At 42.0% G+C, this 70,096-nt stretch overlaps 6 protein-coding genes and 2 long non-coding RNA genes across 11 annotated transcripts; 4 read left to right on the top strand and 4 right to left on the bottom strand.

The window, feature by feature from the left end:
* Positions 1–1,017: 1,017 nt before the first annotated feature.
* Positions 1,018–1,992, top strand: LOC136353629 (uncharacterized). The gene is made up of 3 exons (XR_010736967.1): positions 1,018–1,396; positions 1,471–1,584; positions 1,663–1,992. It is a non-coding gene; the product is annotated as an uncharacterized lncRNA (long non-coding RNA).
* A 9,262-nt stretch (positions 1,993–11,254) lies between these two features.
* On the bottom strand, positions 11,255–12,431 carry LOC4348633 (chitinase 1). Its single transcript, XM_015757491.2, has one exon. The coding sequence runs from the start codon at positions 12,260–12,262 to the stop codon at positions 11,402–11,404; it is 861 nt and encodes a 286-aa protein (XP_015612977.1). The 5' UTR covers positions 12,263–12,431; the 3' UTR covers positions 11,255–11,401.
* A 24,152-nt stretch (positions 12,432–36,583) lies between these two features.
* On the top strand, positions 36,584–41,762 carry LOC4348632 (3-ketoacyl-CoA synthase 20). The gene is made up of 2 exons (NM_001423032.1): positions 36,584–37,447; positions 40,729–41,762. Exons 1-2 carry the CDS (start codon positions 36,692–36,694, stop codon positions 41,542–41,544), a joined length of 1,572 nt encoding a protein of 523 aa, NP_001409961.1. The 5' UTR covers positions 36,584–36,691; the 3' UTR covers positions 41,545–41,762.
* A 266-nt stretch (positions 41,763–42,028) lies between these two features.
* LOC4348631 (chitinase 2) lies at positions 42,029–43,402 on the bottom strand. The gene has a single exon (NM_001423033.1). It carries the CDS (start codon positions 43,345–43,347, stop codon positions 42,424–42,426), a length of 924 nt encoding a protein of 307 aa, NP_001409962.1. The 5' UTR covers positions 43,348–43,402; the 3' UTR covers positions 42,029–42,423.
* A 3,413-nt stretch (positions 43,403–46,815) lies between these two features.
* Positions 46,816–53,254, top strand: LOC4348629 (histone acetyltransferase GCN5-like). The gene is made up of 13 exons (NM_001423031.1): positions 46,816–47,395; positions 47,541–47,605; positions 47,672–47,752; positions 47,858–47,929; positions 48,318–48,486; positions 48,936–48,979; positions 49,152–49,251; positions 49,441–49,509; positions 50,097–50,151; positions 51,015–51,130; positions 51,852–51,945; positions 52,056–52,197; positions 52,901–53,254. The coding sequence occupies exons 1-13, from the start codon at positions 46,931–46,933 to the stop codon at positions 52,962–52,964; spliced, it is 1,536 nt and encodes a 511-aa protein (NP_001409960.1). The 5' UTR covers positions 46,816–46,930; the 3' UTR covers positions 52,965–53,254.
* A 105-nt stretch (positions 53,255–53,359) lies between these two features.
* LOC4348628 (acylamino-acid-releasing enzyme 2-like) lies at positions 53,360–58,762 on the bottom strand. Of its 2 annotated transcripts, NM_001423030.1 has the most exons (18): positions 58,712–58,762; positions 57,672–57,862; positions 57,270–57,579; positions 56,958–57,179; positions 56,626–56,865; positions 56,387–56,464; positions 56,155–56,293; positions 55,926–56,077; positions 55,758–55,840; positions 55,541–55,665; positions 55,351–55,429; positions 55,099–55,267; positions 54,960–55,020; positions 54,757–54,879; positions 54,442–54,639; positions 54,196–54,264; positions 53,871–53,947; positions 53,360–53,716 (listed from the first exon to the last, which is right to left on the bottom strand). In NM_001423030.1, the coding sequence occupies exons 2-18, from the start codon at positions 57,775–57,777 to the stop codon at positions 53,629–53,631; spliced, it is 2,319 nt and encodes a 772-aa protein (NP_001409959.1). In that variant the 5' UTR covers positions 57,778–57,862; positions 58,712–58,762; the 3' UTR covers positions 53,360–53,628. The 2 variants fall into 2 exon arrangements, with proteins under 2 accessions (NP_001409959.1, XP_015614201.1); XM_015758715.2 differs by lacking the exon at positions 58,712–58,762 and having other exon boundaries at positions 53,462–53,716; positions 57,270–57,576; positions 57,672–57,814.
* Positions 57,862–59,404, top strand: LOC136353628 (uncharacterized). The gene is made up of 2 exons (XR_010736966.1): positions 57,862–58,059; positions 58,734–59,404. It is a non-coding gene; the product is annotated as an uncharacterized lncRNA (long non-coding RNA).
* LOC4348626 (acylamino-acid-releasing enzyme 1-like) lies at positions 59,139–69,550 on the bottom strand. 3 transcript variants are annotated; one of them, NM_001423028.1, is made up of 18 exons: positions 69,334–69,550; positions 65,521–65,711; positions 65,142–65,451; positions 64,777–64,998; positions 64,470–64,694; positions 64,072–64,146; positions 63,437–63,572; positions 62,940–63,091; positions 62,772–62,854; positions 62,565–62,686; positions 62,381–62,459; positions 61,771–61,939; positions 61,569–61,629; positions 61,340–61,462; positions 60,277–60,474; positions 60,078–60,146; positions 59,762–59,838; positions 59,139–59,664 (listed from the first exon to the last, which is right to left on the bottom strand). In NM_001423028.1, exons 1-18 carry the CDS (start codon positions 69,492–69,494, stop codon positions 59,598–59,600), a joined length of 2,520 nt encoding a protein of 839 aa, NP_001409957.1. In that variant the 5' UTR covers positions 69,495–69,550; the 3' UTR covers positions 59,139–59,597. The 3 variants fall into 3 exon arrangements, 2 of the variants coding, with proteins under 2 accessions (NP_001409957.1, NP_001409958.1); NM_001423029.1 differs by having other exon boundaries at positions 69,254–69,458; XR_003239116.2 differs by having other exon boundaries at positions 59,394–59,664; positions 60,078–60,163; positions 69,334–69,514.
* Between the last annotated feature and the right edge of the window lie 546 nt (positions 69,551–70,096).

Raw genomic sequence — 70,096 nt, 5'->3', positions numbered from 1 at the left:
TTTATTAATGAGAATATAACAAGTTGGTCATGGTAGATAAGCGACCAAGGCCGTGTTTAGTTCCTTTCATAATAATTTTTTTTAAGTATACGGACACACATTCGAAGTATTAAATGTATACTAATAACAAAACAAATTACAGATTTCGCCTATAAATTGCGGGACAAATCTATTAAGCCTAATTAATCCATCATTAGCAAATATTTACTGTAGCACCATATTATCAAATTATGGTATAATTAGGCTAAAAAGATTCGTCTCGCAATTTACATGCAAACTGTGTAATTGGTTTTTTTCTATATTTAATGCTTTATACATATATTTAAATATTTAATATGACGAAATTTTTAAAAGTTCGAAGGGAACTAAATACAATCCAAGTAACCACCCGAGCGCGGCTCGAAAAAGAGTGACATATAGCTAGAACCTAGAGTTAGACATGTGCACGCCACGAAATTGGAGAGCTAGCTAAGGTTACCATCTTACGTACGGTAACCATTTGTGATTTGTGCACATCGGGGATTCATTTATGAAGCCATGCAGATCAGCACGACTCAAAATTGTCTTGGATTGGGAATTCGATCGGACATATATAAGTATAGGAGTGAAGTGCACCAGCGGTCTCTAAACTTGTGCGGGTGTGTCATCTAGGTCCTTAAACTCTTAAAATGTATTTTTGAGTCCTCGAACTTGTCTTCGGTATCATATAGGTCCAAACAGGCTCCGATCCGCTCCATCCGCTAACGTGGCATCCACGGTAGCGTCTACGGGTCAGTGGGGACCCACATGTCAGCTCTGTGCATCATCTCCACCGCCCTGGGAGCCGAGAGAGAGAGAGAGCGAGAGCAGGAAAGAGAGACACCGGCGGTGCTCGACGCGTCACGCGTGGCCGGGACGTGGCAACGCTGAGCTCCTCCCTTTTATTCCTCATACGTGTCGCCTTCTCTTCTACATTCTTCTGGAGCCGAACTACTCGGACGAGAGAGAGCCCTATGCCTCTCCGTCGCCCACATTCTCGTCGTCGATCGCGAAGAAGATGACGCTCGCTGTTGCCGACGAGTTGTCTCCATCGCCAAATCTTTCCCGTTCCAAACTTCCCACATCATGCCGAGCAAATCTCCTTTTGACCCCATCTCGTTTTATCCACTGCAGCAACGGAAACGCGACCTTGCCCACGAGAGCTCCGGAACTCGCACCAGGCGTCGCCGCCATGAAGTCGTCGCTGTTCCAACCGACATGGTCCATCTCAAGCCAAGCCATCGTGCCAAAGTCATCGCCTCACCATCATGGCCAAAATCCCTCAAGAAATTTTAAGAATCATGCACAGACGAGGGAGATCGCCGTCATCTTCTCCAACTCCGGTCACCGAGTGCCATCGCCAATCCCTCTCTCCCCGGTGAGCCACGGACTAATTAATCGTGCATGCAACTCTTTAGGGACCTCACTAACCACCCATGCACCTTCTCTAAGCATTCCACCGCTCAAGCGAGCCGTCGCCGTGAAGCCGACGTTATCCACCACCGCCGGGCTGTCTTTTCCATTGCCGCTATTACCCAGACCTCGCCATGCCGCAATCAAGTTCCAGTGAGCACCTAGGGACCTGCTAGACTCGTATGCATGCATCTTTTTGCACTAAATCGAGCTGGGACTCTACATGCACAGGCGTATTGAAGACCACCGCCGCTCGTGACACCACTGGCATCGATTCCGGCCACCTCCGGCGACGAGACCACCTTCAACAGGATCGCAAGGAAGTCCTCAGCATTTCTTCTTGTGGTTGTGTCGGCCGAAGAATCGCCGTTCGCCAACGGCATCGTCGTGAAGGAACGCCGGCCGGCGAACTCTGCGGCTGCTGCTGTGTTCTCCCTGTGCCTATGATAGGTGGGCTCCGCTCCATTAGCACGTATAGAATTTGATTAGAGTAAGTTTAAAACATGTAAGGTTCTTTCTGTAAATATTGTTATCATATCATATATTTATAAATATGACTGACATGTGAGTCCCCACTGACACGTAGGCGCTACCGTGGCATGCCACGTCAGCGGATGGAGTGGGTCGGTACCCGTTTGGACCTATATGACACCTAAGACAAGTTTAGAGACATAAAAATACATTTTAAGAATTTAGATACCTAGATGATACATTCGCACAAGCTTAGAGACCACTGAAGCACTTCACTCTAAGTATAGCTAAAGGAAAAACAAGACCGACTTCCAGACCGTCCATGCATGCTGGCACATGCATGCGTACACGCGGAACTAACTGTGACTAGATTGTTCACTACTCGGCGACACGTTCACGTTAATTAATTACTCCCAACTACCACGGAGAAAAGGTCATCCGTACCGGATGGAAACCCACAAAGAGTGCCGGTTTTTCCAAACGACACCATGAAGAAGACACATATTAGAACACTTAAAGGTGGCGGTTTTAGAACTGGCATCTTTAAGTTATACAATTTGCAAAGACAAATTTACCCGAGCCGATGCATCAAAGCAACCCAAAAAATCATCCAAAAATCTAAAAAAGACTACACATCAGCATCACACAATCAATAATTGATGGATCACACAATCAACAACTACACATGGGAGCTCGCCGGAACTGTCGGATCTGGCGGATGGGAGCCTGTCGCCGCTGCCGCTGCCTCCCCTCCCACCGGATCTGGCGGAGGGGAGGGCGCCGCCCGCCGTTGCCGCCTCTCCTCCCGCCGCCACCCGTGGGGCGCCGCCGCTGCCGTTGCCTCCCCTCCTGCCAGATCTAGCGGAGGGGAGGGCGCCACCCGCCGCTGCTACCACCGCCTCCCTCCCACCGCTGCACGCTGTTGCATGCTACCACCGCGTGCTAGCGACCGAGACACTGCGGTAGAGAAGGAGAGAGAGCCGGCACAGAGGGGAGAGGGTGTGAGAAAGAGAGAGCGGTGGGTGAGAGGACGAGAGGGGAGCAAGTGGATAAGGACGCTCCCTTACCTCCCACTCGGCGTTTTATTCCTCGCCTCCCCGTGCGATAAAAGAAAAAAAGAGGCTGTCTCTCAATTCGGCTTGGCTCGTTTGATAGGGTGTCGTTTTTAATTAACCGACACCTATAATATATTAAAGATACTAGTATCTTTATAAAAAGAATCGGCACCTATAGTATAGGTGGCGGTTCTTCTATAGAACCGACAACTATAGCGTATTAAAGGTGCCGTTTTATTTTTTTTCATCTTTTGAAGGGGAAAAGCACTATATGTTTCGGTTTTAGCTGATCTGACACCTATAGTGCCGACTTGTATATGTCTTTTTTAACAGTGTCCCACCATCCCAATCATCCCTAACAAAGAACATCAAGACCAAGAACACCAACACATAATTTATTCTAAAATTAATCCTCATCGATAAGGTGTTTTGTCGCTTCGAGTCCAATAAGAATTATCTCATACTTAAATGTTGCATGGGTTGAACTAATAAAAATTAATCTTGATTAGTCGTATGCAGGGTATTTCATAATGCATATGTACTCTTTGCACGAATAAACAAAATAAACATTTTGTTAGATGACGATTATTTTTGGAGAAAACCTCAAGACTCTTAGGCGATAATTACATTGGGATACAGGGAGGAGCTACTATTGCACGTTATGTCACTATTACCCGGACAACCTTCGTATACAGCCAGCTGCTAGATATAATCTCCGATTGACCTCCATGTTCAACTCTACCGACACCGTCGTCGTCATCGTGGTGGTGGCAGGGTTTCCCTTACCGCCGGTAACCGCGCGGGCTTATCGCGGGGGTACGGTAATATAAATACCGCGGTAACCTCCTTAAATTCAAATAAATTTAAAAAATAATTTGAATTTTTGATAAATTTTACACGGTTTTGTATGGTTTTTCACGGTTACCGTGGTTACCGCGCGGTAACCGTGCTTACTATTGGGGCGCGGTAACCCCGGCACCGGCGGTTTAGGAAACCCTACCGTGGTGGTGGTGATGTTCACCAACAAGCTGGCTCCCATGCAAAAAAGAAAAGCTGGAAAGTTTTTCTTTTTAAAAACACAGTAAAAAAAACAGATATTTATAATACGTACCCTGCACACTTACACCTGTAAATGCACGTACGCATATATTATCGAGCAACTTTTAAAAAACTGGGCCGGTCAAAAAAAAAAGTTTAATTCTACATGAAGGGTCTGGTCCTCCATCATCCCCTTGATCTGATCGACCTAGCTGGGCTTGGTAATCGGCCAGTACTAAAAGGAAAAAAGTACACCGAACGTCCTTCAACTTGTCATCGAGTTACAAAATCGTCCCCTAACCATAAAACTAGATATTCAGCGTCCCTTAACTAATCAAAACTAAATAGGTCCTTCGGTAGTTTTGACCCTGGTTTTATCTTACGTGGCAGTTGAGTTAGTGTGGGACCCACGTGGGCCCTACATGTCAGGATGCCACGTCATCTCTCTCCCTTCCTCCTCTCTCTCTCTTCTCTTCTCGTCTCTTCTCCTCTCTGGGCAAAGGGTGCGGGCTGCAGCGACTAGCGGCGCCGTGGAGGTGGGCGTCGGCGGCGGCGCAGAGGAGATGGGCACCGGCACCGGCAAAGATGTCACACCCAAATCTGGCACTGCCGTACAACGGCACCTGATAGGAGCGTGTCGTAGGAAAAACGGCGCAAACCGTTTCCTACGAAACCGCGATCATAGTACCAGTCCCAGGACATAGCGCTGGTACCCACGGTGACAAATATGAATCATTGTAATCCTTAAATTAAATAGAGGACTTATTTACCTTAACTTAGGTTGCAGCTCAGGATAGCCCGAGAATACAATCGACGACGCGGACGAGGAAACACCAACAGCAGCAGCAGCAGCAGTAGCGGAACCAACGGTCTAACACCCAACACCACAGGCGACGGCTGGGAACCAGGACAAAACCCTAATCTTCGCTTAACTTCATCTTCTCTTCAAGACGGAGGAACTATATATATATATTTATATAGAGCAAGGGTGAGTATTTTCGTACTCAGCAAGCCATGGGAATTAAGTGTTTAATGCAGGCTTCAAAGGAAAGGCTGTTGTTTTTGCAATTGATTTTATTTAAACTCCTTTTTGAAACAACTAAGTGAGTGCTTCTCAAACGACACGGATGAGACAGTGCGTCTCGTCCGGTCGGAGTATGTGTAATGTATCAGTCTTTGATTGAATCAGGATTGGCACCCGGCCACAACTTTAAAACGGCCACCCGGGCCTAGCTGATCCCGTCAGCCACAGATGTTCCAAACATCGAACCCAAGTCCACAACAGCAATTTCACAAATCAGTAGTCAAACAAAACTACGCTAAGGAATCACCTTACATCCGCCCATGACCATGGGCACGACTGTTCGAACAGTTTAATAACCTCTGCAGAGGGGGCACACTTTACCCACACGACATTACTAACCCGGATCACTCAGCCCGTGCAGAACAGCCACGTCTGGTGACCTTGAGGCTTTCATGACAAGGCATTTCGAGAGCCGACACAGGTTTACCATATGCCGACGAGAGGGGTCCCAGACCAACAACAGGTTAGGTCCCAGACCATACTGTGTCAGGAAGCCCAGGGGTCCTTCCCGACACCACCCTGGCGAATCCACTTGTCCCCCGGCATCAAGGCTCCCCTGATTAGCTAATTACTCAGTCAGGGGTGTCCCATTCCACCCATGTGGTCGTACTTGATATATGTCCGGATGAAATTCCAAAGGAATCGGTCCTTAAGTGCAAGAATAGGAGACCGTGCTCCCGGCACGTCCCCTGGTCTGCGATTTTGGAAATTCATTTAGTTCGCAAGCACCGACCTAGGCGTCGGGTTTTTCCGAGTCTTTTGCAAAACCCAAGTTTTACCCATCGTTAGATATTTTAAATTTGAGGGGAGGACTCCGACGTGCGTACCCGAAGGCCCGTACATCGAAGTACAACAGTTGACAAAGGAGGTTTAAGTGTTCAATAATTTAAGGAGGGTAATTGCAGCAATTAGGATTGGGGCCGGTAGGCTATCTCGCAAGCCGCGGCCAATTTACTTGTGTTAATCCTATCCATGCATTATTTGTGGAAAAGAAATACTTAGATTTAAATTATAGGTGCAAGATGGTCAAAAGTGACTTGCCTTGCTCAAGGTCTTCACGGAGCTTCACAAATCTTTGAGAAAACCCGCAATCGACGAAAATCCGGTAACCGCAACTATACGCAAACAATCGAAAACCTACACAAGACCCAAAAGAAAGATCCTATTTAGCCTAATTATTAGTGCCATTAAATAGATCTCAACTTTAGAGAATTACTGGAAGTGGAACGGAGTCAATCGGAGTTACAGATCAGGAGATATGAATTTTGGAAGCTTAACTTGATTTTCTGGACGAGGAAAAGATTTATCGGAATTTTCCGGAATACGAGAAATGGTCTATGGAATTTATAGAAATAATATTCTCAAGAATATTATTGAATTTCACTGACAAGCAGGACCAAGGAAAAATGATTCATAGAATTTTGGAATAAGGAATTGATTTGTGGAACAAGGGAAAAAGGATCTATTAAATCCTTTTTGGAAAGGAAATCAAGGAGGGATGTATATTAGACTTGTTTCGGGTGGCATTGGTGCGGCCCAAAGGGTTGAAGGAGGCTCGGCCGAGCCATTTGGCCGGTGTGGGCACAAGGAGGCGGCCCAAGAGGCGTGCGGAGAGAGAGAGAGGGGTTGGGGGGGAGGAGTAGGGCAGCTGACTGGGTGCCGGCTTGACCCGGTCAAGCGGGGCCGACGGCTGAGGTGGCTGCCACGCAAGCGCGAGAGAGGGAGGCCGAGCTCGCCCGGATCGGATGGCTCACGGCGGCCGAGAGGCGCCGGCGAACGGCGGCGAACCGGAGTGGGCGGCGGGCACCGGAGGCAGGAGGAGGAGAAGGGGAACTCATTCCACGGCTCGGATCGGGAAGACGTCGCGCAACGACGGCCGGCGGCGGCGGCCAATCTCGCCAGCACGCCGACGTGGCCGCGCGCGAGAAGAGCGAAGGGCGCGCGGGCTCGGGCTTAGCCGAACCGGTATGGTGTTGCGACGCGCACGCGGTGAAGCGGGACCCGATGGTCGCCGCGTTTGAACTCGGCGGCGGCGCTATGCGGCGGCGGAAGGGGCGGCATGGCGCGGGAGCGGGTTGGGAGGCCGGCGACTGGGGCGGCAGCCTGGGAAGGTTCAAGGGGACACGGGGAGGGTCGCGGCGCAAGGAATCGGCGAGAGAAGGGCCGACGGCGGTGGATTGCGGCGGCAGCCATCGCCGGCGGAGAAAAGGGGAAAACTCGCCGGGGCAACGGGAGTCCAATTCACCGGGGAAGGAGCTTCTACACGGCTCCGGGAACTCGTTTCAAGCAACGGGCGGCGACGAGCTAGCCTAGGGGATCATGGCGACGGCGAGTGATGCCCGGGACATGGCGAGGGCGCGCGGCGAGCTGTGGCGAACGGCGGCGGCATGGCGCGGCGTGCGACAGGGGGAAGTGGTTCGGTGGGGAGCTCACCGACGAGAGAAACAGCGTCGGCGGCGCGGATGGAGTCGCGGCGAGGTGGACGCGACGGCGGGGCGGCGCGGCACCGAGGGTGCGCGGCCGGGGAAGGAGGGAGGGAGAGGTGGCGATGGGGCAGCCCGGAGCTCCCCGTCACGCGTCCACGCACGCACCGGCTCCTCCGGTGCTCGGCGGCGGACGGCGACGGCGAGAGCGGGGCGAGCAGCAACAATGGCGCGGCGGTGATGGAAGTGAAACGAGAGGAGGATTCGATGGGAGGGGCTTGGGTTTTTATAGCGGAGGCGAGGTCGGTTTGGGGAGGTGGAAACCGACTTGGCAGTCGAGCGCTCGGCTGGCGGTCACGGGCGACGCAAGAGCGGCGGACGACGAGGATGCAAAGAGCGGCGAAGGCGGTGGATCGGACGGCGTGACTTGAATCAAGGGAGCGCGAGGGGCAATGCGGCGAGCTAGTGCGTGGTCAAGGTGGGGCGTCGAGCTGCTGCGGCAGCGTCAGCGGCGCTCTGACCGCGGCGCAAGCGACAGAGGTAGGGCGCCGGTCTGGGAAGGGAAAAAGGAAAAAAGGAGAGGGGGAAGGGGACTTGGTCCCTTGCCGCTTTGGGTGAGGGAGGAAGCAGAGGCGCAAGCTCTGGCTCCCGTCTTTTTGGTGGTTAGCAGTGTGGAGCGGCTTGGGATGATGGCGGTGGTGGCGGCAAAAGCGGGCGGGGCCGGGCGGCACGCGGTCACGGGCGGCGTCAGGGCTGACGCGGCGGCGACCGAGCGGCTGGCCACGAGCGAGCGCGCGCACGTGGGAAACCGATGGGCGGCGGCGAAAATCAAATGGCGGCGGCGGGAAGGTTCAAACCCCGGCGGCGGGAATCGGCAAGGCGGCGGTGGTCGACTGGCGAGAGAGAGAGGAAGAGAGACGACGCTCTCTCGGGCGGCACACATGCACAGCACGTGCGAGGAGGAAGGAGGAGATAGGCAGAGGGGAGATGGGCCGAGGGGAACATGATCGGCCCACAAAACTTGAGGAAGGCGATTTAGACTTTCACAGAGGAGGCTGATTTGGAGAGAATTGGAGTTTGGATTTGGATTCAAATTTGATATCCGAACTCGAGGGTTCAGGGAGGAATCAAGGAATGGATTCGAGGTGGACTCGGATATTTGTGGAATTAGGACAAGTATTTGGTGGGGATTCAAAGGATGCGATTGAATTTCGGAGTTTGATTTCGGAGACTTGAGTCGGAATTGGAATCTTGAGGTGGGCGATTTTGATGGCGATGAGAGGGAACAAAGATGGAGATTGAATTGAGATCCATGGCACGACTTAGACTCTCACTCAAAGAACGAAATTTTTGAAATTAGGATTTTGCCGAAATAGTTTTTAACGCCTCACGAAAAGCGGAGCGTTACAAAAGAGGAGATGGTCGTCGTTGTCGGTGAGGTGGGGGAGGCGGAGGAGGGGAAGGGGAAGGATGGTTGCGGCGGCATGGTGCGAGGCGACGACGAAGGAGGCTGGGCCCCATTGGCCAGCTCAGAGCGATGCATCGGAGGGGCCACCGACGCAGAAGAGGGAAGCCCTGCCCCGGCCATGGCAGCGGCGGCGGCGCAACCGCCGCAAAGGAGGCTACCGGCGCACCGCCTCTACCGATCGCACCCGCACTTCCGTCATCGACAGCCTTTGCAAGAACTCCACAACTCCTGCAACACACGATCTAGATGGCCGCGACGAGGTGCTCGGCGTGGTGGCCGAGATCCAAGAGTGGCACGACGCGCCTCCGCCTCCAGATGCTCGACGTCGACCGCCGTCCGCCGCTTCCGTCGCCTCTGCATCCGCGGCTCCACCCCCACCACCGTGTGCATCCTCGCTCACCTCGTCGCCGCCTGGGCCCACGCCGGTGAGCTCGAGGACCACTTCCATGTCAGCGTCGGCGTCCAGCGGCCGCGGCGATGACGGCGACGAGTGTCCGTTGGCCACCATATGCTGAACGGGATGCTAAATCTAATGGGCCGATCGAAATATTAGGACCTTATACGCCATCAGAAGAAAATGGGTTAGGTTGGGTTGGGTTGGGTTTGGATGGACCTCTTGAAAAAGGGTTAGAATGGACTAGGTAGAGAGACTTGTTGCTGCGGCTAGCGTGCGGTACTGTGTTCTCCTGCATCAAAGATGGTTTCTTCCTCACCATGAGGAACATGCTCGGCCACGGCAGTAACTGGTGCAAACAGGCAGACCCACCAATTCACTTATAGTACAAATAAACAGGTAACACGTCAGGTTACCAGCTTAATTGTAGTACAAGTGGGTTAACGGGCCTGTCCGTTTGCACCCTTAGCGGTAAGCGATGCCTTCACCCACCTCCTCATTGGAGCTTGTTTGTCACTGCTAGGCATCAGGTTCGCGCTTTCTCAATCTTGGTCAACAACATGCGAACTCGTGCAGATATCACAAACACACGTCACGAAACGGTCTACTTCTGCCAATCCCTTCGAAACGTGTATATTCCTATAAAACCGGTGATAAAATGGTATATTTCTAAACCTTTTTTTCGTTTGTGAAATGAAGCAGTTACCATACATTTTGCCTCTCGCAGTAAAAGCTGCCTGAACTGTCAGTTCAGTGTTTGATCATTTCATATAGGAGAAGGATTCATACGCAGGGGCAGAGCTATAGTAGAGGGGTGCCCAGGAACCTGATCAAGAAAACATTTTAGCTACACACCACCTGTTTCCACCATGTGTGTATCCCCTAATACAAACTTAGACACTGGCATCAGCTTAAACTCGACCTAAAGTAAAGTAAATTAAACAAGTGGCACCCTTCTTCATTTCGTTCTATATCCGCTCCTGTTTATACGGAGTCGGAGTCACAGACCAACGAAGATCTTGTCTTGATTCTATCCTGGAGCTCTATCGTATTGTCATGATAAAAAAAAAAAAGCTTCAATTCCGGTTGTGAGTGTGAGGGAGTGAATTGTGTGCATGTGAAATCGCCGAATAAATCAATTGCCTGAATTTCCTTTTTCACGGAATACAGTACAATGTATCCTTGAAAATGAACTTCGGTGTCAAGAGAAATGTAAAACGAAGTGACGTAACATTAAATTGGATTTCGGCATTGCAAAATTCGATTTCAGCAGATGATAAGAAGGAAATATATATAGTTCTTCTGCAGGGAGTGATAGCTGAAGCCTGACCTATATCTCTTTGACTACCATTGATTAAGTTGCGAACGTTCCAATTCTTTTTCCATTTTATTCGACGGTTCCACTTGCAATCTTCTTATTTTGTCGCTTGCTCTATCCACGGGCTCTTATTTATTCGGCGCGAGGGGCCCCCTTCACACCGGTGCTTGGGAGCGGCAAGAACAGCGCCGCCCCTCCCCACTGGCTTCTTTCATGGTGGATCCGGTGGCGGCAACTTTTCTCGCGGCAGATCCTTCAACGGCGGCTTCTCCCGCGGCGGATCCTTTCAATGATGATAATGTTGTTGTTCTCCTTTCATTTTTGTTTTTAGATGTTGTTGTTGTTGTTGTATCGATTTTATGACTTGTGATCTGTAATGGCGATGATGCTGATTGTTGGAAGTTCGTTGGATTGATTTCGAAGGGCAAGGCTTAGGGATGACGCAGGGTGGATGCGCTCAGTGAACCGATGCAACGAGCCTCCTTTTTTTTCATCCTAGGAATCTTATAAAGGTACCTGTTTCTAAACCGACACCGTTTACTAGGTGCCGGTTTGAAAATCTGACATCCATATATCGCCGATTACCAATCGGCACATAAGTCCATTTCTTATTTAGCACGTAAGTCGTGCATAATGACGCTCGATATATAATACGACCATTATTTCGCAATTTATTTGCTCTTATTTCATAAGTATTATCACGACCGTTCGATGGACGATCAGTGGTTGGCGACGATCTCCTGAGCCTTGGTCTCGTACTCAAACTTGTAGCTGCTGACCATGGAGCTATCCGCTGACCAGATGAACAACCCCGGCAGCTTCCCCTGCCGCTGCAACTCCTTCGCGCCGGCGATCCCCTGCTCCGGCGAGAGCAGCCCGGTGACGTTCCCGGTCTTGAAGCTGGCGAGCAGCTTGCTGCCGGGGTAGTTCGCCGCCTGCTCGTCGTAGAACATCACGTACGTCGCCACGTCGGTGTTGGCGCCGTAGCCGTAGAACTGGAAGTTGACGTAGTCGATCACGCCGGCGTAGCGCCGCCACAGCGGCTGGTAGTAGCGCTGCACCACGGGGTGCTCGAACGGCGCGATGGAGGTGGCGATGTTCGGGTGCCGCGCCTTGAGCTCGGTGAGGAGGCGACCGATGCACTCCACGAACGTGTCCACGCCGGCGGCGAAGTGCTCGTAGTCGACGTCGACGCCGTCGAGGCCGTAGGCGTCGATGAGGCCGGAGACGGAGTCGGCGGCGTTGCGCACCCACGCGTCGACGGACGACGTCGGCGCGAACGTGGCGTTGACGCCGGTGTTCTGGACGGTGTCGCCGCCGAGGGCGAGGATGACGCTGAGGTTGGGGTGCGCCGCCTTGGCCGCGGCGACGGCGGCCGGGGACAGGTTGGCCGTGTCCCAGTACGGGGCGAACACGCCGTTGGCTGGCGCCGGCTTGGAGGACTGCGTCGCCATGAAGTAGTCGATGGCGAAGGCGAGGATGAAGTGGAAGCTGAGGCCCGGGTTGACGGGCACGTCGGAGAAGCGCACGCCGGTGAACTGCGCGCCGATGTACTCCCGGAACAAGTAGCCGTTCACCATGGCCGCCGATCTAGCTAGCGAGTAGGGCTAGCGATCGAGCTGTGGACGCGGCGCATGGCGGCTATGTTTTGGTGGCTGCCGAAATTTATAGCGGCGACTCGGCCACTTGACTCCGATCAAGTTGGGCGGCTCGCCCGGATGCATGGAAGCTTGGTGAAAGAAGGAAAGAATTTTTAGGTTGTGTTTGGCGAAGAGCACTGCTATACATACTAAAATTTTCTTACAAAAGTCTTACTAACAAATTTCTCAACCGTTTGATTTAACTAGATGAAAGTGAGGTGGGATTGGAAAAGCGAAATGGATGAATGGCTAGTATTAAATAAGGTACAGGTGTATTTACACCTTAAGCTATTAGATACTTCTATTGGTATCCATGCTTCTACAAAGAAAGATATAATATTATTTAGAGCACTGCTACACGTATTAATTCTTTCTTATTAAATTTTTACTAACAATTATCTCAACTGTTTGATTTAGGTAGATAAAAGTTATAAAAAAAATTAGATCCACCTATAGCATGACACTGATACATCAATGTAAGTAAAAAATTAGTAAAAATATAAGTACTCCATCCGTTTTTTAATATAAGTAAAATATCAGTGTCATGCTATAAGTGGATCTAAGTAAAAATACCTCGGTGGATGGTAGAATTTCTGATAAATACTCCCTCCGTTTTTAAATGTTTGACACCGTTGACTTTTTAGCACATATTTTACCGTTCGTCTTATTAAAAAAATTTGTGAAATATCTAAAACTATATATATATATATATATATATATATATATATATATATATATATATGAAAGTATATTTAACAATTAGTCAAATGATAGGAAAAAAAATTAATAATTACTTAATTTTTTTAATAAGACGAATAGTTAAATATATTTAAAAAAGTTAATAGCGTTAAATATTTAGAAACGGATGTAGTATATACGTTAGAATCTTCTGATCTGTCAAGCAGACGTAATTGTTTGACTATGAAAGCATAGTGTCCAAATGCCTCCAGAATGGACCGGCAAGTCTCAGCTATACTCGCTTCGTCCCAAAAGGATAAACCTGGGTTTCCGTGTCAAACGTTTAACTGTCCGTTTTATATGAATTTTTTTATAATTAGTATTTTTATTGTTGTGAGATGATAAAACATGATTACTCCTTCCATTACATAATATAAGGCACAACCACTTTTTCTAGATGTTCCATATATAAGGCATGCATGCATGTAGGCAATTAACTATTACCCCTTCTCCATTAAATTATTACTTTTTTAAATCCTATATACTCATGTTCTCTAATTCTATTGGATGCATGCATTGTATTTATTAGGATAATCCAAACTACAAGATGATACTCCCTCCAGTTTCATATTAATTGATATTTTGGACAAGGGTGAGGTCAAACTTTTATAACTTTAACCATCAATAACTTTAAAAATATTTAGTTTAAAGGAACTAGAACAACATATATAGATTTATCTTTTAAAGCACTATAATAAAAGTAAACATGCATTTATTTATTATATATATTATAATAGAAAAAATAAGGTCAAAGATATATCTTGTGGACCGTGTCATTGTCCAAAACGTCAATTAAAATGAAACCGGAGGAAGTAATAATTATTTTCTTGTTATTTGGGTTAGGGGTGGTTATGCCTTATATTTTGAAATGGAGAAAGTAATACTTTATGCGTGACTTGTCTTTTTAATTTTTTTCATAATTTTTTTCAAATAAAACGGACGGTCAAACGTTGGATACGGAAACTCAGGGTTTGTCCTTTTTTTAGACGGAGGGAGTACTCCCTTGGTGGGTGCACACACTGACCTGTCCGTGAATACTTTTGATCTATTGTAGTACGACTAAATGAATTATTTTTCTTTTTCAAACATAAATTCCATTTTTATGTTTAAAAGTGAAATTTCATTAAAAGTACTCGTTCATTGAAAGCGTCCATATATATATCCCTACTGCTTCCCCAAGTCCTAATTAACGTGGACGTTGGATGGCTTTGGAATAATTACACTAGGTCCGAACCACTTGATCACTAGCATAAGAAGGATTGAAAACGGAACAGAAAACTTCTCCACCGGTGTCTCCTCTTTTCACGATTGGTTGTGCTCTAGCCACCTCAAGGTCCGAAAGGAACAGCATCGAGGCTTCGACATGATGGTGACCCTTAGGACTTGGTCCATTTGGAAGGAGAGGTACAACCCGATCTTCAATCAATGCAATCAAACTCGGCCCGAAGTGGTCACGGCAATGGCATAGGAAGCCGCCCTTTGGAAGCTTGCTTGGTCTTTGTCGCCGGCGCTGCTAGCCTGGACCTTTAGGTGGCCTGCTCGATCGATGTCGTGAGATTAGGCTTAAGCTTCCCCTGTTTTTTTTCTTGTTTTCTCCTCTTTTTTTTTCTTCCTTCCCTTTTTCCTTTTATTCCCTCTCCTTTCTCTTGTTATCTATCTCGTCTCTATAAGTTTTATTCCTCTTAATATAAATGTGTGTAATCAGTATTCCTCAATAAGGGATGGAAAATCCTAACTGTATCGGTTGTCATTTTCATTTTATACTGACTGTTTCAACTAGTAATGGAAATTCTTGGTAATTGCTAGGTATGAACATGGTAGTCTTTTCGAAAACGGTAGCTAAAACAGGAATGATGTGTTTTCGGATGCTTTGTTGAAATCTGTGTTTTCCCAGCAATTTTCGGTAATCTACAGTCCTTTGTCCAGCCCAATAACCTATTGGCTAAGGAAGCCTTTGAGGCCATAAGTGACTAAACCTATACATAACGCTCCACGCTCCACGCTCGTGAACTGGTCCGTCGCGTCCTCCATGTTGCCTCTTGCTCACGCACCGTATCATCGGTTGTCTAATTTGCTCTACAATGGTTCTGGTCTTACTTGATAAGGCACTTTCATCCAGAACCAGCAAAATTCCATCATAAGTCATGTTCTATGACGACCTTGTGATGTGATGGAAGGCTGCCATTGTAGAAGTTTCATTAAGGATTACCTACTATGATTAAAAAGGACATCCTTACCAAAATGGATGTCATTTTTTTGTCGTCGTCATAACTTAATGATGTTCCAAATCGTCATTGATTCAGTGAAAATCGTCACAAACCGGCTGCCCCAGTACTGCCATGTGGACAACCTGATGACATGGATCCGACGTGGGATGAATTATGGTTTGACACGCGGCTAACCTAGCGAACCGTTCTTGTTCTATTATTGTTTGACACATGACTAGCTGAGTTATTGACAATGCACGTTTTCTTCTGCATTACTCAAACGCAAAAGAAAAAAACAATTTTACATGGAACTATTATATGGACCATTAATTTTATTATCAGTGCTTATTGACATACTAAACTTTTTTAGTGCATTAGGTAGTTGACTTTTTCCTTGTGAACTTCAACTAACAATATTTTATAATTATTTATCATTATAGAAAGTGAAAAGAACACCACTAGATTTATCATCAAAAGTACTTTAAAATATGTCTAATATACTACCTCCATAAATGTATGACGCCGTTGACTTTTTATCTAATGCCGTTGACTCCATAAATGTGATTTGATTCATCATCAAATGTTCTTTAAGCATGATATAAATATTTTCATGTTTGCACAAAAAATTTGAATAAAATGAATGGTCAAACGTTGATAGAAAAGTTAACGGCGTCATATATTAAAATACGGAGGGAGTATATGTTTGTCTATGCACACTAATATTTATAGAGAATACGAATATAACCAAACGAATTAAAAAATCAACTACATAATATGTTAAAAAAAATTAGGTAGGCTGAGCTGACTATGAGTAGAAAAGGAAAATGGCACGGCTACCCAGCCAGAGCCCAAATTTAGCCCATCTCAGCCCAACTCACCGTTGGTCTGGGCTTAAGCCTGGTCATGCTTCAATATTTTTGGGCCTAGGCATTCGTGTGATATATTTTTCCGCTCCCCAGATAACTACCTCGGTCCAATACCGAAAGGCCGAACGTTGAGCTATTCACAATACAAAGGTCCCGTTTGATAAGTATCCAAACTCCAACTCTCAACACTAAACTCTAATTTCATTGAGAGCTGACTCCTATAGGAGCTGGAAGTGGGTATGAAAGAGTTCGGCTAGATTTATCATCTCCACATCACCACGTCCTGCGTCGCCATTTCGTCGAAATTCTAGTTGGCGTCCCGCGATCCTACCAACACGGTCGTCGTGCGCTGCTGCTTAGCCCGCGCGCTTCCCTATCGACACTGGCATCCCCACGCACAGCGTTGCCAATGTCGCTAACACTCAAGCCGCGAGTCGCCACCCGCTGCACCGCTGCCCTCGCGCGCCGACCAGCCGCACCACCCAACCGATGTCGCCACGCACTGCCCTATAGATGTTGAGGCCGACACCCCCGCGCGCCACCTTGCTGATGCCGCCAATGCTCGGCCCGCGCACCACCGCTCGTCACCCTGCTGCCCTTGCGGGCCACATAGCAGCCGCGCCACGTAACGGCTGCCACCACCGGAGAGACATAACAGGAGGAGAGGGGTGTGAAAGGGTAGTTTAGTGGCATATTGCATAAATACATGAAAAAAATAAAGGGTAGTGAGGGGTGTGAAAGGGTAGTTTAGTGGCATATTGCATAAATACATGAAAAAAATAAAGGGTAGTGGGTCTTTTGGGATGGAGTGGAGCGGTGGACTGGCAAAAACCTAGCTCCACAATTTAGTGAAGCAACTCTGCTTATTCCGCTAAAAAAAACGATAAAAAAAAAGAATCTATACTGTTTGGCATAACTCCATGTCAGTGTTATGGATAAGGCATACCCAAGTTTTGGGTTAAGCTCGGTGGGGCCTACTATATACCAGGTCCTATACGAAATCATGCCTCGTATACGAAAGGTGTTCTAGATAAGGAAGAAGAAGCAGAGTTCAAGTTGAAAACTACAAGGACTAAGCGGATTGTATCCATACTTATCTTCCTAGTTATATTTGGGAAAGGGGATATCTGTGGGTATAAATACAAGACCCCTTAGGGAGAGACAAGGACACGCACAATCATAATAGACACAATACATGCCGCCAGACATCGACATCGGAGATGAGAATCCTAGACATACCCCATTTGGTGCCACAGAGGCCGACAAGAGGAATCTAGCGTTATCTCTTATCTCACCGAGTTCATATTCGAGGGAGAATAGTACCCTGTCGTCGACTACGTGTGGTGTTCCATGCCGCTAAGTCGATAACGACTAGATAGGTTATCCCAAATATTAGACTTGTGTGAATCTGATGAATAAGAGCAACACCGGCTTCGGTCAACAGGAGTAGGGCTATTACCTTACAGATAAGAGGCCCGGACCTATATAAAAATCTATGTCTCCCGTCTTTTTACCTCAATCTCGCGTATATCCTGGTACGAACGATCTCCCATACTCGCAAATACCGTAGTCACGATCTACTCCGTCGACACTCCAGTTCTAGGTAAGTTAAAGTTGGGAGCTAGAGCAGTGTCAAACGTTCTCGTATGGCTCCACTCTTTAATTCGTTCTATATATCCGCACATATACAGGCACGTGGATATAGATTAGCCCCAATCGTTTTCTCTATTCAGCATCAGCTAATACCAAAATTTGAATTTTAAAACTTAACTTTGAAGTTAACTTTGAAGTTAATTTTGAAGGTTTTTCATCGAAGTTTATTTTTCAGCATTAGCGCTTAAGTCGCTAAAAATATAAAGTTTTATCTATAAATTATTATTATTTTGCCAATACGCCGTATGACATATTATCCATGTTTGGCCAAGATGGACTTGTACATAACTACGTACCGAATCAGTATCCTCTACTTTCAAAGTCACATTTTATCACTGACATATGAGCTGACAAATCCTTTATCTACATATCAATGATAAATAAACGGTAAGGTCTTAGGTGGTGTTTACATCCAGGGACTTAACTTTAGTCCCTGTCTTTAGACACTAATTTAGAGTATTAAATATAGACTACTTACAAAACTAATTACATAAATAAAAGCTAATTCACGAGACAAATTTTTTAAGCCTAATTAATCTATAATTAGAGAATGTTTACTGTAGCATCACATAGGCTAATCATGGATTAATTAGGCTCATTAGATTCGTCTCGCAAATTAGTCCAAGATTATGGATGGGTTTTATTAATAGTCTACGTTTAATATTTATAATTAATTTTCAAACATCCGATGTGATAGGGACTTAAAAGTTTTATTCCCATCTAAACAGGGCCTTAACCATCTACACATCTGCATCTCAGCATCTGCATGCGTCTGAATTACTGTAATTCATTCAGGCATCGCCGGCCTGGGACGACGATCGACTCACGCACAACTCACGAGTCAGAATGCCAGACACGAGGCAGATCATCGCAGCTGGTCCCTAGACACGTACTCCCTCTGTATGACGCCGTTGACTTTTCGATCAACGTTTGACCATTCGTTTTATTTAAATTTTTTGTGCAAACATGAAAATATTTATGTTATTCTTAAATAACATTTGATGATGAATCAAATCACAATAAAATAAATGATAATTATATAAATTTTTTGAATAAGACGAATGGTCAAACGTTAGATAAAAAGTTAACGGCGCCATACATTAAAATAGAGGTAGTACGTACGTACACTCATATGCGGGTACAGATACGATCGAGATCGATCGAATTGATGCCGTCGTACGTCGTCGCCATCGCCGTGGTCGTCGTCGTCGTCGTCGCTGTACTCGTCGTGGCGGTGGCGCATGAAAAGACAGCACGCGCAGGGGCGCCGCCCTGAGCCGGCACATGTGCGTTCCCGGCCGGCCCTGGTCGACGGCACATGCACGGCCGGCGCCGCGCGGCCGCGCCTTCAATTCGATCGACTGATGCCGATAGCCAGCTTAATTAATTAAGCTGATCCCCCTTTCCTCTCCTCCTCGAAATGGGAATATATATGGTGCAAATCACATATATACAGTGCAAAGTTAAAAACTATCGTATGATAAAAATAATGAACACTTAAGATTTGTTCACATCACCTCGAGTAAAATTTTTACTCACAGTAAAACTTCTACTCTGATAAAATATAGGAGTAAAATTTTTACTCGAGGGTAATGTGGACGTATCTGATGTGTCTATTTTTCGATCCTACGTACTTAGGGGTGATGTGGATGTATCTCAAACGTCCATTTTTTATATTTATATTAGATATATGGTTTGCATTGCATAGAGGCAATGCAATACATATTTTTTCGGATGGTCATCAATGCCTGCATCGCTCATGTTGACCTAGCCCGCCGAGCGGGCCACCGGCGACTATAAGGAGAAAATTACGGGCCTATTGAGAGATGAGCGATGAGATTGGGATAGGGATCAGGATATGAAAGTAAATAGTGTTTTTTTACAGTCAATGAATAGTGCTACAATGAGATAAAATATGAAAGATGTTGAGATATCATTTCCCAATCACAATTGCTAAACGGATACTTTAATTTAGATGGGGTTTGAAATTCGGTTCGAGATTTCCAGAATTTCTGACTACCTATTCTCGCCCCCCCCCCCCAACCCCCTTCCCTCGGGCCACGAAATTATTTTGCCCTGAAAGTTTTTTTTTCTTTTGACGAAGACTGCACCTTCGCATCATTGACTCCTTAGTTGTAGCTTGATGTGGTGAAAAATCCTTATCATCCACATCATCCATGGATGCCATGCCTTACTACAATTTTAGCTTTTAGCTTTTGAATTTTTCTGATAAAGAGTATCTTTTTAGCTGTAAGGTTCATTAGACTTCTTAAATATCATTTTTTTTCCTTCTCGACTTAGCCATCTAACTATTAGTGCTCGATTTTCCTTCTCATTTTCTCTCTGCATTAATAAGTGGTATAATATTCTTTTAGCCTTCTTCTTTATATACCTCTGATTTTCTAAAAATACATTACTTTTAAGACGGAGGGAATACTATTAGTCAAAACGGTCAACAACACCTTAGCCATCACAATTGGAGTGGTGTTTGGATTCAGAGACTAAATTTTAGTCGCTGTCACAACGGATGTTTGGACACTAATTAGAAGTATTAAACGTAGACTAATGACAAAATCCATTTCATAACCCTGGACTAATTCGCGAGACGAATCTCTTGAGCCTATTTAATCCATGATTAGCCTACGTGATTCTATAGTAAATATGTGCTAATTATGGATTAATTAGGCTTAAAAATTTATCTCGCGAATTAGTTCTCATTTAAGAAATTAGTTTTATTATTAGTCTACGTTTAATATTTCTAATAAGTGTCCAAACATTCGATGTGACATGTACTAAAATTTAATCTCACCTAGATCCAAACACCACATTAGACTACTCCCTCCATTTCATATTATAGGTCGTTTTGATTTTTTCTAAACAAATCTTTTAAAATTAATCAAATTTATAGAAAAATATATAACATTTTTAATACAAAACAAATATATTATTCAATGTTAGATTTAATGCAACTAAAGTGTTCTTACTAAATTCTTCTATTAATTTAGTGAAACTTATAAAAGTTTGATAAAAAATTCCGAAAGGACTTATGTTATAAAACGAATGAAGTAGCTAATAAGGACACAATGAACTGTTAGCGGTGACACTTGAATTTGATGTTTCCTACCAGGAACAGTGCCTATCCTGTGGACGTCCGTAATGTTGCTATCCAGCAAACGTATATGTTTGCAATTTTTTTTCCCAGAGTATTGCTGTTGTCCGAGGTTTCTAGTAGTATTTTGCTTTTCCTTTTCTTAATGACAATGACAAAGACATTAAAGATATATTAGAGAGGTTCCTATATTATTCACTGCGCAAGCAATTGGTTATGAGATGTTGATTAATACGAGATGATATTAAGGGCAGTCCCAAACCAATAACTTAGCTAGTTTCCGTACTATTATTAAATATATTGCTAGATAAGAAAAAACTGATATAGTAAGAGAGTTAATAAAGAAGAGAGAGAAAAGATAAATAAATCATTTCTCATGTAACAAACCAGCTGCACAAGAACAAAGAATTAAAACGATAGGATAGATGGATGAAAGGAAAGATAAGAGTGCTGATTGGATGGAAATTTATTTTAAGAAATCACCAATTGGGTATATAATTTCTATACGTAATGTCTATTTTACATATATAATAAGTACGGAAACTATAGTTGATACTTTTTCTAAAGATTGCCCTTACACACCCACAAACTGGCCAGCCAAAATCTCCAGTCCTAGCTAGACTAAAACTCTTGCTAGCTTAGCCTTTTTTTTTTGCAAACTTACTTGTTTTCGCGTGCACACTTTCTGAACTGTTAAATAGTGTGTTTTTTAAAAGAAAGTTTACTTTAAAAATCATATCAATTTATTTTTAAGTTTCAAATAATTAATACTTAATTAATAATATGCACTAATGGCTTACCCCGTTTGGCGTATGTTCTCAATCTTCTCAAATCCTCTCCTCTCAAACACTTTGAAAATTATGCCCTCTTTAAAGGTGCTTCTAATAGCTCTGGCTTCTTCGAGAATCTCTGGTTTTGTGAAAATCTATGTTTTTCATATTCTCGCTAGATAGATCCTCAATAGCTATTTCTCAGTATCTCGGGCTCCTTACATAGAATTGTAATCTAAGGCCATGTTTATATCTCTCACGATCCAAGATTCTTTGAAGCTCGACATTTATAGCACCACAAATTTATATATCTCGATATGCGATTAGATTGATAATATTTTTGGGTGAAACATTTTATTCCTATTTTAGATAAAACATATAATTTTAAATAACTATAATGTTATATTAAAAATCAAATTTAGCATGGATCTAGCTAGGATCTGAAAGTGTGCCAATCAAGGTTTAAATTTATAGACTTTCAGCTCCAAACCATAGCTAGCCTAGGGTTGACCAGGGGTACGTCCAGGGCCTGAGTCCACCCTGGGTAAGTGGCACAGGCAGCTAATTAATGGACAGCATTTTCACAGTAAGCATATCAAATGGTGCTAACTCATGAACTATTTTTGTTAGTACACGTACTCCCTCTGTCCCTAAATATTTGACACCGATGACTTTTTAAAACATGTTTGACCGTTCGTCTTATTAAAAACTTTTGTGAAATATGTAAAACTATATGTATACATAAAAGGATATTTAACAATGAATCAAATGATAAGAAAAGAATTAATAATTACTTAAATTGTTTGAATAAGACGAACAGTTAAACATGTTTAAAAAATTCAACGGCGTTAAATATTTAGGAACGGAGGGAGTGCATTTCAACATCTCCTCGTCCACAACTCCAGAATGTGCTTCGCCGCCGCGCGCCTGGACCATACGTGCAATAAGCTAAGCAAATGGGCACTCATTAGCAGCAAGAACCCCACACACTACGTACGAGTAGTCGAGTAACAGTGTCCAGTACAGATCAGGACGATCAGATCATGTACCCTAACTGATGAAGAACAGTGTAACAGATCAACGAATAATAAATGGAGAGAAATTCCAATCAAGATCGAGATGGCATTCGTCCGTACTGTTAGCTGCTGTTTGCTATAGATATATCATGACAGCGCGCGCATCCGGTTCGTAGGTCCGGCCGGCATGCAAAAGAGAGATCATGATCGATATCGATCGATCGATGATTAGTGTGCAAATGGAGTGGAATGTACGTTGGCAGTAGTTAGACGACAGCATATGGCTTGATATGATGGCAAATTTGTAGGTGGGTGCTATTGGCAACTTTTTTTTTTCAAGAAGACAATCACGGTCAAGACAGCAAAATGCCTTATGGTGATATGGAGTCACCAACCACCCCGATCTAGCCAAAGGCCAAATCAAGATGTGTTTTGTAGAAAAAAAGGCTAAACCGGCTAGCGAAGCTGATTTAGATATCAAAATCAGCCTCTAAGCCGATTTAGATCGATGTGAGGATAACTACCCATCTCGTGGGTAAACGGAAGATTTACGAGACAAACCTACAAAAAGATAATCGCACTCTCACAGCGATGGTGGATGACTTACGGCACAAATCGACAAAGATGGACTAAAATAGGGTACGACAGAAAACATGGCTGAAAAGTAAAGGGAAAAAGAACGATTCGATTGCAGAGATTCAGATATTGGGAATTGGGAAGATTAATCAAACCGGCCTTGGCCCTTATATAGAGGTTGGTCTTGCCTCCTACAGAGATTCAGATATTGGGAATTGGGAAGATTAATCAAACCGGCCTTGGCCCTTATATAGGGGTTGGTCTTGCCTCCTACAAGTCCTCCACGTCCAACTCGGAATATAAACCAATGGAAACCTGGAACATTCCTTCCCAAGCAAAGAAACCCAAGACCCGACGAAATTCGCTTCGGACTCAGACTCTGATGGTCAGACCGGCCACATGCCTGCCATAAGACCAGCCCTACTAGCCGGTCAGACTGGCCACATACCGGTGGTCTGACCGGCCCTGTGAAGGAAACCCGACACTTTACAAACTTTTGCAATTTTCCTCTATTTCATCCATACGTGCCAAATTTAAGTGTAAACACACATGCTCCCTTGTCTTTTTGGTAAACTTTGTGAACCTAAAAGCATAGAACACGTGGTCTTAGAACGATAATCTAATTACCAGCCATATCACTTCTCAAGCATCTTTTGGACCAATTGAAAGTTGTGCAATTCCGACCTCATCCATGGCACGAAATTCTATAGGCAATGCAAACACTATGTTGATATCCATGCTCTCCCTTGGCGGCAAATCATAGTATTGATTATGATTCAGAAGCACAAATATAAGAGAGAATTTGTATAGTATGTCAGATTCTTGCAAGATGCCGCTGCCGCTTTTCCACCGCAACATCTCTTTGCTGCCACTCGCGGCAAACTTTTCCGTAATAAAAAGTGGGGTGCAACCTCGCTGCACGCACTGCAGCTTAGCTCACCCCCACAGTCCACGACCACACTGCCTCACTGCAGCAGCAGCAGCTACGATGCCATTGCCGAGCTCGTGGCTGTTCCACAAGCTGCGGCGGAGGAGAAGCGCGGCGAGAGGAGAACCCGACGTCGTAATAACCGGTGAATCACTTGTATCCAAGTTGTCCTCATCTTCATCTTGAGTAATCACCGGCTTCTCAACTTCAATTGGTTTAGGCCTCCACTCTTGTCTTGGCGGCGGCCGCAACTCGTTGAACCTTCTATCTCTCAATTCTTCGGCTTTCTTCTCTTTCAACTTTTGAGCACAAAGACATTGCAACCTTCTCTTTCGAGTAGCGGTCAAGTTTGCAGGCATTCACCTTTACTTTGGCTCTGTTACAGGAGCAATATAATGTCCCTTGTTAATGTATTTGATCAAAATGGAAGCTCTTGTGGTACCGTTGAATTTCTTGATCGCCTTTGGTCCACCCCCCCCCCCCCCCCCCGTTGGACCGGTCAGACCGGCTACAAGCTGTCGGTCCAACGGTTGGTATTTCTTAACGACATTACTGGAAATATAAATTCCCAGCAATGGCGCAGAAATAGTCCTGGTATATTTATAGTTACAAAAATAATTCGCAAGCGCATGGATGTACCATTATAGCATTTCACCCGAAAGTATTCCAAGGTATTGTATTTATTTAATCCCAAGGGAATATTTATAAGAGAGAACTATACTAATAATTTATATATTACTTATATACATCAAAGTCTAAGCAGTGGTTAATTCATTTATACTGGGTAGAGTGACACAAAGTAAGAAGAACCCAGATTATCTCACTAAATAAATCTAGGCTGTGTGGAAGAAGAATAAGAAAAGAAATCATTCCTATACTTCTAATATACACTTATCTTTAGTTTACACTTGCTAGTATACAGTCATGTAACCAATACCCCTAACAGTGCCCTTCTGATGTTTCGAGAGACCATTCCTGATTGTCGAGTTCCTTACTACAGCCCATCATGGCCATCCAACTGAGATCAAATACGGAGGAGTACCCACCCTAGGAAAGTGTCAAAGGAATATATACTAACGTGGAGAAATACTCATACGGAACTGTCACCATCAGCGGCCCACCTCTACTGTCCCGCAGCATATATGCCGAAATAATGATACTTAATAATCTAAGCATTACGCTTACATTATTAAAATACTATTCCCTCCGTTTCCGGTTATAAGACATTTTGACTTTGGTCAAAATCAAAGTTTAACTAAGTTTATAGACAAATATAGTAATATTTATAATAGTAAATTTATTTCATCAAATCAATAATTGAATATATTTTCATAATAAATTTGTCTTGGGTTGAAAATATTGCTACTTTTTTTCTACAAACTTAGTCAAACTTAAAGCAGTTTAAATTTGACCAAAGTCAAAACGTCTTATAACCTGAAACGGAGGGAGTACTCTATATCCTGTAGAATGACATAGAGTAATCATTCGCACGAACATTATTAAACCCACACCATTGCACCTCTCTAGTAAGCTAGTCACACAACTATATCGGGACAAATATAAAATAAAGCCGGTACTTTGATAAAGTAAAGTACCGAAGGTATATAAAGAAGAATATTATATTAATTTGATCAGTCTTACAAAAGAAGGGAGAAAAGCTGCTAGAGCCATACCCGAAATTTCCTGAAGACTCGAGGACTAAGAAAACTATTATATTCTACTCCACTGGCACCAGAGTACTAAACTAAACTTAAAAGAGAGATTAAGAGCAGCTTCTTACTTGAGTGTGTGTTGAAGTGGAGGGAGTGAATCCTATTTATAGCTTGAGTATGATGGTTTTGATAGTTGGAATATGTAAAAGAATATCTTAGATTTTCACAGGCGATCAGCTTAACCTAGTCGCTTACAAAGATCAATTTTCACAAGCGGTGAAAGTTCGCCTATGAAGATTGTTGATTTTCACTTGCCTTTGATCGCAGGTGGGGTGTTGGGCTTTTTGTGAAAACTCTTTTTGTTTGCCACTTATTTGTGGTTTTGTAGTAGTGTGTACTGCTTAAAGCACTTATTTTAATCAATTTATTTTTGAAAATATTTTAATTTATCATTAAGACAATACGAGGAAATAGTAGGTTTAGTGATCTATTTCTCTCTGAGATATTCTTTTACGTATTCTAGAAAGAGATAATCATGATCCATGAAAAGTAGTAGCATGTTCTTTCAGCATTCCAAAATGGTTGGCCACTACTGTACATGATGAAATTTCAAGGATAACGAAATACTAGTAGCCAGCGCGTCCGCAAGTGGTTGTGTTCTCGTTACATCATTTTCTGCGCATTCAAGATATACTCCATATATATCTGACGGTGGGCATTTATTTTCCCTCTAGTCCTCCTAATTAGTTTAGGAGATAATAGAAAGTATAATATTTTTCCTTTTATATATTAATTTATAATATTTCTTAACATATACACATATGATACCTTACAATAATTTGTGACAATAGGAAAGTATATGTGGCCGTTTAGTATTAATTAATTTGTTTCTACCGGCCATACATATATTCATATTATCATGTACTATCTCCATCCCAAAATATAAAAAGTTATATAGTTAAACACGATTATTAAGAAAATAAATCGAATTATATGGTAAAAAAAATGTGATGGGTTGAGAACTGGAGGTAGCTAGGTAAGAAAATTGAATGGTGGAAGACTAGAGTCTGAAGAGTTATGATTGGTTGAGAGGGGAATATTAGTCGAGATATTATTATGTTTTGAGATAAATTAAATGCTAAAGTTGTTATATTCTGGCACCGAAGAGGTGGTACAGTATCATGCGTGCATGCATGGGCTCATCTGAAGAACCTATAGCTAATGACAGATGAATACAAGCCGGTACACACATCAAACATGTACAGTTATTCTTTTTTTTTTTTGCCGGGAAAACATGTACAGTTATTCGTAGGTACGCTCTACATGGATCCATATTATTTGCATGGAGATGGCATCCATTTACTTCTCCTTGTCAACTTGTGGCCAGATCGATCAGAACAGTGACACACACCTGCTATAGATAGCGTGCAGCGATTTGGCCCTGCATGTGTGTTCGCGTGTGTGTTCAGGCCTCGATCGGAGCAGATCTGTGCGCCACTGTTTCAATCAGTTGCTGAAGACTTCAAGTTACTGCCTACCCCTGCGTGATGAGAAAAGAAATTGTTGCGTGTGCAACCAACACGTACGCCTTCTGTACACGTACATATAGGGTACAGACACAGACACGTACGTACAATTTATAGAGTACTCCCTTCATATTTCAAATGTACGACGCCGTTGACTTTTCGACCAACGTTTGACCATTCGTTTCATTCAAAATTTTTGTGTAAATATGAAAATATTTATGTCATGCTCAAAGAATATTTGATGACGAAACAAGTCATAATAAAATAAATGATAATTACATAAATTTTTTGAATAAGATGAATGGTCAAACGTTGGATAAAAAGTCAACGGCGTCATGCATTAAAATTAAAATATTATGGAGGTAGTATATACACAAGTCTGTCATGTGTCGTCCATCTTTTCTTTTTTTTTTATTTCAATAATTGTAGATTGTGCATTCTAACTATACAAAAGCCGAGGAATTCACGGCTCCCATGGTTAAACGAAAAATAATTTGTAAATAAAGCTTTTATATACGTGTTCTTAGCGATTTAAAAACAAAGTCTGAAAAATAAATTTTGATGAAAAAAAAACCCTAAAATCAACTCAATTTTGGCTGATAAGTATAAGCATAAGCGAAAAGATGGGGCTCACCGTAGCCAAAAGATGTGAGTCATCTGAGCCAATTGTGCTATATCTGAATCTCTTTCAGATTTCTGGTTGTAAGGAAGATGTAGTTTTGTCCCAGAATTAGCTTGTGAGGACTCTTTGGTTAAAGTACCTAGCCAGCTATCAAGAAAATTCACCGTAGCCAAAGCCGTGTGTGAGTCATCTGAGCCAATTGGGCTAGATCTGAATCTCTTTCAGATTTCTGGTTGGAAGGAAGTTGTAATTTTGTCTCACGGTTAGCTTGTGAGGACTCTTTGGTTGAAGTACCTAGCCTGCTAGGTCATTTAACTCATCAGCAAACTGATTGATCGATCGATTTCTTTCTTCCAAAAAAAAAACTATATAAAAGCCGGAAGTGTATTAGTTGTATCATCTTATTGATAATAATTGTCTCTCACTACCTTAAAAAAATATTATGTATAAAGAAGAGTTTACATGTGCATCCTACGAAAGATTAAGAGGTAACTCCGTTCAGTCATAAATATTTAATATTTAGGATAACATTCGGTCACACTTTTAACTTTGAATTAAAATAATTTTGTGAAATCTTAGTAATAATACTTTTCAAGTCAAATATATGCTCATGCCAATTTTAAAGTGCAGTATTCGATTTGATAGACAAAATTTCAAAAAAATTACCAAAAAATTTACAATATTTATGAGCAAAGAGAGTACTATATATTGAGATATAGGGAGAATCCCAGTGATCTAATCTATCCTTAGTGCCTTAGTGGTGTTTAGATGTAGGGGTGTAAAGTTTTGGCGTGTCACATCGGATATTATATAGGGTGTCGCATGGGGTGATCGAGTACTTAATAAAAAAAACTAATTACAGAATCCATCAGTAAACTGCGAGACAAATTTATTAAGCATAATTAATCCGTCATTAGCAAATGTTTACTGTAGCACCATATTATTAAATCATGGAGCAATTAGGCTTAAAAGATTCGCCTCGTAAATTAGTCGCAATCTATGCAATTAGTTATTTTTTTAGCCTATATTTAATGCTTCATGAAGGTGTTAAAATGTTCGATGTGACATAATGTAAAATTTTTGGCAGGGCTCTAAACAGGCCCTTAGTTCTTATTCGGTTAGTCCCCATGAAAAAGGAACTGAAGGGAATCAAAAGGGAATAACTCATCCAAATCCCGATCTAGATCCTCTAGCTTTATTCGATTTAAAGAGGATTGAAGGTCATTGGAGAAATCGCAGGGAACAATTCTACACCACAATAGATATGAAATAAATCTGCTCGAATTCTTTCATCCTGTGAACTAACCGAATATGGATTGGATGGAGGATTAAAAGAACAAAGCTTTATTGGATCCGGGCATCCGCGCTGAGCATGATGAACTGTATCTCTTGAATGCGTTTGCCGGCCATGAGGCTAAATGCTCAACACGTTTTTGTTGCATTGCTGTCTGAGTTTGTAAAAATGTTCTCCCAGTTGTTTTGGTAGTGAGCTAGGCTGGATGTTTTCTCATAGATTAATCAGCTTTGACAATTTGTTTGTCATGCTTTTTGCTATCCAGATTTGTCCTAGTGTGTTTTCTTTGTGACAAGCACTTGGTACACTATGGCCGAGTTTAGTTCCAAATTTTTTCTTCGAACTTTCAACTTTTCTATCACATCAAAATTTTCCTACACACAAACTTTCAACTTTTCCGTTACATCATTCCAATTTCAACCAAACTTTCAATTTTAACGTGAACTAAACACATCCTAATGCTTGTGCTCACTCTTTTAGTTGGTTGGTTGGTAATAAGTTCGTCACTTTCCTTATTTGAAAGTACGTACTGAAGTACCTAGCCAGCTCGGTCATTTAACTCATCAGCAAACTGATTGATCGATCGATCGATCTCCCAATCAGAGCGGCGGCCAGTGTCCAGTGTACAGTATTCAGTCTTAAGTCTTCCGCCAGTTAATATAACCAACAAAACTGGCCTTATTCGGTTTGGAGGTTACTTGATTCCATAGGAAATCTTGATTCCTATGAAATAAAAACTATTCATACATTCGGTTCATCGGATTCAAATGAAAAAATTCCATAGAAAATCTTATGCCAATCCTCCAAAATGTACTGATTCCATAGAAATGAAAACATCCGCTCATCATCTTTTGCTCAGCTCATTGAAGGAAAAAATAGTTGTACTCCAACACTTTGTTTTGTACATATATAGATTCCTTTATTATTTCTGCATTTCGTATTACGGCGATTTGGAAATTCCCATGAACCGAAGAGGCCCTCAATGTGAAAGGCCGTAGTAAATACTACTCCCTAACTATAAATTAGATCATTCAATTAACTCGGTGGCAGTGATGAGCTAATAACAGAAGTGCAGATAGAGATAGAGAAAGAGAGAGAAAGGAGAAGAGCTAGGTCAGTCAGTTACAAAGTCTGAATTCTGAAAGCACATTGAAGGCCTGGCAAGCAATGCATGTGCCACTGTACTACTCCATAAACAGCGGAACACACCAGCCTGAGAATGCAGCATAGCAGCATAGCTAGCTACCTCTCGATCTCTTCCCTCTGAATAATGGCTTTCGATGTGTTAGTCCGTAAGAGTGTACTTACTCCATGTGAAGGCATTGTGCTATCCACTGTGTACAATTAAATGGATCTCTAGATGTGTATAGTTACAGAGAGATTCGATCGATATATAGTGGTATATATATCTCAACGTGATCTTTATATGAGTGTTATAATTAGAGAGAGATGTTATGTGTGTACTTTAGGGTAGTTAATGTAGAAGTAGCTTAGATTTTATGAACCTGATCTAACTATTCTGAACCAACTGAAGCTGGTGTAGTTTAGCTTCAGATACCTGATCAAGTGGGATTTGAGGCGCGCGGCAGTGGCAGGATTTGGAAGGTGCCTACTATTCATCAGTAAATTGATTGTATCTCAAAAATCAGTCACATTTTTATGGTCAGAATTGCTCCAAGATTCATATTGCCATTTATACAGTTAACACATCCCACTTATCATCACTTTCATCTCGCCCCTCAAATTGCAACCAACCACCGTCCTTCTCCCCAAACCCATCGTATCGCCTCCCCCCACCTTAACTAGTCGTGGAGCCAGCTCCCCGGCTAGCTAGTTGGGTGGCCGTCCGAGTTCCTCCGTATCTGTCCGTTGAGCTCAACGCGAGGAAGCCACCATGCTGCTCGTCACTGTCACCGTCGCCACCTCACTATCTTCGTTGTCACCTTGCATCGCCTGTTCTCCGAACCAGAGCTGGGGAGGCAAAACTGAAGCCCCACCAGTGTCGTCCTCGCTTGTTGCGCGATTTCCGGCAGCGGCAAGGCAGAGGTGGAGGGAGGATAGTGGCGGCGGCTAATGTTTGGGGCACTCCTCCCGTCGTCTGCACGGGGTGACACAAGAGGCCGGAAATGTAAATTCCTTTTATAATATGGGTCTAAGTTTGCCCAGATTTGATGAAATCTCACTCCATTGTTGATATAACTAAGTCCGATTTGAAATGTAACACATGTTTATTCGAGAATGCTTCCTATTGGTAACCCGACAGAGAGAAAAAACTCAGTTGCAGCTCAGCTACTACCTAGTACCATACTAGTATACTATGCTCTCTCACCATTGTTTCCATATATACTTACGTATAATTGTCGAATAAGGATTTTCTACATCTAAAGACCATGGCACCAGTTATTTGCATGTGACCTAATAGTTATTAAAAAATTGAAAAAAGTTGAAACACCAATTAGGATGATATAAGTTTATGAAAAGCATGCAAGACTAAATTTGATTTACAATTAGAGAAATAAAAATAATAAAATCAGGCAATGAATATATAGCACATACCTATACATACAGATCAAATAACATTTGTTATTTTTGTTTCTTTATGTGTAGATCGAATTTAGACTTCCATGTTTGTTTAATATCTTATATTATCATAATCTATCTTGTCAAATTTTATATATTTTTATAAAACTATTTAATACATACATCTAAGTGCTATGTCATATAGGTTGAGAAAATACTTTCATATGACTGTCTTCCAAATATTTTTTTTCTACTAAGCTACTTATCTGTTTTTTTTATCTGACCACATCGTTGTATTCATTATAATTAAATTTACAACAAGAGATCGCATGATTATATTCTGATGAAAGAAAAACATACATTTCAATTAAAACTTAATGTTTCATATGTGATAGTAACATATTTCAACTTGTGTTTTCACTGTGTTTAAAAAAATGAAATGCTTCAATGCTTATTTCATTTATTTCTCCATGTATAATGTAATGTTTCACCAATGACTAGGAAAGTATGGGACATACCTGCCCTTACTCTCTCTACTATACCATATACTTGTTCTCTCTCCACTCTACCCATGTGCATGTAATGATCTTCAAAATATTTGTTTCTCGTAAACTACTTATCCAATATATGATTCGATCATAATGTTATATTCATTGTAATTAAACCCATATAACCATTAAAATACATTGTTTCATGGATGATACCGACATGTTTCAACGTGCATTTTCACCATGTTTCATAATTTGTTTTAAAATTTAACATGTTTTACTTGGTGGTCAACTTAAAACATATTTGACGATCTGAATTTTATTTTAAAATCGAACGTTCGATTTGTAGAGGTTCTATGTTTATTCCTAAAAATTGGCCTAATACTAATATCTCAGCTAAAACGAATTGACGGTCCTCTAAAAAGTACTAAAAGTTATCATAATTTTAAACGTTATGTTTCCTGTGAAATCATATGAACGAGTAATTAATTAATTGCCCGGCCCGCACAAACATCCGGCCCGTTCATGCTACAGTTTTTGCATGCTGCAATCGTTGTCACGCACGTCTAGATATAATGTCTTTGTTGAATTTCTTCTTTCTTCAAATCGTTGGAGATGCCGTACGTTGTGTCTGCTCGAACACATGCCTGGTCCATGCTGCTATATATATTTGACTAAATCGCTCAAGCTGAAAACATAATAATATACTGCACGCTGAACATAATGAAAAATTTATTCCATCTTCGTGTAATGAAAAGAAAAATTGTTTCATCAGTTCGTGTGAAAATACTAGCATAAAATTCATATGATATTTCTTGCATTAATTCCTGATTGATCGCACTGTCAAATTAACGCAACATTCTAGTTTTTTTTCGGGGTTCCAGAATGCACCAGACCACCTTCCCAAAGCCTGTAAAGGGAAGTGACTAGTAGTGAGTGTGTGTAATTGCGTTGAATCCACGAGAAAGGACAAAAATAAATTCCAATATCTACTTTTTCACTGCACGATGGAATTGAATTAACTCACGGCCACCTACTGCCCTTTCCTGGCTGTCCTACGTACATTTACTCGCATAATATATACTATTCCCTCTGTGTGAAAAAAAAAAGCACTTCTGGCGACATATGTATGTTTAATGAGTGGGTTTTTACAGAGAAAGTACTGTATATGGTAGAACATAAAGGTTACTTAGCTACTCCCTCCGTTCCAGAATATAAGAAGTTTTAGAGTTGAACACGGTTATTAAGAAAGTATGTAGGAGTGAATGGTAGAGGGTTGTGGTTGGATAAGTAGTGGAGGTAGGTGAAAAAGTGAATGGTAGAGGGTTGTGATTGGTTGGAAAGAGAATATTGGTGGAGAAGTTATATTTTAGGACAAATCCTGAGGGCTAAAAATTGTTGTATTTTGGGACGGAGGGAGTAGTAAATTTCTCTTCTAACAGTATTGAATTTTATAAAAAAAACATATTCTTATATGAAATTTGTAATGTATTAATTACTATAAAACGTGTTTCCTCTATCCGCAAATATAAGGGAGTTTGACCATTTTAATTTGCCCATAGAAATGATTTTAGAGTACTATTACATGTGTATATACTTGTATTGTTATTATGATTTTTTTTTATTTATTGTTTTATTGGTAGTTGCGTTATTACTTATTAGGTTAGATCATTTTCAAATAAGTATTTCTTAGAAGAACCAAAGTATTGTAGTAAGTATGTTTGTAAAAAGAGGGTTCACAATATTATGATAAACTTAATGCATGAGCTTTCAAAAACTTAAGTATATTTGTTTATATTATTTTTAAGAGTAAAGTATACAGGTGGTCCTTACTTGTAGGGTTGTGTTATCTACATCTCCAAATTTTGAAAATATATATCCAAGTTCTAGAACTTGTCAATGTGTGTTATTCCGGTTCCAAATTATCACGTCCTCTCCGGGATCCTACGTCGCACTGACGTGGTACACCACATGGATATTGACATGGCATCATCGTTGACTAATAAATGGAACCCCACTTAAAAATTTTCCTTTTTACTTTTTTTTCTTTTTTCTTCTCCTACTTCTCTATTTTTCCCTTTCTTCTCCTTCCCACTACAGGACCCACTTAAAAATTTTCTTTTTCTTTTCTTTTTTTTCTTCTCCTACTTCTTTATTTTCCCCTTTCTTCTCCTTCTTACTATAGTGCCTTACCAGTAGGAGAAGGGGAAGGGGGACGTTGATGACAACCCGGTGTAGCTAGCCAAAGCGGTGGAGGACACGGGGAAGGAGAAGGGCCTCGATGACGGCAGCCTGAGTGTAGTTAGCCGACATGGCGGGGGAGATGGGAGAAAAGGGAGGGCATCGACAACAGTGGCCCAGGCGGAGCTAGCTGACGTGATAGAGATGGGGAAAGGGAGAGGGCCTTGATGATGGTGGCCCGAGTGGAGCTAGCTAGCACAGTGGAGGAGATTAGGGGAAGGTTTAGGGCCTCGACGGCGGCGGCCTAGGTGTAGCTAGCCGATGTGACAAAGGAGATGAGGGAGGATGGGGAGGGCCTCGACAATGATGGCCTGGTCCTCACCCCTCTCCTTTGCCTGACCTCTTCCTTGATGCTGCTATCTTCCAAGAGGTTGGGTGCCGCTACCTCCCTCATTGAACTCATCGAGCTCAAGCTCCCAAATGACTGTCCCCTCCTCCATCACTATCATCGCCTTCTCTAGGCCAAGGCTCGTTTGATGCTAGACTCATCGAGCTCGAGCTCAATGGGGAAGGACCGGGGACGAGCACATGGTGGGGATGGACCTAGCTAGGATGAGCCCCTGGATTCGGTCTTCAACTTCCACCACTTGCCTTAACACAGTCATTCCGAGCTCGAGACCTTCCACCCGGATCCAATAGCGCGCAATGACGAGCTCCCTTCAGTCTCTTCGTGCAAGTGAGCAAGCTTGAGTTCTGTTTTGTGGTCTCTCTACACCGTCGACGTTGCCCCTAGTTGTTGTCAATCAAGCTCATCCTCAGCAACCACCCTCGAGCTCTCTCCCCAGCCTCTCTGTATTCGAAGGAAGAAGAAAAGAAAAGAAAATAAAGGATTGGTGAATATGCCACTTCAACGGAGCTGTGACAATTTAGGACCAGAAATATAAGTACTTTGACAAGTCATGGGACTTGGATTTGCATTGTAAGAGTTTGCGGGAACCTAGATGGCACACCCCTATAAGATTAAAAATCATCTGTGTACTTTACTTATATTTGAATAATACTTATGTACGACTATAGGATCAGAATGATACGATTTGATTTACGGGATCCAATATGAAACTATTACTTAGTATCATAGTGCTATAAGGTTTTATACTATATGACGGATCAATATCGTTTTGGTTCAGTAGGATTGGAACATCAGCCATATTCACTTTATTGCCACTTTCAACCCTACCAAATTTTGGTAGGTTAACAAACTAAATATGATATTATCAATGTGTGTCCTATCAAAATTTGATAGTTTCGGAACTTTCCTCTCATAAAAACACTACCAAATTTTGGAAAAGCATCAAACTAAATACATCATATCCAATGCAATGCTATTAAAATTTAGCAACACCAAAATTTAGCATATATTGCTAAATTTTGATCTATTGCTAAATTTTGATAAGATCAAAATTGACAACAAAGTGAACAAGTCCATTTTGATCAACTTGTAACACGTGTGCACATGTCCCAAAAAAACCACGTACGCTCATGTGTACTTGTGTAGTATAGACTATACATATCAGTACAGGGTGAATCCAGCGTGGGTGCTAGGGGATTCAAGTCCCCTACCCCGCTGGATCACCATTGAGAGAAGGAAGAGGGGACGGGAAAGAATCAAAGAAGAGGAAGGGAAGAAGGAGAGATAAGATAAGAGCCATCCATCATTTTTCTAGAACTGCCCATTTACATAGTATCTCCATTTTGATTTACAAGTCTTTTGACTATTTTCTTAGTTATTTTTTTTAAAAAAATTGATCAAGTTTATAGGAAAATATAGTCAAATTGTCAATACAAAACAAACATTGTATCAAAATATATTCGATGTTAAATTTAATGAAACTAATTCCGTGTTATAGATGTTGCTATTTTTTTATAAACTTGATCAAACTAAAAATACTTTGGCAAAGAAATGAGTCAAACGACTTGTAATATGAAACGAAGAGAGTACCGTATACTGCCACGTTGGATGTACATGCGTGCATTCAGTTAATGCATTCGCTGGTTGATAGCTGCTTCTCACTAAGCTCCCCCTCTCCCCTCTAAACCCTATAAAATCCACCCTCTCGCCATTGCTCCCATACCTTCCTCCTCCTCCTCCTCCTCTTCTTCTTCCTTTGCTTCCATTGAAGACTAGAGAAGAGAGAGGAGGTGAGAGGTGAACTGGTGATAACAATGGACAGGGAGCTGGTGAGGACGGTGAAGCTGGCGACCAAGAACCACGCCGGCGTGCTGTTCCGCCGCGCCGTGCGCCACCTCCCCCACATCGTGGCGGTGACGGCGCTGGTGGCGGCGGCGCCGCGGCTGTCGACGCTGCTGGCGGCGGCGGCGGCCGGCGGAAGCACCATGCGCTGGGCGCGCGCGCTGTGGTCCGACCTCGCCGGCGAGCTGGGCCCGAGCGCGCCGGCGCTGGCGGTGGCGTGCTGGGCGGCGGCGCTGGCGGCGTACACCTACGCCGCGTCCCGCCCGCGCCCCGTCTACCTCATCGACCTCGCCGGCTACAAGGCGCCGCGGGAGCACGAGGCGTCGCGCGCCAAGACGATCGCCCACTTCGGGCGGTGCGGGCGGTTCAGCGGCGAGAGCATGGCGTTCCAGAAGCGGATGCTGGAGCGGTCGGGGCTCGGGGAGGCGACCCACTTCCCGACGTCGCTGATCAGCCTCCCCGTGGACATGTGCCTCCGCACGGCGAGGGAGGAGTCGCACGCCGTCATCTTCGGCGTCGTCGACGAGGTGCTCCGCAAGTCCGGCGTCGCGGCGGCCGACGTCGGCGTGCTCATCTTCAACTCCAGCCTCCTCTCCCCGACGCCCTCCTTCACCTCGCTCATCGTCAACCGCTACGGGATGCGCCCCGGCGTCGTCTCCCACAACCTCAGCGGCATGGGATGCAGCGCCGGCATCATCGCCATTGATCTCGCCAAGCGCCTCCTCCAGGTACACACCATCGATGATACTACTGTACTGTACTGCATCCTCTGGAGTCGGTCTGCACCGCGCCTGTCACTGACACATGGTCCAAAGATCATCGGGCCCACATGTTAGTGACAGAAGCACCGTGCATACAAGTAGGTTCTCAATATCTATTAATGCATGGCTCATGCAATGCAATGCAATTGCATATGCACGAATACCGAGGCAGTTAATGCGTTGAGATACGGATGGATGGAATATTAAATGATGGGAGAGGAGAATCTTGGCATGCATGCGAGAGACTGACCCCACCACAAACACTTCACAATAGTGATCAATTGAAATGACAATAGTCATAACTCACTCATAAGTAGGAGTAACATGCTTATTTGCATATCAGTTTCTCCTCCCCTAATATACGTCTCTCTACTCCTAAGTAAAAGCATTTGTGACTATAAATCTCGGCAATTGATCTTTTGGAAACAAGAGACTAGATCTATATATGTAGCCATTTCAGTACCATAGAAAGAACCAAAGTACTTTCACAACGAATAAATTGCAACAAAAATCCGATGGTAATATTATGATATATGCAAGATAGATACATACACAGGTTTGTGTTAATGGTAAAATTATCAAAGATAAACTGTATGAGCTTATGGCCAGAGTAGCTAGTTTGATTTATTCCTGAGAATAAAATATGCATGCGACGTTGTGAGCGATCATTATTCAGGTATTTAACATCTAAATGCTTGTGTAGACTACATGTTTAGTACGTAATAGTGTTGTAGTAGTAGCTGACAAGTGAATGCTATATGCCAAGACCATCTGACCATGAGATGCCAGACAAGAACTGCATTGAGTAGGACCTCAGTGTTTCAGCCTGCAGGGAGCAGACTATCTTAATGTCTTAAATAACATGCTCAGTCATGCATGTTGCAAAATTTACTCCTAGAGCAGACTGCTTACTGGCACAGCTTAGTGATCTCCTTTTTTTCCCCCTTGTGATGCAGATATGCAGTAGCATGATGTTCTCTTAATGCTTTTACCTCTTGAAGTCATATTGAATTTACTTGTTTGCGAATCTGGATATACTTTCACAAATTGAGAGTAGTAATATCTTTATCTTTGGAAACTGGAACAATATATTATTTGGCCATATGTGAAATAATTGAATGCCTCTGTTTTTAGAAGCAAGAGGAAAATGAAATGTAATTAATAATATTTACTACAACATTTTGTGCAGGCTAGATTGTAGGAATTTACTAAGTTAAAGCTCTTCAAAATGCTGAGGACTAGTTGAAACTTGCCAACATAACTGAGCCTTCTCCAAGAACTACCTATACTAAACAACAATGATAGATTCAAATCTTACTTTTCTCAAACTAATTAAAGGCCTCCCCATCAGACTACCAGGCATTAATTGTAAAACCTTTTGTGAAAGTCAATTTGCAACTTAAGTGCACATGCACTCATCTATTGCATATACCATCAAAAATATCATGAAAATGTCACTCAATTAATTAGTTCTGCATACCATTTCTTTGAAAGATACTAGCTAGTATATACCAAATGCAGATCAAAAAAGGATAAAGCTCTCCTTGACACTGACAAAGCATCGCATGTAGGAGTAGTGTCTTATCATGGACTCATCGATTTATCATGACAAGTACTAGACATGAGTGCCCCATGATATATACATACTACACACTATCTGACCGGTGAAGAACTACTCCGTCTCTGACCCAGCAGAGATGTAAATGTGGTTTGGTGGAGGTTCAGATATACCAGTAGTAGAGTAGTTATTTTACCTCCCATATTCCAAGCTGTATTTTTGGCAGCAGTAACTACTCCACAAATGCAACATGTACTGTATACAAGACTTGGCAGTGCTTACTTTTTTGGAAATAGCATCTGCAAGGTAAAAAGGACAAAAAAAAATCAGCATAGAATGTGTCGAATTGTGTAATTCGTCTCACTACATGCACAGTCAAAAATGGAACATACATAGTTCTTTTTATGTATTTGACAATAAAATCTATTTAGTGACCAAATACCATATTCTTGCTGACTGTCAAAACACCAAAAAGTTCTTTTTTCTTTTTGTGATTAGTACAGAGCTACATTTATGCAGGCAGCTAGGCTAACTAGGAAAGTTTCAATGTCCCAATATGCATTTAACCAATGTGCAAGAACACACACGCACTTAATATATGGTTATGGAGCGCCGTGAATGGGCACATGGAGTGCACAACAAAACGCAATAAATTTCAGCATTTGTTCTGCTCTGTACAGTACCACTATACTGTTCATGTCCAACTGTGCGTGCCAGTATGTCTATGCTAAATTGCTAAGTCAAAAAAAATACATTTGAGAGAGAAATGATGGGTACCTGTACCTTAGGGCCTGTTTGGCACAGCTCCAGCTCCAGCTCCACCCCTCCTGGAGCTGGAGCTCAGCCAAACAGTTTCAGCTCCACCAAAACTGAGAGTGGAGTTGGGTGGAGCTCTCTCACAAAATGTACTAGAGTTGTGGAGCTGGGTTTAGGCAGCTCCACAACTCCACTCCAGACTCAACTCCTGGAGTTATATTTAGGAGTTGGAGCTGTACCAAACAGGCCCTTAATCGATCTGTCGATCGCCATATGCGCATGAGTAAGCATATTCATGGAGGTCCAGCTCATTCTCCATGTGTGGTCCTAGAGATGACCAAGGGAAAAAATATTAATTCACAATTCATTGAGTTGCTAATATTCGCTGAATTTATACAGAGATATAGCTAGCCCCTGCTAATCGTAAATTATTTTCTGAAATATTAGTATCAATTCTGCTAAGTTTTAACTAATTTGTGAAATACCATTACTTGTTTAGTCAGTTTGTTGATGCATCGGAGTGTGCGTGGTTTAATTAGACAAAATATTCTCACAAATATTTCATGGAGTTGCTGAGCAAATGAGCTTAATTAGACAGAATTAGATAGAGAGACATATAACTTCTGCTAATCATCTTCTACTCCCTCCGCCCCAAATTAGTTGTCTCTTTAGGATTCAAATATTATCCTAAAATAGTTGTCACTATAGGGTACTATTTGTCACATCAATCACTTCTAATTCAAAATTTTCTTTTTTCTACCCTCAACTATCCTCCCACATCCAACCATCATTCTTTTTCATCAAACCTTAATCCATGTTAAACAATCTAGAATGACAATTAATATGGGATGGAGGTAGTACCTATCAGTGGAAATGTATGTAGTACGTTCTCTTAATTACACAGAATTATATAACTGCATCGCATCGCATGCAGGTGCACGAGAACACGTACGCGCTGGTGGTGAGCACGGAGAACATCACCCTGAACGCGTACATGGGCAACAACCGGCCGATGCTGGTGACCAACACCCTGTTCCGCGTCGGCGGCGCGGCGATCCTCCTCTCCAACCGCGCCGCCGACCGCCGCGGCCGCGCCAAGTACCAGCTGATCCACACGGTGCGCACCCACCGCGGCGCCCACGACCAGAGCTTCGGGTGCGTGACCCAGGAGGAGGACGACGCCGGCGAGGTCGGCGTCTCCCTCTCCAAGGAGCTCATGGTGGTCGCCGGCGAGGCCCTCAAGACCAACATCACAACCCTCGGCCCCCTCGTCCTCCCCATCTCCGAGCAGCTCCGCTTCCTCGCCACCGTCGTCCTCAAGCGCGTCTTCCGCGCCGACGTCAAGGCCTACCTCCCGGACTTCAAGCTCGCCCTCGACCACTTCTGCATCCACGCGGGGGGCCGCGGCGTCCTCGACGAGCTCGAGAAGAGCCTCAAGCTCTCGCCGTGGGACATGGAGCCGTCGCGGATGACGCTCTACCGCTTCGGCAACACGTCCAGCAGCTCGCTGTGGTACGAGCTCGCCTACTGCGAGGCCAAGGGGAGGATCAAGCGCGGCGACCGGGTGTGGCAGATCGCCTTCGGCTCCGGGTTCAAGTGCAACAGCGCCGTGTGGAGGGCGCTGCGCACCGTCGACGCCGCGGGCCTCGACGCCGGCGACAACCCGTGGATGAAGGAGGTGGACATGCTCCCCGTCGACGTGCCCAAGGTGGCGCCCATCGATGAGACCTCCTACCAGATCCCAAACTAATAAGGGGATATATGAGGCTATATAGCTATTATAATTTATAAGTAGTAGACTTCTTGTTCTGTCGATCGATATGATGATCTCAAGAATATGGAGCCATTGCTAGGCTGCTTATGTATGATGATGATGATGATAGGCCTTTATTATTAGGGCTTAATTTGGCTATTAATCAATCATTGTGTTTGTGTGTGTCCTGATTAATTCTATGGACTTGCAAGAAATCCTGGTGGGATCTTGATCTCCATGGTGTTGTTGGATGCCCTGGATATGGAGGTTGATCACCCTAGATCAGTGGGAGAACATGCATCAATCTGATCCTCCACATTGTACTGTGATGAGGCCATGGAAAAAAGGTAATACAACTTGGGTTTGGCTTAGACTTTTATTAGAAGAGGTGTTGGATCATTAGCTTAATGTGCATTGACCATAGGAAATGGACAAACTAACGAACTTACAAGGACAGAACAGACTGTCAACAATGGTGTGAAGAAGAAGCTACATACTCATAGTACATATATATCACCACATCCACAGAACTGACAGAAGACATGTTACTAGGGTAGGTTATCTAGACAAACTAATCAAGGTCCGCATGCTCCACCAGCAAGCAATTAAAATTAACACACAGATCATCACCAGACACAAATTCAACAAAACAGGAACAATCCAATAATGACATACACAACATAAGCATGTCTGTACGTATAACACGGTTGGGGTTTTATCTTAAATTCCAGCTGGAATGATGCACGGCTAGATATATACTAGATGCTAATTCAAATTCGTATTTCAAATTTGAGTTGCTTATTTTCATAGTACAGCTCTTGTGATCTTTGTTTAAAAATGTGAAACAATAATGCAGCAAACAAAACTAGCTACTAGCTAGTAACTGATGGTGGCATTAGCCAGAAGTGCTTGCGATTCTGTCTCATACTTGAACCCTTGGCTCCTGGAATGATCAGCAGCCCAGATGAAGATGCCGTACAGCTTCCCCTCCTTCTGCAGAGTCCGGCAAGCGCTCAGCGCCGTCTCGACGGGCACCGAGGTCGTCGTCGCCGCCGTCGTGAAGCTCGCAAGGATGTTCCCTCCGGGGTAGTTGACGATCTGCTGGTTGAAGAAGTCGACGTACTGCGCCTCCGTCGTGCTGGCGCCGTAGGCGTAGAACTGGAAGTTGATGTAGTCGATCACGGCGCCGTACTTGGCCCACAGCGCCATGTAATGGCGCTGGACCTCGGCGTTGCCGAAGGGCGCGATGGAGGCGAACTTGATCACCCCCTTGGCCTTGAGCACCGTGATGAGGCGGCCGACGCACTCGGTGAAGGTGTCCGGGTCGACCTGGAACTGCTCGTAGTCGATGTCGATGCCGTCCAGGTTGTTGTCCTGGATGATGCCGGTGAGGGACTCGACAGCGTTGTTTACCCACGAGTCGACGGAGGTGATGTTGAAGAAGACCGGGCGGTCGTTCACGGTGGCGCCGCCCATGCTGACGGCCACCCTCACGTTGGGGTTGCTCTGCTTGATCGACGCGACGGCCGACGGGGTGAGCACCGTGTTCTGCCAGAAGATGTTGAACTTGCCGTTGGTCGGGGTCGGCGGGTTCGTCTCGGTGGTGTAGTCGATGATGAAGGCGAGGATGAAGTCGAACCGGACTTTCGGATTGATTGGCACGTCGGTGAACTTCACGCCGTTGAAGATGGCGCCGATGTAGTCCCGGAAGAGGTTGGAGTTTACTGCCGTGGCCATTGGAGCTTGGAAGGCCAGAAGGGCCGGGAGGAGGACTACAGCAATGAGCTTGGCGGAGCCCATTGGTGACTTCTGTGATGGAGAAATTGCTTGCAATTGATTGGTTGAGGACGCTGCTGCAATCTTCAGAAGAACGCTGAATTTATAACTTGTTTTGTGGCTCACAAATCAACCACCAAGATTTTGTCAAATGAAAAATTAAATGGTGCTGAAGAAACAGAGCCTTCTGAATGGACTGCTCAACCAAGGTTTGAATGTAGGAGATAAGGTCAAAATTTTCAACTGATTCGATTGGATGAGGTTGGAAGGGTTCCTCAATGGCTGACTCTTATTTGATTTGCCATGCAGGATAATCTTTAAGATGTGAAGAGAGAATATGTGACTAAAAAAATTCACAATATTCTGATTATTAGGTACACTTCTGTCTTACTCTTCCAACTAACTATATCAAAGAAAAGTCCCAACTTTTGAAATCCACAAACTGAAGTAAACCTTACAGGGACAGCTTCCAGAAGATCCAAAGCAGGGCTAGTACAGAGGCCAAACTGGTTGACTGCAAAGGTCAACTACACTGTCTCATTTGGATTTTGGCATGACTGACAGGAGAAAAAAAACATTATTCTTTTTCAAATTTTCTTTTTGAAATACTTTTCTTCTTGGATCTATTTCAGTAGTTTGTGAATAGTGGGGCTAATCTTTCACTTTCTTTCTCTCTTGCTACAGTGACAGGAGAAAAGGAAAGAACAGCTGCTAAATTGGGCTGTTTCTTCTGTGAACAACCCTGAACTAAGATATAAGGAGTAGGTCAGAAAGTTAGGCCTGCTATCTGATAGATATTCTGTTCTGATACTAACAATTTTGACTTAAAAAGATGAGATACCGATATGTTGGAAAGGATATGCGGACATCTTTTTCTCATAAATAATACATGTTCTGTAAAGGTTTGAGATACACATTAATTGGAACTGCATGTAGCAGGCTAGCAGAGCAATAGCACTTGCCTGTGAAGCATCGTCCTCATGGTTGCTCTCACTAAATTAAGAGCAGATTCATTGTGAAAATTGATTTGTAGTGTCGTAGTTGTCATCATAAGCCAATGATACTTCCACCAACCCTCCCACTAGCACCACATTTTTTGGCGGGGATTAAGGCCCATGATCGTTGCATGTGGCAAGTCAGTGAGATTGAATAACAAAGTAGCAGATCTTCTTCACTACATCTGCACATGATGGAAGAACAAGTCAGTGACAGATCATTGTGCTGTTTTTAGAAAATAGCATTTCAATAAGCAATGAAGAATGAACATAACATCTACCGGCATCAAGGTAATGCCTCTACAAGGCAGATATTACGTTTGCATTGACCTATTACATGCAAAGATAAGACACGAGCGACACTAGAGAGTGCGATATCAGAACTTAACAACTCCTTTGGTTGTAACCAGTGATATCGTTTTACTTATCACCAGTAGTGTTTGCATTAGCATCCTGTAACAATTAGTTCAAAATGCTAAATATGTTGCAGTAGGCATGGGGTTCTGTCTGATATTCATATATGAAGTGGTCATTTTGTCAACTTTGATATCACTTAAATTTGATACTAGTATTTTCTACATAAATGGTCTTTTAAAGGAAACCAATCAGCCATCATGCAGCATATTCATACTGGTTAATTAGTCTTTTTAAATTCGTTTATACAATAAAGATGAGAAATAAGCTCCCATACACCAAATGAGAAACTTATCTGCAAAGTTCCCAAACTAGAAAGCCAGATATCTCACAGCATTGGAACCTCAACTATAACAGAAAATAACAACCCGGTGGATTATTTGATCAGGCATCTCTTGAGTTTGGAGAACATTCAACTGTTAACAGTTCACACGGTGCAATCTTTCAACTGAACACGTGTCTTCATTTGTGAATTCGTTCTTGTCTTTACTTGTGGATTTATTCATGTAGTTGGACATTGCCTAACAATTCAGCTCCTTGTCCATATATACCAGAAAACAACACATAATACACATGGAGACAATGGACAACAACAGCAAGCACAAAAGTTTTGATTTTTTTTTATGCGTCGGGTCAGCAAGCATGCGGAGTGGAACTGCTCAATAATCAATCTAAGAGATAAAAAGAAAAACACACAGAGACTGCTCTTCCAAGTTGCTGTGTGCCTTCAGCATTTCTGCAGTTGCAGCCCATGAAAATTCCTAAAGATATCATCTATGGAACAGATGACAGTCTGACTTTCAGTCCCAATATTGCAATTTTCTGGCAACAAATAGTACTAAATTTCGTGATAAACTGAGTATCCGAGTACTGAAATTAAACATGAACGAAGGAATGGAACGCACTAATTTTCGAGTGAACTCAAAGATCCCCCAGAAAGACTGAATCAACTCCCCCCCCCCATACTTTCCCCCAAAAAAACTTCTCACATCTTTGAAATCATGCCGCGGTGATCAAATTCGAAGGGAAGACGGATCTTTCCTCCCAATCTTTGCACATCTGGACAAGAACAGATGCATTCCCGGGGTATAATTTGAGCAGAATGGATTAGAGAGAAGAAATCGTTACCAAATTCCTCCTCCTCCTCCTCCTCCTCCTCCTTGTCCTGCCGCCGCCGCAAGCGGAGGCTTCAACCGCAATTAGCATTCTGCTTCCCGCTTTCTTTCTCCGTTGGCGTAAAAGAGGATGTCTTTGGCTCGACGAGAACACCCACTGACAAAAGGGCCCACATAACCCGAAGCTATCGCCAGCCAGTGATATGGTCCAACAGCGAGCGAGACACCGGCAAACGGCCCAACGGGCCACCAATGTTATGGCCCACTAACTAAAGCGGCCTACTAAAGGCCCATAAGGTGGCCCACAGAAGAACTGGCCCACTAAGGTTGCTCCACGAAGACGAAAATTGCAGCCCGCTGAATCTCTGCAAAAGCCCAACGTGAAGTTCATTTATGGGCTGAATTATTCCACGGATAAAGATGGGCCAATTTTAATTTATAGGCCGAATTCAATCCAGGAAAAGAGGTGGGCCAAATTTAATTTATGAACAGAGCTCATTCATGGGCCAGCTTCTATTATAGGCCGAATTCGTTCATGGAAAAATCTGGGCCAAATTGATTTATGGTCTGAATTCACTGATGGAAAATTGTTGGGCTGCTTTATTTTATGGGCTGAATTCTTTCACGGATTAAGCTGGGCCAATTTTATTTACGGGCTGAATTCATCCACGTAATGAGGTGGGCCAATTTGATTAACAGGCTGAATTCGTTCGAGAGATTTGATAATTTGACACTCCTTAAATTATTTCACATCCTGAGTTCCTGACCAATTTCATTCACTCACACGATCCACATGTTCACAAAACGATTTAGGCCGAAAAGAAGTGGGCTTAATTTATCTATGTATGGGCTGAATTCATCCATAGAAAATAAGTGGGCCGAATTTGATTATGGGCTGAATTCATCCACGGAAAAAAATCGGCCCGTAAAGAAAATCCTACTCGCCCTCTCCCATCTTCCTCGCTCCCGGTTCGAACCCCGTGCCGCGTCGGAAGCTTCTGGATCCCAGATCTCGGCCAAAAACCCTAACCCTCTCGAAGCTTCTAGAATCACGCCCCCTCCCCCCTCCCCCCTCCCCTCCCCATGGACGGGCTCGCGGCGCCCTCGCCGTCCCACTCCGGCGCGACGTCCGGCGGCGGCGCCTCCCACCGCAAGCGGAAGCTCCCGCCGTCGTCCCTCTCCGACGCCACCGCCGACGAGGACGACGACACCACCGCGCCGTCGTCGCCGTCCACCTCCCCGTCGTCGCCCTCACGCCCGTCCTCCCCGTCCTCCTCCCACTCCGACGATGACGACGACGACTCCCTCCACACCTTCACCGCCGCCCGCCTCGACGGCGCGCCCCCGTCCTCATCCGGCCGCCCGCCGAAGCCCGAGTCCTCGACCGTGTCTGCCGCCGCCGCGGCCGCGGCTGCAGCGGCCGCTCCCAAGCCCGATTCCGCTTCCGCTGCCGCCGGCGACGGCAAGGAGGACCCGAAGGGGTTGTTCACTGACAACATTCAGACCAGTGGCGCGTATAGCGCTCGAGAGGAGGGCCTCAAGCGTGAGGTGAAGTATTTGGTTTGCACTGTTTCGATTTGATAGGCCGTTTGTAGGGTTTAGACATCGGAGCAGTCAAATTGGAGTAGCATTTCGTACTGTTTCTTGAATTTTAGAATGTGACTTCTGCTAAAATTGGTGGATTGTTCTGCAGGAAGAAGCAGGGAGGCTGAAATTTCTATGCTATTCTAATGATGGAGTTGATGAACATATGATTTGGTTTGTATGCTAAAATTATTGTTCCAAACAACCTCAGATTTGTTAGTGACTGATGTTTTTCCCCAGGTTGGTAGGCTTGAAGAATATCTTTGCTCGGCAGCTTCCTAACATGCCCAAAGAGTACATTGTCCGTCTTGTTATGGATAGGTAATTCTCAGTGTAATGTGCCTACTACGTATTTTGGAAGCAGAGGACAAGAATATCTCTCTTCGTTAGTGCTTATAAAAGAAATTATTGTGATGTGTCTTGCAGAACTCACAAATCAATGATGGTTATCAGGAATAATATTGTTGTAGGAGGCATTACTTACCGGCCTTATACAAGGTAATATTTCCACCTTGGTGCTAGAACTTGTATGATGTATTGACATCTGTTATATGTATTTGCACTTGCATGAATGATCAAGTTGTGGTACTTTTTTGTTTAGATATCTGATAGTTATTGATAATGAAATCTAATGGAAGCTATGAGCTGTTCTTTTAAGTTTTTGTAGCTAACGTTGATTTTTGATAATGAGATTGTGTTATAGGATTCTACTATTTATTGTTCAGTGATCTCAAAGCAGTAAAGGTTATGTTGTAGGACAGCATGCACACTTCTGTTTGTCTGGCAATTGATTATTTCTGTTGCGTCATGCCATGCACCATGCCAGAGATGTTCCTTTTCTGCTGCAGCATAAGTTTCTGTCCTAATATAGGTTTTGAAATTGTAGCCAGAAGTTTGGAGAAATAGCATTTTGTGCAATTACAGCTGATGAGCAAGTTAAAGGCTATGGGACACGGTTAATGAATCACCTGAAGCAACATGCCCGAGATGCTGATGGGCTCACTCATTTCTTAACTTATGCAGATAACAATGCCGTTGGCTATTTTGTAAAGCAGGTTTGACTATTTGACTGAACTCTTTTATATGCTTTCTTTCTTAAAATTTCATTGTTTTGTGATTGTTCTCAAGTGGCAGCTACGAAATACACTTGAACCTAACGAAATAGTGACTTCATAGAATTAGCGACAAAAAGAATGTTTCAATGCATGGTTTATAAAGTTATTTCTAAACATGTTGTGTCCAACATTGTCTAGCAGTCTTTGTAAGATTGTATCAGGTGACTAACTTTGAATCTTTAATAGTTCAACTTATCTCCTAAGTCCTACAGTTTTGTTTCAGCTATAAATTAGTTCCCTTAGGCATATGTTCAGCAACAGTTTCTGTACTTAGTAGTTTCTTGATCATAAGAATTCTTGACGATTTAAACAAAAGAGATCAATTAGCATATGTCTTGCAAACAATAATTTGGTTTATTTTATTGTCCTTTGCTGCTGGCAATTTGTAGGGTTTCACAAAGGAGATCACATTGGACAAAGAAAGATGGCAAGGGTAAGCAATTTATTGTCAATTATATTGTTTTATCATTTCCTTGAAGTATAAAGTGAGTCAGTAACTCCTAATAAAAGTGTAACAATGATAACACTACTTGTTGTCTGAGAGTATTATTGTACTAGGCTACAGCAGGTTTTTATCTGTTGAACTCAATAGTTGCTGATTCCAGGTACATTAAAGACTATGATGGAGGAATATTGATGGAGTGCAGAATTGATCAAAAGTTGCCATATGTTGATCTGGCAACGATGATTAGGCGTCAAAGACAGGTGACATAAAAGGCTAATTGCTGCTTAAACATAAACTGGAAGCAATATTACTCCTTTTCAGCTGTCCTGACTCCTGAGCACTTGATAACTTTATGTGCAAATCATTAGTCAACTGGGATATTCATATCATTATAAGCCAATTGAAGTTTTCTTTTTGTTTTGGCAACTGACTGTATTTTGACTGAACAGGCAATTGATGAGAAAATCAGAGAGCTTTCAAACTGCCATATTGTTTATTCTGGAATTGACTTCCAAAAGGTTAGTTGTTCCTTCTTATTTTGGAATCTATTTCTGTCAAATATTATCAGTTTGATATGTGCAATAGATGAACCTGCTGTTGGAGAAAAAACTGCTAGTCTTAGGTAAAAAAGGATTGTTTTAGTTGATATCCTTGTCAAACATGCCTTGTCTCTATTATATGTTAGACTTCAATTCAATTTTGTGCCAATGAATCCATTGCAAAAAGTTTTGGTGTGTCACTTGCACATTTTATTTCTCAAAAATGGAATAACTAATCATGTTAGTAAAATTTGAGGCACACCTTGGTATGATTAACGAGGAATCCATCCAGTGTGCATCTTGTTAGGTAATGGCATCATCTAGGGAAATAAAGGAATTTTTTTAAAAAATTTTACTGGCAACCAGTGCCCGTCACATTTATCTTGTTCATTTTGGGTTTGTACTAGATAGGACAGAAACAAATGGACTATAACTGGTGTAAGTCACATATAATGTATTTTGCATTGTTGTTTCTGACCCTGCTGTACACAATCTTGGTTAACCTTATCGATCAAAACATGGCATTTAACAGGTTTATTCCTGTTATTCTCTTTTTTTATTTGTAGAAAGAAGCTGGTATTCCAAGAAGAACGATGAAACCAGAAGACATCCAAGGCTTGAGTAAGTAAAACACTTCTATATTAACATAAGTTTGGTTATCTTCAATGCTGTTCGCACAGTTCTCTCTTTCTAAATTCTTGAGCCATCTGCTCCAGCTGATCTCATTGAAAGGCGTTGCATTTGCATTAGTGGTAGTTTGTTTTGAAAACACACAGATAACAACCGAATGTGCTAGTAGATGATTGGTTACACTGGACATTCTTTATGGACATGGACAGATGCGTGAGAAGTATGACACGTAGGGCCATGCATGCCATCCAAATATTCTATCAAATTTGTCATCATCCCCCATTCAGGTCCTATTTGGCAGGGCTCTTAACTCCTAAATCTAACTCTAGGAGCAGTGTGTGGAGTGGAGCTGTGGAGTGGCCTGAACCCCGCTCCACCCCTTTACTTCATTTTTTTCAGATCACTCCAGCCCGCTCTGCTCCCTTTTTGGGTGGAGCTGAAACCGTTTGGTTGAGCTCTAGCTCCAGTAGAGGTGGAGCTGGAGCTGTAGCCCTGCCAAACAGGGCCTCAGTCAGGATGCAAGGAGTTGTCCAGAGTGTGATACCATGCATTCTGACATTCATGAGTTCAGTGCACTGCTATCCCATTGGAGTGCTGCGGACTGCGGTGCTGCCTCTCAGCTATCGATGATGATTGCTTCTACCGCATTCCTGTCCTCTCCCAAGGATGTTTTCCTTAGAGCCAATTGTAGAAATGATCATATGGCAACTGGAGATTGTTAAATATACAGAACAGAATTCTAAAATAAGATGTTCATCCATCTGTCTTATTCGACCATATTTGTTTTGCCGCCTTGTTAGGTTTACTGGTTTAGCTATGATGCAAGCCTGATCAGAACAATCAATGTGATGCAGGGGAAGCTGGGTGGACGCCAGATCAGTGGGGGCATTCCAAATCAAGATCAGCCTTTTCTCCTGATTACAGTACTTACAGGCAACAACTTACTAATCTAATGCGTTCATTGTTGAAGGCAAGTCTTTTATCTTCGCAAATCTTTTTATATGACATGCAACCATTTGGTTTGACCTCACTGGATAAACCTGTACTTTGCTTGCTCCCTTTTGAATTTTTTGCACCCTTTCTGTTTCAAGCATATTTTCTAAAGCCAGACCAGCTGGATGGTCTGTTCAATGGTTCAATGATTGAAATGGCCACATTTTATAAGTTTAATATTCAAATATTTCTGGTATACTTCACTGTGAACTCTACTTCATATGGTCAGACATTAGTCATATTTATCCTTTGAAACGTTAAGCTGATTGTCAGGTGAGCCACTAGTGATTCTCAACCATCAGTCCAGTGTGGTTTAGAAATTAGGCAAAACTGGCTACACCAATGTAACACTAAGGATCCATGTCATTACTCAAAACACACCTTAAAGTCATGTGCATATGCTACTATGCTAATGGATTGCAATGGCCACCAGCAAACAAAACTATGGGCAAACAGACCTGATCTTTTAGTGTGTATCGGCAACAAAAGAGTATCTGCCAGCAGATATAGCTAATTTTGTTTTGTGATTGGGAGTTAACATGACAACCAAGTACAGTGCTCTATAGACAATTTTTTCAAAGGATTATGTTCCAAAGATGTTGTAGATCTGCAATGACCTGATGTGTTGGATCTACTGTTGTCTTACGAAAGATACTTCATACTTTTATCAATTCTGATATAAGAGCTTTGTCTTGTAGAATATGAATGAGCATCCTGATGCTTGGCCATTCAAAGAGCCAGTGGATTCACGTGATGTTCCTGACTATTATGACATTATCAAAGATCCTATTGGTATGCTGGAATGATTTAGGGGATTATTTTCCCTTCTTTTCCCAGCTTGGCGAAGCTATGTTTTGTGCCATCTAAGCTATTCAGTTTCTGAACACTAAGCTTGTCTGCAGATTTGAAGACAATGTCAAAAAGAGTTGAGTCTGAGCAGTATTATGTGACGCTAGAGATGTTTGTAGCTGACATGAAGAGAATGTTCAGCAATGCAAAAACTTATAACTCTCCCGATACAATCTATTACAAGTGTGCCTCACGGTGAGCAATGAACTTCAATCTTGTGTTTGCATATTCATCTACCTGTAAGTCAGGCATCTGTCAATGTTTCTTTGAAAATATTTAGCCTAACCATTAATAGAAACGTGGGTGGTTACATCTCATGTTGGATTTATGTGCACTCAATAATGTCTTTCTATCATAACCAGTAGAAGATTCACCTTGGGGGAAATCTGGCATTAATTATTTATCGTCCGTGTTTGAAACGTAGGCCTTATTTAGTTCCCAATTTTTTTTCCCAAAAACATCACATCAAATCTTTGGATACATGCATGGAGCATTAAATATAGATAAACAAAAAAACTAATTGCACAGTTTGCATGGAAATTGCGAGACGAATCTTTTGAGCCTAATTAGTCCATGATTAGCCATAAGTGCTACAGTAACCCACATGTGCTAATGATGGATTAATTAGGCTTAATAAATTCGTCTCGCTGTTTCCTATCGAGTTATGAAATTAGCTTTTTTCATTCGTGTCCGGAAACCCCTTCCGACATCCGGTCAAACGTCCGATGTGACACCCAAAAATTTTTTTTTCGCGTACTAAACAAGGCCATAGTCACTTGGTTGTCTAACTAAGTGATTGGTTTTGTTCCTTTTTTGCATACTCGAGAGTTCAAAGAAAGTAGCATCTCAGTCACCTGGTTGTCTAATTGATTTGGTTTTATTCCTTCTTTTTGTGCAGGCTCGAGAGCTTCTTCTCAAACAAAGTAGCATCTCAGCTTGCCCAAGCCTCAACGAAGAACTGACATGGTCTTTGGTACATCTGATATAGTCAATTGTTGTTGTAAAATTGTTATAGCTCTCGCCCCCCTTGTTGTGCTTTCCAGCTTTGTAGTTTTAACGTAGCAATCTGATGGCGTGTTTAATTTTTCACCAATTTAATTGCTTACATTAAGTTGGCATGTTGATGGGTGAGTTGGCTTGTGCAAAGTATTTCAGAATGAAGAGGAAAATTCACAGGGGGCAGTAAATTTTTCGCCGGGCAAGAGTAAAATTCACAAAACCACACTTTACTTAATGAATCAGGTTTGTACTTGCTCGCGCGGCTGTTGACTTTGTTTGAAAAAAAAAAATCATGGGCCAACGTGCATAAAGAACAACACCCTCCTGGATTGCACTATTTTGCAAGTATTGTTGTTGGACTGATCATCAATCACGGTCAGAGCAGTAGCTAGTAGTAATTAGTAAATCCGACTGAATTTGCATCCAATCATCAAGCATGTGAATTGAAGGGAAAAGGAAAGAACTCAAACCAATTAAAGTCTCCATTTACTTTTTTCAATAGGGAAGTCTCTAATATTTTGGAGCACTCGTCTACGGACGAGCTCCATGAACAAGGCTTACAATGGCATCTACCTGTTGGACTAGATTAAACCACGTAATTTCTTCCTCCCCTTCTTCAAGTTGACTTCATGCAGATGCATCTGATGCTGATATGCTAAGATGCTTCTTGAACCAGACACCAATGTTGAGGAAGCTCTCAAAATCCGATTGTGGTCTGAACAAAAGCATGGATTCCAGTATGAGGGAGAAAATTAGGCACAAAAGCAATAGTACAATGGCATCTGAATGTCTTTTTTTTTTCCGAACGGCTGTTGCCGACATTTTATATAAAGCAGATGAGCTGAAATTCGGTTCAGTTACTTGCTTACATGTTGATTTCATGTATGTCGTCTGGGAACATCATGATCCTGATCTCGCCGCCTCTTTCTCTCAGAGCTCTTGCGTACTGAAATCATCCGAGCAGGAATAGTTTAACCAAATCCGACAAATGAGTGAAGCAAATGCAGGATTGTTAGGTTATTAATCGAGTGTAGATGAATTTAAAGAATGTCTGTTTGATGTAGCCCGTCGATTGATTTTCTTTTCACGGGATTGTTAGGTTGTTTCAGGATCTAGCCTTTTTGTTATGGACTATTTCTACAACGAATTGAAAGTGGAAACTACTGAGGCAAATTTAAACGGCTATTGATGTACCTGTAGGCCATTAGAAATGGGGACTCGAAGATCTGCTCCTCCAAGAAGCATAAGCAGGGGCGCTTTCACCTGTTGAAATCAGCAAAGTTTTTTTTTTTAGAAAAAAAAAATCAGCAAAGTTCAGTGAGCCTTTTTGAGTAGCTAATCACTTGATTTCTCTGGTTCATTTGTTTTTAAGAACAATGACTTGATCAGTAAGAACATTTCTTTTTTGCTCTTTGAATGAAGGCGAGAACAGAAATGCACCTTCGAAATATGGGCAATTGGTGATTTCTGATAGAAGAGGCGAAGATGATCAGGTGAAGGAGATTCAGAGGCATGTTGCCTCCCTTCACTCCCACAGGCCACTGCATAACACCAATCTGGAATGTCAGTGGTGCCAATCATCAGTGATAGGTTGCAGACTGGATTACGAGCAGCTGCCACCATAAATCTATCTGGAGCCTGAAACAAAATAACAACAAATTACAAGCTGAACAAGAAACATATACTAACTTCTATTAGGATTTTGTTCTTCTTCTTCTTTTCCTTTGAGAGGCTAAAATCTGTTAGGATGCTAACCTGACCAATCAGATGTGTAGTCAAGAATCCACCGTGCGAAATTCCGATGACAGCTACTTTAGATGCGTCTATAAGTCCTCCCTCAATGACATAGTCTAGAGCTGTAAGGCAGTCTTGGACATCCTGCTTGACAGTTTGACACACATCAGAAATTAGGTTGGTTCATGAGAAACAAAGACTCAGAGTTTAGCTGGATTACATACCTGAGATCCAACCTTTCCAGGAAGTGACTGCAAAGCCTCCTCTCCAAAACCCGGTGTCCCTCTTTTTTTTTCAGATGATAGTGAGATGATGCCATAAGCTTAATTGATCAGAACTGTAGAAATGTTTCAGCAAACTTACCGATAATTTACAATAAGTAGGTTAAATCCAAGTGATGCGAGGAACGCCGATGTTTTCGAATAGCTTGATACAGATACTGAGTGTGGGCCACCATGAAGGACTAGAATAGTTGGTTTGTGCGAACTGTCCTTGCAGGACACAAAGATAGCTTCAAATGGAAGCTTACTGCCTGCAGGATATAAAAAACATTTGCTTGGTGAATGATGATAAGCCACATATGATAGTCTAAAATATTTGTGTCCATGACTATACCATCAGAGAGGTCATCAGAGGGGTTAGTGACTGGAATTTTTAGTATGCTGAATTGGTGATGTGACAACAAAGCCTTTACCTGCAGCAGATGGTAATGTGAGAATGAAAAAAAAAAGCCTGATTTAGTAAATTACATTGTTCAAAGCATCAAAGAACACCTAAGTATACTTCAAATTGTACACCATCTAACCTTATTGTTAGCTGCCATCAATGGATTATTATTAACTTCGTCCCAGACCCATGTACATGTCTGATCCTTCAATGACACTTGATGGCCATACTTAATTTGAGGTGGGTCGATGGGACTGCTTGACACTAGAAAACAAACAAAAATAAAATAAAATTATTACACCCAAAATAATAAAATTTGATGCATAAGTTAACTGATTATGTGCACCTAGAATTACCAGCAAGAACATTGTGGCCATCTACTGCAAGAGCACTCCATGAGTACTCTGAATTTTCTGGGCTTATTCTTGTTGCTTTTCCACTGCAGGAGGAATTAAGGAAATAGCATGGGATATTGCAATGATTTTTGAAGCAGTAGAAAGGCATATGTGAGCAACCTTGTTTACCTCAACACATCGATTGATAATATCACTTCAGTGCTTCTCCAAGCAGATGTCAGAATCATTGTACATCGATCAGAAAGCCAAGGATTCGATAGCATGGAAGAACAATACAAACCAGGAAAACAACCATCTTGAGGACACATTACAATTGGAATCTGGCACAGTTCAGAAGTTAAATAAATTGACTGCAGACAGCAGATAAGTACCGGTCAAGACAAATCTGAGGACATACCACATCAGTGATTTCGAGGTATTGATCCATTTTCCAGTCAGAAGGCCAGTTGATCTTATGCAGTGAATCTGTTGCATTGTGCGCTCCACTGTCTACAGCACGATTTGCAGATAGAAACACCAGAAGTTTTCCATCCTTGCTGTTGAAAATAATTAGAGATTTTCCGTGAAGAATTTTTCTAGCATGGTTTAAGGTCCTTCAAGAAAATACGCAAATACTAATGCGGGCATACCTGAACCGCGGAAAGAAAGCACTGCTTATGCTTGGAGTTAAGTTGATTGCTACTGAAGCAGGCTCTAATTTAGAATCACTGGAAAAATGTCATGGAAATATCAACTTACAACTGCCCCATAAGCATAGTTATTCAGAGCTTTACATTTTCTTATTTCAACAAACTAGTGATAAATAAAGTAAATTTGTAAACTTTACAAAGTTACAGCATGATCTGAAGATGGGTGCTCAGTTACTTACCTAGCTGGTGCATTATCAACATCTGATTCTTCGAAAGGGCAAAGAGTTGAGTATAGAGAACATGGCCTATTAGAACAGTACTTGATGCCTAGTTTTCTAGGAGTATTCTGAAACCCATTGTGCTCTAACCATCCAACAAAAATCAGATACTTCTGCCTTCCACATGAAGATGGTGGAGCCCACACAACTTGGCCAACGCTCAATGATCTTGAAATGCCTTTTGCAGCTCGTACTTCTCCACTGAATACAACAAATAAACGGTTTCAGTAAGTCGTATTGTCAGATCTATGGTCAGGTCAACATTATGTATTAATTAGAAGGTGCTGAGAGACCTATTAATGTCAAGGACAAACAATGAAGGTCTCCCTTTTTTGGAGTAAGTTTCACCCCAATCCTCTTCCCAATCCCCTTGCCCTTTCCAGTTATTGCAGTCTTTCTCAGAAGAACCTTCTTTTCTATATCCAGTATCATCAAAAACTGGTTTTGGTTCAGGTGAATCTTCAGCAATATATGCTATTAAGGTCTCTTCTTGGTTCCAGGAAATCCCATGAAACCTGTGCCAACAAAAATAGTATCATGATCCAGAATATTGTACAGATAGGTTGAATGGACTGAAAAGTGCAGGTATTATGCTGTACTTTTACCACTCATCAGTATAAAGTGGACCATGGACAGACTGAGCTACATGTATCTCTTTCTCCACATGTGATTGATCAACAATTTCAAGCTTTGTAGGGGAACCTTTCTCTCCATTCCGCACCACAAGAAGCTTTGATCCCGATGGAGATGGTACGACAGCCGACACTCCATCCATTTGAATAGGGAAAGGAGACCATTGAAAGTCCAGAAGGTTAGTACCATTTCTCATAATATGAGAAAACAAAATATATTTTCTCTTGTTGTTTGCCAGTAGGTTTGTTTGGCTAATCGAATACATTGCTGTGGATCTGTCTTCTGCAAACATGACACAAGAGTTGCTTTACGCCACTTCTGGAAAATAGTAAAATGATGATTACTAATGAGGTATAATCGAAAATCATCCCTACCATTGTTGGTCTGGAAAACCCAAGCACCGTCAATGCTGGGAGCATTGGTGAACTCTTGAAGTAGTTTCGACTGTGAAGCGTATTCTTCAGATGCCAGTGCATCCATTCCCAATGGATTGTCTTTCTCAAAGAAGATTCAAATCACTTGTAAGGTCGGTTGGAAAGACACAATCTACTGGGTTAAGCTAAATCTGCATTGTCACAAAGGTTAATATGCTGAGGAAGCTGAAGGGAAACTCAAGAATATAGTATGTTAAACAAGCTGCAGGGAAGCTCAAGTATATTTTGTTGTCAATTCCACTGATAAGATGAAAACTGAGAAACCTGAATTCCTGACTTCAACTTCATGATGTATGGGTATACATTTCAATGCCAAAAGAGCCTAGAGGTTAGAGCACACCACTCAACCTATATCACCTTAACTCTTTCATAATTCAAATTGCAGTTACCCGTGAAAAATTTCAGGTACTACCGTACTAAGACTCAGATTTCATACACTTTAATGTAGTTCAGACACAAACTATTTTTTAATTTATACTTCATAAATTCCATTAACAACTCAAGAACAACAGTCCCAATTGTTCATCTTGCAATCCATGGACAGATTTGACGTTGTCAATGCACCAATTCAAGAAAAAATATTGAATCACTTAGACAAACAAAACATGGAAACTTCTATAATGGCTACCTAAGATTAATAAAATGAAGTATCTTTCATTCTTCCTTCCCACCAAAATCCTTTTCTGGAGAACTCTGACACTAAATGCTTTGATTTTCATGTAGTACAAAAGTATAAACATAACTAAAAAATACGATGAACACTAAAAAATATTAAATCCTGGATGTTAAGTCTGGGACTAGTTCTACTAACAAAATCAGATTCTTCTGGAACTACAGCAATAATCAAGAGGACCAGACTGAGTGCAGGAGGAAACAACTTAGGACCAACAAAATTCAGCAAGTTAGAAGCCTCAAAACAATAAAATCAGATTATAAATCGTATTAGCCTTTCAGGAGACGAAGGAAAGGAGAATACTTACATATATTTTTCTGCTTTTGCAGTGAAGTGCAAATGGAGTCTAGTGGCAGAGTGGTTGATCCAAGACTGCAGTTGAGCTTTAAAACATCATCAGTCCTTAGCAACGATCCCAACAAACCTAACAACAAACAATTGGTGAGGATCAGATGGCATCAAATTTTGGTTTTCTTTTTGTGTCAGGTCTCAAAGAATGGGCCCAAAATAACAAAAGGAATCTTAAAAAGTTACTAATGATCGTACATACCACCATAGACAATGAGACAAGAGGAACCCAGCAATAAGGACAAAAGGTTGCGTCAGGTCCGCATCCACGAAGAAAGCATCGAACAGCACAAGAAGCCTTTGCAATAACTTATATTGTTGTCCTTTTTAAAATCGTATGAAACAACAAAGCTCTTTGTACCATCTGATGAAAATGAGATTATCCAGAAGGCAACTTCAAGGGATCTTGATGCAAAGAAGCAGAAGTTACAGTGGTCTCAATCAGCATTTCCATGTGCCTAACTTGAACTGAACTTTCATGTATTTTTTTCTCACTGAAATTCAAAAGAAATTATGATCCCATTGTTTCCTAAAAAAAGATAAAAATAAAAGGAATGCCCAAGCCCAACAGGCTACAGGACAGCAACCGTGAACTAGAAGTACTTCAAAGTTCAAAGTAAAGCATAATCTAACATCACATATTTGTAATCCATAGTTCCGTACCACGAGGGTAAAATTTTATAACCAAATGCATTTACATTTTCAAGAATTATCCCAGTACAGAAATGTTACAGCAGGCTTAATTTATTAGAATGCCAACAGAACCACGTTTCCTTGGGCTGCTTTGACCCAAATTACAAGCATTTATTAAGCAAGGTGAGAGTGTGGTAACAGAGGCATGTTGTTTATTTGCTCATGTGCTTCTTGAACCAAACACCTATATTGAGGAAGCTTTCAAAATCAGACTGTGGCCTGCACAGGGGACGCAAGGTTGACTTAGTCAAATGTTGCAACACAGAAGACACTGATCGGGGTAACAAAGGTAAAATGATTAAAAAGTACAACTAACTTGTCAAGGCCATGCATATCTTCTGGAAAGACAATAATTTTGGTTTCAACTCCCATCTCCTTCAAGGTCCTTGCATACTGCATATGTTGCGATTATGATTAGGCATAAACCAGCATTTGTAAAAGTGAAAATAAATAAATAGATACAAGCAGTATATAGTGGAACAATATGAATCATATGCTTTCACTAATGGTTTTCAGGAAAATTGACTGAACTTGTCTACGCAAACAATAACATGAATGCAACATTGCTACTAGTAATCATTTCACAACCCTTTCATCATATAAAAATGAAACAGAAGTGCATAAGAAATTACCTGTAAGCCATTAGAAACAGGAACTCTGAGATCTTGTGCTCCAAGGAGAAAAAGTGTTGGCGTGCTCACCTGCAGATTTTCTTAAACTGTCAAGAAAAGATTACTCAAAGTCCTCAAGGAGCAAATTTGCATGAGGGAACTACACTTTCTTCCTCAAGCATAGATTTTGTAAAAGGTTAAGTATGCAGAATCTACATACCTTTGATATATGTGATATTGGTGATTTCTGGTGAAATTGACAAAGATCATCAAATGAAGGATACTCTGAGAAGCAGTTTTTCCCTTCTTTCCCATAAATCTCCACAAAACACCACTCAGGTATGTCAGTTGTTCCTACCATCAATGATAAATTACATACTGGGTTTCGAGCAGCTGCTGCAACAAAAGTGCCTGGAGCCTGCAGTCCATGAAACATAAGGTCAACAGAATCCAAGAAGACCTGATAAATAGAAGAATCCATGTGCTATTGCCTGTGCATCATGAACTCTTATTGTCTTGTATGTATAGTCATAAAGAAACTGTATAGACCTATCATGAACTCTTATTGTCTTGCATGTATAGTCATAAAGAAACTGTATAGACCTAGTTCCCACATGCAGCAGTAGTTTCTCACTATTTTTGTCAAGGAAATAATTATATTCTAAAATCAGGAAATATTCTTGAGAATATCACATGTGAACTTCTTAATCATGAAAAGGTAAAAACAGCTCGGCTTACACTGCAGTGAAGCTTTACTTCCAAGAAAAGGAAACAAATGCTGATCCTAACTCTTGTAAGAATGTTTTTCTAGGATATTATTCTGGACTTAAGCGTTGCAATGTAATATATAATTTAATAGCTAATATAAATTGGTGTCATCATTTTTTTAAAAGAATTTTTAGCTGTGCACTGCTACAGAGCTCCTGAAATATCCAAGTTTAGCTTTGAGCCTTTAAGTTCACTGACCATAACTTAGTGTGCTTGGGTACTTATATTAAACTTACTACTCTCTTTTACAAATTACAACCTCCCTCCCAAAATTATAAGTTTACAGCACATTTCTCAAATATAAGAGTTTCATATAGACCAATACACATTATCAAAAGACACTGTTCCCAATTATGTCCAAATGAGTATATACAGTTTACAACAAGAATTGTGCTAGATTATTTGTGCAAACGATTAGGCACAAATAATTGAATCCCTAAAGGAAATATAAACTGCAAATGTAATGAATAATTGCATAGATAAAGAATTCAGAATAACAAAGGCATGCTAAGAACCTGGCCAATCAAATGAGTTGTCAGGAAACCACCGTGTGAACCTCCAACAACAGCTACTTTAGATGCATCTATTAATCCTTTCTTTATAACAAAGTCCAAAGCCGTCAATACATCATTCACATCCTGTTCATGAGTATTAAACAATTGTACGTAATGACAGTTCATATAAAATTTCTGGCAACTTAAGAAAATAATCTTAAAACATGGAAATAAATCAACAACAGTGCACCTGAGAACCAATATTTCCAGGAAGAGATTGTAGTGCTTCTTCACCAAAGCCTAGTGAACCTCTAGGCAACAGAATGGTGTGTACGTGGACATTAATGTTAGTGTTTAATATGATATATTTCCAAAGCAGAATTCAGAAAGGACAGGGTATTTTAACCTAGTTCAACAGAAGAACTACTGGAAGAAAAAAAAATAAAGCTCACCTATAGTTCACAACAAGAAGGTTATATCCCTGTGAATAAAGAAATGCTAACGATTTTGAATAGCTTGATGGGTAAACAGTGTGTGGTCCACCATGAAGAACAACAATTGTTGGTCTTGTTGCAGAATCCTTCCAGGACACAAAAATAGCCTCAAAGGGCAGCTTAGCACCTGAATCAATTTTATAAAATATAAAAATTTAGGAAGGGGAGAGGATGTGAGTATTCTACTAAAGTACATTTTCAAACATTAAAATGCAAATGAAGCTTAGCATGCATCCTTAAGGATGCAAACAACCAAGAAGAGTATTCTACCATGAGCTTTGAGAACTTTCTTACAAATGCATTTTAGTGTTGCCTTGAGTAAATGCAACATGGTTAGATTTTGTCGCAGTTCAGAATATATCAGCCTACAAGTACTAGACAGTACAGCTGATCTCAAGAAAAACATAGCGTCAACTGAAGAATGCAGTAACAGAAGTATTCAAAACACAAGGCACCAAAGAGTACCAATTCCAGGAAAAAAAAACAGTCAGAGGCTTTTTTTTTCCTCGAATGCAGGAGAGCTGTCTGTCATTTCATTAAAGAAAGGAGCTTTGGGTTGTACACATACCATCAGCGAGTTTGTTAGAAGAGTTGCTAATCGGGATTTTGAGTATACTGAACTTATGGTCTGCTAATATTGCACTGATCTGCCAAACATACATCACAGAAACTGTTAGTACTTTACACTGCCAAAATTTTTGTCAGTGTTTTTGGGGAAAAGTTGAACAAGCAACGCATTTTTTCAGTTATACCTTATCAGAAGGACTCGGAAAAGGAGTTGCAATTTCTTGCCACTCCCATTGGTTTGGTTTTCCAGTCTGACAAACCTCAGACCCATAGTATATTTGAGGAACTGTAATAAGGCTGCTTGAAACTGGAAAAGGTGGGAAAGGCACATGAATATGAAATCTTATCCAAAGGAACTATGGGATACAACTGTAACTTCGGTACGGAATTACCTGCAAGAATATTATCCTTGTCTAGTGCAAGAACATTCCATGAATAATCCGAATCCTGAGGACTAACTCTTGAAACTTCACGGCTGTGAAGAAAATAGGTAATTTCATAAATAAATAAACTTTATAGCCATATCATTCTAACTGATGGATAAAAATGCTTGTAATCACCTCACAACATTTACAGAAAGTATTACTTCCTTACTTCCCCAAATAGAAGATAAAATCATAGTTTGTCCATCAGTAAGCCATGGATTCCTAAGTATGCCAGAGCAGTACAGACCAGGAAAACAACCATCCTGAGGGCACATCACAATAGGTACCTACATAACAGCTAAGACATTAAGAACTTGATATCGGATATGCAGAGCACCTATAAAAAGAAACACACCATTATAAATTTTACCCTCTGAACTTCGTTCTTTTAACTGAAATTGAATTTAGATACTTCAATAATTAAAAAAATAATTGAAGTTCCACTTCACAAAGTCCAGAAATACATATCTTTAATCAAGTATAGCCAACAGGCAAACAATGTGCTCAAATAAACACTGGTTAGATTTATGTATTTTTCCAAGCCATGACTTTGAAGCTATATATAAAAGGAAGCCATCTAAACAAAATGATCGATTAAAAAATTAACAAGTAAAGGAAAGGCATTGTTGTACCACATCAGCAACACTGAGGCCCTCCAATTTCCCATCTGCAGGCCAGTCAATCTTATGCATTGAATTTGTCGCATTGTGTGTTCCACTATCTATAGCACTCTTTGCTGAGATAAACACAAGATACTTTCCATCTGGACTGTACAATAAAGATTCCATATCATTTTTGCGACGCATTGTTAACATTCATCTACATGCATCAGCTACCAGTACTAAGTTATAATCTAGACATGAAAACTTCAATTGTAGATGTGCAAATAAAATGTATTGGTGTTGCAGTAAATTAATATCTACTGAGTCAATCCACAGGATTACAGGAACAAGGAAATAATAAAGACACCTACTCATCAGCCCAAAATGCTCCACTTTCCAAATTCACTCCCATTTGAATTATGATTGTTCAAATATTTAGGTTAAAATACATGATAACAAGCATGAACAATCAATTGACATGCTTTAAGGGAATTTGATTAAAATATTTTAAACCATAGAAGAAAAATTACGCCTAACAATTATAATGCATAATTAAAGAAATACGGCTAGGATGTGTAGCTTGTACTTCTTCCAATATAATAGTTGAGACATATGGCCTAAACTGAATAACAGTACTGAGCAAAGAAAACTGAATGCAGTCCTACCTGAATCGTGGGAAAAAAGCACTGCTCAACTCTGATGTTAACTTGGTTGTAGGTGCAGTTTCACCCTTACTGACACTGTACAATAAACAGAAATGACATCAGAAATAAACTTTCTATTTTTTGAGACATGATGCATACAATCCATTTAGCATTTGTCTGCTCAGGACTAGGATTAATGAGGAAAAAAGAGTGAAAATATATATGGAAGATTTTTTTTCCTTGAAAAAAATATGCTGCTACAATTATTCTGAGAGAAGAATTTACAGTGTCACACGATCACTAGAAAATAACTAAAATGTGACAATTAATACCTTAATATGTTAGAACAGGAAGCCTACAATGGTGCATAGTTGAAATAGAACTGAATAAATATTGTCATCAAGGACAGGTGTTCTCACTTAAGTGATGGCTTATCAGCTTCTTCCATGAAAGGATCAGGAACAGCATACAGAGCACAAGGTCTGTTAAAGCAGTATTTAATTCCAAGTTTCCTTGGTGTCTTTTGGTAACCATTATCAGATGACCACGCCACAAAAACCAGGCTATGTGATGATGATGGAGCCCAAATCACTTGGCCAACACTTAATGTTCTCGGTATGCCCTTCACAGCTCGCACTTCACCGCTGCAATGAAACTATTCCTCACAAAATTGCAGTACTTTTAAAGCTATTTTGGATTCAACCTTCAGAACAACCAGAAACACACCTTGAAATGTTGACCACGAACAATGCAGGTATCCTTTTCTTGGAATACGTTTCTCCCCAAGTTTCTTCCCAATCCCCTTTTCCCTTCCAGCTCTTGCAGTCTTTTTCAGACGAGCCAGCCTTCTTGTATCCTGAATCATTGAATTCTGGCTTCGGTTGAGGAGGCTCCTCAGCAACGTAAGCTACTAAAGTCTCTTCTTGATTCCACGATATCCCTTCAAACCTGCATTTAAGAAACATGAAGTACAAAAAGTGGCGAATGGAGCAATCTCTCGTCCCTAATTACCTCTGTCTTTCTTCCAAAAAAAAACCCACTACCACACAAAAAACTAAGAAAGTTGTTCTAAAAGAGGCAGGATAGTTTACCATTCGTCGACATAGAGTGATCCATGAACAGATTGTGCAATGTGAATCTCGTTCTCCAACTGACAGGGGCCCCAAACTTCTAGTTTTGTAGGGGAATCATCCTCAGAATTCCGTATTAGTAAAAGTTTTCTCCCAGATGGCGATGGAATTACTGCTGAAACTCCACTCATTTCGATTGGGAAGGGAGACCACTGGAAATCCACAGAATTTGAGGAATTTTTTGAGATGTGGGAATTTAATAGGAAGCTCCTCTTTTTGTTTGCCAACAGATCTGTTTGGCCAACAGAAACTATCGCCCTAGATGTGTTTTCTGCACAACACGAGAAGAAGAGTAAGAAACCTAAGTTCAGTAAAACCAGATAGCAATAACAGCACATACCAGTCTTGGAATTGAAGATCCAAGCGTTGCCAATAGTGGGAATTTTAACGAATTCCTGCAGCAGCTTGGACTGGGAAGCATATTCATCCACCATGGAGACATCCATCCCCAAAGGCAATCCTTTCTCAGTGGCTGCTTCTGAGGCTTGTGTGGTAGCCATAGCTGTTGGGTGCGATGATATTCTACTAATGCTGCCAGATGGAGTCAATGAGGTTAAATCAGCATTGCCAGAAAAGATGGGTCAAGTGATCACTACATAAAGCAGACCAAGAATTTCGAGCATAAGACTTGCTACTAGGTCCTCAACATAAAAATAAAAATAAAACAATACATATTCTAAGAACAAAACAATTGTGCGTCATTACAACTGATTTCTTTTCATCGCGCTGTCCCCATCATGTGGCACTTTTTTTTTTTACAATACAAGTCATTGTCTTAGCACTATCAAAACTATTGCCTCTTTGCAACAATTCAATTAATTCTTTTGAACCCAATAAAGCAACCACGGCACTGAGGCTAATAGATCACTGTCCACTGAATAAAACTGATTTTACATTAATACAGCAAACTAAGAACTAGCCGAAGTGGACAAGACATATTATCTGCAGCAATGGTCAATCACATGTTATGTAAATTAGTAAATTACATCCCCAGCTAGCTAGTGATTCATATTACTCCCTCCGTTTCAGGTTATAAGACGTTTAGACTTTGGTCAAAGTCAAACTACTCTAAGTTTGACTAATTTTATAGAAAAAATAGTAATATTTTTAACCCAAGACAAATGTATTATGAAAATTTATTCAATTGTAAACTCGACTCCTTTATCTTTATACCCAAAAAGGAGACCCGCACGTACGGTTTTCAGGGGGATCCGGCCGGCCGGTGCCCACCCGATTAGAGGGACTGAGAAATTAATTGAGTACAAAACTTATCTTCAAGCTTTGAGTGCTATTCCTTTTATGAAATTACACCGGGAAGGAATTGAGCAAGCCAAGTCATTTAACTCACTCCACTTAAGATTGAACAACCCCAGTCAGTGTTGGCAGTCTTCCTATAAGATAATCATCTTTCCTTTGTTTTGACATTCGTTTGAGTTCTTTACATGTACGTACAATTACAGCTCGTCTTACTTCTGTCTGATCTTTCTAGAGGCATTTTGGGCACTGCTTCTTTGATTACAGCAACAATAACGTCACCAATATGAGCATATCAGTGATTACCAGCTCCTAAGATTCGAATACATATCAATTCGATAGCCCCGCTCCGTTGTTATCCGCTACATTCAAAAGGGTCTGAGTGAGATGGATCTTGGAAGTCTGGTTTTTGATTGGATAGTGATCTCGGGCACGAGTGGTTGATCTTCGCGGGCCGTGAATGGCCATGGAAAGGAGTATTGATGTCAATATGTTCGATCGAGAAGATTGGACGATGAAAGACGGATCCTTTGTGGTTTGAATAATAGGCTGTGGTCTCGATATTGGGCTATGGGCTGATTGCTTTCTGTATGAGCCTCTTGTGATTGGGCTCTCGTGGGCGGATTACCCGATGTGTACTCATCTTCCAACAAAGAGGAGAGGACAGGGCTACTGCTGGTCCACGCATGAGAGCTCCTCTGTGTCTTTCCGGAAATTACTTCGACTCGCAAAGGTGAAACCAGAGGAGATTCAGAGGCCCAGTTGAGAACAGCAAGTGTACAATCAATCGGTTTCCGCTCCTTTTCTATCCAATTTGTTTATGTTTGTTCTAATTACAAAAGAGAACAAATCCTTTATTTTTGCAGGCCAATTGCTCTTTTGACTTTGGGTTTTTCCTATGTGGATAGGCATCTTGAGTTTGATTAAGTAATTGCCATGCAGGTTGAGTATAGTGGAAGGCATTAGCAATAACCTGTGGCCTTTGGTTCTGGTAAGAACAATGTTGGATATCAAGAGGTCTCAAATCGTTTGAAGTAAGTTACAACTTATAACTGGAAGCTGATAAAGCGAAGGGGCAATTTTGGAATAATCGTAGCGCGCTAGCGCGGCTCGCTTCGCTTTTCGACGCGGAGCTCGCTGCTGTCGAAGCCTGCTTCAAAACTACAGGGCGTGCGTTAGCACTACGGCTTTTCAGCCTCCCTTTGCTGGTTCCGAACTATCACTGATCCCAGAACCTTCAAACCTTTTTCTTTTAATCTCAGGAAGGCTTTCTCGGGGAGAAAGCAGGTTGGGGAACTGGTTCAAATCGTTCATTCGTTAGGATGCCTCAGCTGCATACATCTAAGGAGCAACGTTCTTCTAGGTCCTCTTGCATTTCCAGATCCGCATGTAAAACCAAACTCAAATAAATTCGATCCTTTTCAGTCAGAGGCCGCTCGGGAGTAGGAGGTCGTGGACTCGCGGATTCTCCCTCCTCCGCGGGAAAAATTTGGGAAGCCCTTCTCGGCTCTTGCCTGGCCTGGAGTTGAAGAAGGAACTGGTAGCACTTGAATCAGAGGAAGATCGGAATAGCAGACGAGTTGCAGCTTTTAGTATTGTTCAAAGCTTGGATGCCGACGACATTCAGGGATGAATGTAGACCCATCGGGCAGGGATAATCATTCCGGTCCTGGGAGAGGTGGCGGCATCAGTCTGAGCTGGGGGAAGCCAGCCAATTGAGTCACTGAAACGACCGCAGGAGGCGCACCCTAAGCCCAGCTTCTCGGAGCTGCTATTGCGAAATACGGCTTCCTTAATATCAAAATTTCAACAAGGGGGCTGGGCTGCTCGCCTTCATAGAAAGGCCTCGGGACGAGGGCTCCGTTCCCTCTGCTCTGCTGCCCGGAGGTATAGATCGAGTTTTTATTTTCCAAAGTGCTTCCTCCGGTCAGCAGAGGGGAGCGACTTGTCCCTTCGGAACAACTACAACTAACGAGTTCTTCTACCCCGAAAAGTTTGAGGCAAATGAACGCATTTTTGCCCGTCGTCTCCGAGCTATATATCCTCGCAGAATTCTGGTCATTGAATCAAATTAACCTTAATGAATAACTATCCTCGACGAGGACTAGTGAGGCTATAGTACTGACTATGCATAGGACTACAAAGGTTCAAAGACAGGATGTATTCGACCCTTGGATGTGATCGGCAAGAGAAAGATGGAATTCCTTTGGTATAAGGAAGGAAATCAAACGCGTTGTTTGAGAAGGGGTGCAGCAGAACGATAGAGACTCCATTTAACTTAGGTTGATTTAATTTAGGCCGGAGGCAGACCTAAGTCAAGGTAATCCTTCTTTGAAACACTTTGGTATTGCTTTGACGAGAAAGCCGTCTAGCACCTGTAGCTGGCTTGCTTCACGTCCCGCTGTTTGCTTACGAGTTTGGTAGCGAGCCGAGGCAGACGTTTGTAGATCTTGCCTCGAAGCCTCTTCACAGTTGATAGCATCATATAAATTTAATGAAACTATGCTTGTGTTGTAAATATTACTACTTTTTTTTCTACAGAGTTAGTCAAATTCAGAGTAGTTTAACTTTGACCAAAGTTAAAACGTCTTATGACAGAGAGTACTGCTCAATTTCTGACTTCACCAACCACCAGGAAATCAAACAATCCACAACAATCTCATACCGCTGGGTGCCATCCTAATTTTCAGAAAACCATCCCCATTAAAGGAAAAAACAGAAACAGTAACAGAGGCGCAGATGGCTCAGTCTCACACCCGAATCGCTACCGGACCAAGCAATCGCTCGAACAGATAAAAGCGATCCAAAGGAGGACACACCTGATCTCTACTAATCCTCCTGGAGAAATCCCCCCGAAAAAAAAAAACGACACCTCGTGAACTCGAAGAGCCCCGCTCACCTGCCTCGCCACGGGGAGTACCCGCTGGCCGGAGCAGCGGCACGAGCGCGCGGGGACGACGAGGAGGGCGCCGCCGAGAGGAGCAAACTCGCGGCGACGACGATGGAGGAGCGGGAGTAGAATCTGGGAGTGAGACTGAGACCCGTGGCTAAAACCACCATCGGCTTGGGTGGATTCCTTTGGGTATTGGGCTCTTTTCGGGCCTCTACTTTTTTATGGGGGTGCAGATTCTTATCCTTTTCATATGCTTGTCTCAAAGATTAAGCCATGCATTCTCTCGGTCAAATAAAATACAAATCTACTCTCTCTATAAAAAAACAAAATTGAATGCGATACATACCAGGACAATAAATCTGGACATATGTATATCCAGATTCATAGTAATAGAATGTGTCATATTTAATACTAGGTTAATTTTTACGAGACGGAAGGAGTAGTACGGAATATAACACAATATCTAGATTCGTAGTATCAGGATGTGTCTTAATATGTACTAGGTTTGTTTTTTTAATGGACGGAGGAAATACACTATTAGGAAAATCACATATACTATCTCCGTCCATAATATAGTAACCTAGTAACTTATTTAGATTCATCATACTATTATGATATATTTCAACCGGTACTAAATTGCTATATTACAGTACTATGAGATGGAGAGGATGTGTCTTAATATGTGCTAGGTTTGTTTTTTTAATGGACGGAGGAAATACACTATTAGGAAAATCACATATACTCTCTCCGTCCATAATATAGTAACCTA

Source organism: Oryza sativa, chromosome 10 (assembly GCF_034140825.1).
Source record: "Oryza sativa Japonica Group chromosome 10, ASM3414082v1".
Lineage (NCBI taxonomy): Eukaryota > Viridiplantae > Streptophyta > Magnoliopsida > Poales > Poaceae > Oryza > Oryza sativa.
The sequence above is the reverse complement of the archived record's forward strand: the minus strand, read 5'-3'. Positions and strand labels throughout refer to the sequence as shown.

Coding starts and splice junctions, on each gene's coding strand:
- LOC4348633 (XM_015757491.2), bottom strand. CDS start 12,262: ATGGTGAACGGCTACTTGTTCCGGGAGTACATCGGCGCGCAGTTCACC.
- LOC4348629 (NM_001423031.1), top strand. CDS start 46,931: ATGGACGGGCTCGCGGCGCCCTCGCCGTCCCACTCCGGCGCGACGTCC. Junction 48,980..49,151: donor GACAAAGAAAGATGGCAAGG/GTAAGCAATTTA, acceptor TGCTGATTCCAG/GTACATTAAAGACTATGATG. Junction 49,510..50,096: donor CTGGAATTGACTTCCAAAAG/GTTAGTTGTTCC, acceptor TTTTATTTGTAG/AAAGAAGCTGGTATTCCAAG.
- LOC4348628 (NM_001423030.1), bottom strand. CDS start 57,777: ATGGATGCACTGGCATCTGAAGAATACGCTTCACAGTCGAAACTACTT. Junction 57,580..57,671: donor GGTTTTCCAGACCAACAATG/GTAGGGATGATT, acceptor TCATGTTTGCAG/AAGACAGATCCACAGCAATG. Junction 56,465..56,625: donor GTTGATAATGCACCAGCTAG/GTAAGTAACTGA, acceptor ACATTTTTCCAG/TGATTCTAAATTAGAGCCTG.
- LOC4348632 (NM_001423032.1), top strand. CDS start 36,692: ATGGACAGGGAGCTGGTGAGGACGGTGAAGCTGGCGACCAAGAACCAC. Junction 37,448..40,728: donor TCGCCAAGCGCCTCCTCCAG/GTACACACCATC, acceptor CATCGCATGCAG/GTGCACGAGAACACGTACGC.
- LOC4348631 (NM_001423033.1), bottom strand. CDS start 43,347: ATGGGCTCCGCCAAGCTCATTGCTGTAGTCCTCCTCCCGGCCCTTCTG.
- LOC4348626 (NM_001423028.1), bottom strand. CDS start 69,494: ATGGTGGTTTTAGCCACGGGTCTCAGTCTCACTCCCAGATTCTACTCC. Junction 62,687..62,771: donor CAAGGATAATATTCTTGCAG/GTAATTCCGTAC, acceptor CACCTTTTCCAG/TTTCAAGCAGCCTTATTACA. Junction 59,839..60,077: donor CTGTTTCTAATGGCTTACAG/GTAATTTCTTAT, acceptor CAACATATGCAG/TATGCAAGGACCTTGAAGGA.